This window comes from Prosopis cineraria, unplaced genomic scaffold (genome assembly GCF_029017545.1).
Source record: "Prosopis cineraria cultivar Desert tree isolate PC_DT_omini unplaced genomic scaffold, ASM2901754v1 PC8, whole genome shotgun sequence".
Classification (NCBI taxonomy): domain Eukaryota; kingdom Viridiplantae; phylum Streptophyta; class Magnoliopsida; order Fabales; family Fabaceae; genus Prosopis; species Prosopis cineraria.
Window position 1 is genome coordinate 1344235 of NW_026555339.1, and position 72089 is coordinate 1416323.

The 72089-nt window shown below is 33.8% G+C and overlaps 7 protein-coding genes and 1 pseudogene across 8 annotated transcripts in view; 1 reads left to right on the forward strand and 7 right to left on the reverse strand.

The window, feature by feature from the left end:
• LOC129318983 (QWRF motif-containing protein 2-like) overlaps positions 1 to 1910 on the reverse strand; it is a 4928-nt gene extending 3018 nt beyond the window's left edge. Inside the window, exon 1 of the mRNA XM_054964010.1 lies at positions 1 to 1910. This exon is cut by the window's left edge and continues 4 nt beyond it. Within this exon, the coding sequence (XP_054819985.1) occupies positions 1 to 1385 (1385 nt within the window). The 5' untranslated portion in view covers positions 1386 to 1910.
• Positions 1911 to 10161: 8251 nt separating this feature from the next.
• Positions 10162 to 12527, reverse strand: LOC129318856 (uncharacterized). 2 transcript variants are annotated; one of them, XM_054963833.1, is made up of 5 exons: positions 12246 to 12527; positions 11919 to 12148; positions 10764 to 10822; positions 10416 to 10634; positions 10162 to 10308 (listed from the first exon to the last, which is right to left on the reverse strand). In XM_054963833.1, exons 1-4 carry the CDS (start codon positions 12293 to 12295, stop codon positions 10437 to 10439), a joined length of 537 nt encoding a protein of 178 aa, XP_054819808.1. In that variant the 5' UTR covers positions 12296 to 12527; the 3' UTR covers positions 10162 to 10308; positions 10416 to 10436. The 2 variants fall into 2 exon arrangements, with proteins under 2 accessions (XP_054819808.1, XP_054819807.1); XM_054963832.1 differs by having other exon boundaries at positions 10162 to 10634; positions 12246 to 12524.
• Positions 12528 to 18504: 5977 nt separating this feature from the next.
• LOC129318482 (subtilisin-like protease SBT1.7) lies at positions 18505 to 21281 on the forward strand. The gene has a single exon (XM_054963273.1). It carries the CDS (start codon positions 18754 to 18756, stop codon positions 21061 to 21063), a length of 2310 nt encoding a protein of 769 aa, XP_054819248.1. The 5' UTR covers positions 18505 to 18753; the 3' UTR covers positions 21064 to 21281.
• A 3133-nt stretch (positions 21282 to 24414) lies between these two features.
• On the reverse strand, positions 24415 to 26446 carry LOC129318146 (3-oxo-Delta(4,5)-steroid 5-beta-reductase-like). Its single transcript, XM_054962754.1, has 2 exons — positions 26196 to 26446; positions 24415 to 26115 (listed from the first exon to the last, which is right to left on the reverse strand). Exons 1-2 carry the CDS (start codon positions 26232 to 26234, stop codon positions 24985 to 24987), a joined length of 1170 nt encoding a protein of 389 aa, XP_054818729.1. The 5' UTR covers positions 26235 to 26446; the 3' UTR covers positions 24415 to 24984.
• Positions 26447 to 27886: 1440 nt separating this feature from the next.
• On the reverse strand, positions 27887 to 30185 carry LOC129318300 (3-oxo-Delta(4,5)-steroid 5-beta-reductase-like; annotated as a pseudogene).
• Positions 30186 to 40677: 10492 nt separating this feature from the next.
• LOC129318738 (3-oxo-Delta(4,5)-steroid 5-beta-reductase-like) lies at positions 40678 to 42139 on the reverse strand. Its single transcript, XM_054963670.1, has one exon. It carries the CDS (start codon positions 42084 to 42086, stop codon positions 40935 to 40937), a length of 1152 nt encoding a protein of 383 aa, XP_054819645.1. The 5' UTR covers positions 42087 to 42139; the 3' UTR covers positions 40678 to 40934.
• An 8771-nt stretch (positions 42140 to 50910) lies between these two features.
• On the reverse strand, positions 50911 to 53411 carry LOC129318293 (uncharacterized). Its single transcript, XM_054963024.1, has 2 exons — positions 51409 to 53411; positions 50911 to 51186 (listed from the first exon to the last, which is right to left on the reverse strand). The coding sequence occupies exons 1-2, from the start codon at positions 53193 to 53195 to the stop codon at positions 51168 to 51170; spliced, it is 1806 nt and encodes a 601-aa protein (XP_054818999.1). The 5' UTR covers positions 53196 to 53411; the 3' UTR covers positions 50911 to 51167.
• A 1888-nt stretch (positions 53412 to 55299) lies between these two features.
• On the reverse strand, positions 55300 to 59323 carry LOC129318294 (uncharacterized). The gene is made up of 3 exons (XM_054963025.1): positions 57926 to 59323; positions 56694 to 57041; positions 55300 to 56598 (listed from the first exon to the last, which is right to left on the reverse strand). Exons 1-3 carry the CDS (start codon positions 58358 to 58360, stop codon positions 55975 to 55977), a joined length of 1407 nt encoding a protein of 468 aa, XP_054819000.1. The 5' UTR covers positions 58361 to 59323; the 3' UTR covers positions 55300 to 55974.
• Positions 59324 to 72089: the final 12766 nt, after the last annotated feature.

Here is a 72089-nt window from a genome sequence, read left to right on the forward strand (position 1 = left end):
GCATTCAATCTCTGAACAGAGAGGGTGGCATCTGCCATGGCATTTACAAATCGCCATTGCAAGAGTTTGTTATAGAGGAGTCTCAGTAAATGAGCGTCAACAATACGGCTCTCCCCTATCTTTCCTCTTCGTACGTCAACAACAAAACTCAAAATAGAAGGCACATTGCCCAGCCTATCGTTCAGGCCTCCTGCCACTCCATTTCTTACTCGAGATGGGCTCATCCCTCTCCAGGGGGACGATATGGATGGCGTGGCGAGCTTACTTGGTGAAGCAGAACGAACCGCCGCACGAAGAAGAGATACTTGCCCCCTGCTATTTATGATTTTTCCGGGAGATGTCATGGGACTATCAACACATGAATCTTTTGGATGGAGATGCTTAGGCGGAACTATTAGTTTATTTCCAGAATTCCTTGACGATGGAGATGCAGGGTCTATCTGTTGCCGCAACCGATTGTTAGCCTCTTGCCAGAATCTTTCTGGTGCCACAATTCCACGGGAACCTCGTTTCCCTTGTTCCCCTCCGCAGCAAGAACTACCAGAAGACACACTTTCGTTATCAGAAGGAATGAACTCAGATCCATCAGCTTTCTTCCTTTCAAGAACGACCTCAGCAATCTTCTTGGCTTCTCCGCTGTCCCCTTCCGAACTCATCGTCCCATCGAAAGAAATTTGAACACCTACCATCAAATTTTGCAGTGATTTAACCACGTCCCTGGATCCTCCTAATTTTTTCGTGTCGTCCGTGCAATCCACACTTCTAGCCAAACAATTCAAGGGCCGCATTGTTCCCGGCCATCGCTGCTGATCCGATGACCTTGAATGCTCACTCTGGCTGGAACTTCCGCTCCTTCCTCTGCCGGGAGTTGTGGCCTTACTCCTCTCTGGTGTAATTTTCCTAAAATTTGGCGAAGGTGCTGGTTTCTCCTTGCTAACCTGGATTGAGAATGACTCACCCTGAAACGAAACCGATAAACTCCTGGTTGAAGTGAAAAGCATCTTCTGAGCCGTCGGCGTACCAGCGCCAACACCATTTCCAGCTCCCATGCAGGAAGGTTTAAGTCGAGGATTGGCTGGTCGACTCCGGTTTACTGAGAGCGAGCGCTTGGTCAGTGATGGCGACTGCGTTGGTGTCCCCATAGATGCTGAATTCATGGTGGTGGACTGAAGGGGTGATTGCCATCGTCTCAAACTTGATGAGGAAGTAGTGGATGAGGGGGAAGACATATAACGAGACGTAACCTGTTGAAGTTTGGGTCTGCGAGGAGTAAGTGCATTGTCGGGTTCAGAGGGCAAGAGAGGAGTCCTCTTTGGGTTGTGAGATGGAGGAGCAGGACCTCCCTTGGTTTTGGGGTTTATCGATGTAGAAATTGCACTTACCATGGTGTTGTAACATAATCGATCATGAATTCGAAGCTCATCCTTGAAATTCACGCTGGGAACCCAAATTTTGATTACACAAAAAAGAAATAAAAGGAAAAGCCAACCGAATTCAGTAAGTAGAGCAAGGAATAGGGTGGATTGGAGAAGAGCGTAACAAAGTCCGTGGCGGAATGGTTCGTATTTTAACGGTAATATGATGTGATACACAATGTGACCGTTGGTTTCCGCCGGCAACGAAGCGAGCTCGTGTAATTTTTCTTTTTGCTTTTTTATTTTTTTGGTTGAAGCAACAATTGACCAAATAATAATAAAAATTGGAGAATGACTGTCGTAATGGTCACACACCGACACTGTTTTCCAGTGTACTTCCACGAGCGCGCTCGGAGAGAATAAAAGTCCACCCTCCGCAGGCCGCAACGCGTGGAGAATGGAGCCTGGTGGGGAGGTGAAACAGCAACGTCGAGACTTGTCTAAACTGAAATGTTGAATTGGATATCATCGCCGATCGACGAGACGACGACTGAATCGTCGGGAACCCCCTCCCCAAACCAAAAAAAAAAAAACAATTGGGCAAGACGTTACGGTTACTCCGACGTCACTCCCTAAAGTATAGCTGGGATGGACATTTAAAAGGAAAAATAATATAAAGGTTTAAAAGAATTAATCTCAAATATTAAATTTTAAAAATTTATAATTTAATTTTTTAATTTTATAATTCTGTTGTGATAAATTTATAACTTATATTTTAAATTTTAATAGAAAAAATAAATTTTTTTTATTCTTCAATCATGTTAAAATTTAAAAAATAAGTTATAAATTTATCATAATGTAATTATAAAATTGAGAGATCAAGTTGTAAATTTTTAAAATTTAGCACTTGAAATCTAACTTAAATTAATTAATCATTTTGAAACTTTTTCATCATTCTCCTGCATTTAAACCCGTGTTGGCTTTCTTACTTTTACAACATGGAGAATATTACTTCCGTCTCAAATTATAGAGTAATTTTGAAAGAATTGTTTATCTCAAAATATAAAATACTTTGAATAAATTAAAGTTTCATTAAATGTGTCAATTCTAATATTACCCTTCCTCTCTCTATAATTAATGTTGGTCTCTTCTCTTTTCAATATATTAAATGATGGGTATTTTTAAAAATTTATATTTTTATATTGAAAAATAAGATTGTTAAGTATATTTAATAAGGTTTATTGATATGTGAGATTTTATCTAGAAGTGTTTTATAATTTGAGATAAAGAGAGTAATATATACTCCTTCGTTAAAACATATAAGGCATTTTTAACTAAATCTCACCTCCAATAAAGTGATTACCTACTTTCAAACTAACTCTATCTTTTTATATTTACCTCTATAAAATACCCTGTAATAAATATAAAATCACTATTAATAGGGACACTTTTGAAAAAAAGGCAATGATTACACCTTAAAAAAATTAAAAATACCTTATATTTTTTAATATCCAACGTCTTAAAAAATATCTTATATTTTTGAATGCAAGGAAATATATATATATATATTGTTTGGAAAAAAACAATAATGGGTGGTGTCGCGAGGCATGCCAGAGATGTAGAGTCTCAAAAGGATGAAAGAACTTAACTTCTAATCAAACATGGAAAACCTAGGTTCTTTTATCATAGTTCACTCGAATGTAAGAATGTAAAGTGAAGAAAATTAATGTAGATGCAATAAAGTAAAGATACATTAATTAAAAAAAGAGGTGACGAGCTATGCCGGTTGTATAACAAAAAAGTAAAGACTAAAACTACCTGATAAAAGAAAAAATAAAATAAAATAGCAGACACAGAGTTTGAAATTGATAGTTTGTATATGCTAATGGTGATTGTTGAGAGAGAGATTCTTTATTTATAGATAATCAAAACTCGGTGCCTAAGCTTCATGATAGTCGATTTCTTTGAATTCAAGAATCACTTCCTCTATCATAGTTACTTATCGTGGGTGGAGTATGAATGACTTAGTAGCTAAAACTTCATAAATATTTTATTTTAATTATTTTAAAGTCAATTAAGTTGAATTGAGCTTGGGTCTTCAAGTTCATAATTTGAGTGTAAACATATATATATAACAATCATTCAAAAAAAATATTTACACTGAAAGAAATTTGTATTAATTAAGGATTATTTGTTATCAAAATTTGAATGGATACTTGTTAATTTGGGTTAATCTTTTATAACTAAATATTCATTTAAGTTTTAATAATAACTTATTCTAAATTAACAATATTTTATTTGAGCTTTTTTTTATTTATATTTCAACAATAACTAACTCTCGATTGATATAAATTTTCTCCTGTGGTCTTTCATTGTTGTTAAAATAGTAATATAATTTTTTTTAATATGACTTGTTATATTAATATAAATTTTCTCCTGTGGTCTTCAAGTTCATAATTTGAGTGTAAACATATATATATATATATATATATAAAACAATCATTCAAAAAAAATATTTACACTGAAAGAAATTTGTATTAATTAAGGATTATTTGTTATCAAAATTTGAATGGATACTTGTTAATTTGGGTTAATCTTTTATAACTAAATATTCATTTAAGTTTTAACAATAACTTATTCTAAATTAACAATATTTTATTTGAGCTTTTTTTTATTTATATTTCGACAATAACTAACTCTCGATTGATATAAATTTTCTCCTGTGGTCTTTCATTGTTGTTAAAATAGTAATATAATTTTTTTTAAATATGACTTGTTATTAATCATTGTCTGTAAATAATTTACTTAAATGGTCCTTTAATATAATTCTTTCTTTAAAATATTTATAAATCATAAACTATAAATTTATACTCTATCCTTTCTAGTCATGTATTCTTTTTACCTGAACTAAAAAGAGCAAACATGTCTAAAAAAAGTAACACTTAATAGGATTCTATCATTAACCACCTCTTCTCATGTAAGGGGTGGAGGGTCTAGTCATGTACTCTATTCCTTATAATTTTATTTACAAGTAAAAAATAAAAAATAATTAATTTTATTTTAAAATTTAATAGTAAGTTTTTATCATTGTTTCTTAATAAAGATAAAAATAATTATTTTTAATATTTAATAAAATAAAAAAATAAAGATCAATATAAAAAAAATGAAGCGTAATGTAAATATGATTAAAATTAATCTTCCCTTTGCCTTACAGATAAAGAATGCATTTTGTGCTTCTAAACATCAACTCTCGGCTTTTCAACCGATTTTATTTTTTATTCCAAGATTAATAATTTACTATAATTAAATTAAAATATCTTATGTTGTGTATATTGACATTGGTAATAGAAGCAAGAAGAGAGAAAAAGAGATCACAGACACTAATTTAACGAAGAGGAAGGTTGTAAACAAACTAGGTCGCGGCATGATAACATTGTTACGTTTATAGTTTTAATTTAACCATGGGAATGTTTTTGGTTGAAAATTGCAATTATTCCTCGTAAATAATTGGCAGCCCAAAAGTTACCAGGTTAGCTTTAAATTATAAAACAATATTAAAAATTTTTTTATCTCAAAATATAAAACGATTTGAAAAAATTAAATTTTTATTAATGATATTTTTTAATATTATTCTATATATAGAGATAAAATTAAAATAATATTGTAGCGTATTCCCTCATTTATATATATAGGGTATTTTTTAATAGTTTATTTTGTTCATAAATATAAGGGATGTTATAATATTTTTTTAATAATTAGATAATTTTATCATTATCTTAAATAAAGAGATGATTAATTGTGTGCTTGATCCACCGCCACCATTATATTAATTAACATTATTAGGAGAAAAATTGAGAAATATTGTGATTAAATAAGATTTTAACTAAAAAACAAATTTTTATTGGTGTGCATTATTCAATTAAAAATATCTTATAGGGATGAAAAGAGTAATGATTAATTGTGTGAGAATATTTTTAAAAATTTTAATTTTTTTGAGAAAATAAGCTGATAAAGTGTTATTATTGTGTTTTATTAATATGTATAATCTTATCTTAAATTATTTTATAATTTAAGATAAGGGAAATATTGTATTACCTCCATTTCAATTTATAAAATATTTTGTGAATATTTGATGTTCCAAAATATGACATACTTTAAAAAAATTAATTAATAATTTTTTAGTATGATTATTTGTATTAAATTATCTATTTTTAATATTATTTTATAAATGAAGTATTAAATAAAAATATTTTTAAAAGTTGATATTCTTGTTTTGAAAAATAAAATTATAAAGTGTATTTAATAATGTTTATTATTATGTGTAATTTTATCTAAAAATATCTGATAAATTAAGATGAGGGAGCATAATTAATATCAGCTTTGTAGTCTTTTCATCTCTGTATATAAGTCATTCTTAATTATATTATTAAAATTAAAAAGATAGTTAAATTATTGTAGTATAAAGAATGAAAAAATTTAACTTATCCTCGTCAAACATATCATCTTTGAAACATTAGGTATTTGCGACCTAAACAAAGTGAGTTAATGAAAATTGAGTAATAAAGAAATAGGATGGCGATAAATTTAAAGTTAGTTAATAAAATTGAGGTATTTACTCCCCCCAGTTTTTTTTTTTTATAAGACGTACTGTCAATTACTTTCATGAAAATAATTAAGAAATAGTTAAAGTTAGTTATTTGCATAACTTTTCAAAATTGTCCGTTGCCATTAAACTAGCTAGCAGTGTAAGATACAATGGCATTTTGTGAAAATAAGACACAAATGTTTTATTAAATTTTATAGAAAAAATCAAAACTATAGGGTCGGAGGGACTGTGCTGTTGTTCGAAATTAAGTACCTCAGTTTCAGCCTAATTAGAAAATGTGAATGTTCTAGTCCCTCCCAAACTATGTTTGCCATTTGTATAATTGCACCAGCGAGGCAGGGAAAAAGTAATAATAATTAACTTTACATTTATTGTACGTAACATATAGCGGATTCTCGCTTTCATTTAATATTATGTATTTATAATAATTTTAAAATAAAAGAAAAAGAAAAATTAGCAGTCTCGTTACTATATTTATTTATTTATGCCTAATATTTTTGTCTATGACCAATGGTGTCACTAATCTTTGCCAAACCAAACATGGGGATAGAAAATTTTATGGCGGGTTTTAGCAGAGAGGAGGTGCACTGGCAAGTGGAAGTGGAAGTGGAAGGTGCAATTTAAAGCACACTTTTCTTATTTTTATATATAAGATATTTTTAATTAAATTACGTAAAGTAATAAAAATTATTTATCTAATTAAAAGTATAAAAATATTATAATTTATTCATTAATTATTGTAAATAAAAGATGAATCTCTTTTTTTAAAGTAAATTAATAAGAATACTTATTTTTTTCTCTTTTCTGATCTCTTTATTAAAAATTATGTTAATAACTCCTTATATTAAAAAAAAATATTCTAAATTTTTTATATATATAGAGATTGAGGGAGTAACTTTTAAGCAAATTAACACGGCACAAATTAATGAGCCTAGTGTTAGAAGAAACATATCTAACTACTTGGCGATTAGAACCTATGATCCAACGGCCAAGAACGCAATACTCACGATTGTAACATACGAAGAGGACATGTGAAGAAAATATGATCTGTAAGTTTTCTGTAGATATTTGGAAAAATGTCCTTTGATACTGTAGAATATACAGAAGCTCTTGTTCAGAGTTTAGAGAAATTAGCTGGCTCAATGTCAGGCATCATTCATCTATTGTATGCTTTAACTGAGGGATGTTGCTATCTTTCAAATTTGAAAATTGTAATGTAAATAGGCAGAGGGGTGGAAGAGACGAATAGTTTATAGCATGACGTATATATTTGCTGGTGTTTATATATGCAACTCCATCATTCTTCCTCAAATTCTAATTGTATTTTGAACCCCATTAAGTCGTTTGTCCAGGAGTTCTCTTTATCCAACTTTTTTTTTTGGGATATAAAATCTCATTGATAAAAAGAAAAGAACAGGGCGATTCAAAATTCAATCCAACTCTATATCCCTGCCTTGAACCTCTATCAAGTTCAGAGCAAAATACGCAGGCAAAAACTCTGACCCTGTTCACATAGCAATAAAAATAGAAGAAAAAAGCTAAAAGTATAAATAAATAATACCCCGTTCAAATTTATACTCAAGTTTTCATTCAATTTATTAACAAACGAATATAAAGGGGAAAAACACAGGCGGCGCATATAGTAATGGTCTATGGTTTTTTAATTTGGGGTGGAATGAGTGGGGATGCTGGACAGCTAGAGTTACTCGGAACCTCCAAATGCTGGCACATAGCAATTGGTGTAGGGAAGCTGCAACATGAAGGCAGTGATTTATCAGTTTGTTAGGTTAGCGACTGATCAATTACTGTTTTTCGGTCCCTCGTGTCTGTATCTGAAATCCTAACCAAACTTCACTTCCTCTTTTACGTCATCATTTATCATTCGCAGCCAAGCAACACAGCGCAAATCAGTGCTACTTCACTTTCTTGGCCTGCGCTTAATGTTTTTTTTATTGCTGTGAAATGAAGAGACACACATCCATATCCCTTGATCTCATGATCTGGATCACGTGCCATAAATTCACAAAAAGATACGATAATATCAAAATATGCTCATCATGCATGCACTTTTAACGAGCATATGTATTATATTAGGCTTACAGGACCACTTGGTAAGGCTTGCAGCTTTCCTTCTTGGGCACTCAATTCCATCATGGTTCCTTCTTTTTCTCTTGTAAGCTATCGCCAAACATAAACCCCACCCCGCCTACTCCTTTGTACAACTCTAAACATCCCAAGAAAATGAAATTCTTCAAGATGCTTCTACCTAATTTGACTAATCCATCATGAGAGAAAAATTCCTTAAAGTAGTTAAGAAAAAGTAGCCAGAGATTATGATGGAAATGCTTCTTTCTCAGACATTTAGAAGAAAATCATCATATTGTCAAGACACAGTTGAAGGAGGAAAAACAAAGTTCAGAATATGCATTCTTGGCCTGTGGAGGTTTATTCTAGAGGCATAAGCTTCATATTACAAGTTCCCACTAAGATACTCGGAGGCAAAGAGAGAAGCAAAATTCTGGGTGTTTGTCTAAAGCACATGATTAGATCACTGTTTTATTGCAAATGTAATTAGATTAAGCACTTAACAAAAGGAGGGACAACCTCAAATAAGTGCTATGATTTCAGAGCTAAATATAAAAGTATCACACTTTCTAGGATACTCTGGCATGTGATGTCTTTTGCCCTTGCCCTCCTGTTCCATCAACAAAAAAGTTTTCCATGAGAGCAACTCGTCCCACCCAATGATGGTGGGGCACAATTCTAGTGGAAAGCAAAGTGATCAGAACTTGCCTATAGTTTCTATTCGTTTTTTCCGATCCCAGTACATTTTCGGCTTTGCATATCACGTTAATCGCATAAGAAAGCCCCTGATAAGCACAAAAGGAGGTTTGATTACAAGGAAATTTCTTAAGAGCCATTCGTTTTGTCGATAATCTAGTAGTTTAATAAAAGCAGGTGATTAACTACTTTATAAGCATCAAAGTAACAGCAGAACTGCTTTACTTAGGGTCATAAATTGTCTCGTCGCTCACGGGATCAAGTAACTTAATTTCATGATTCATCCCTCACGGGCAAGCATTCAAGTTATTTGATATAGGCATAACTTGTACTTCTATAATTTCCCAATTTTACACAAGGCTAGCCTGCTTTCAAAGCAAGGTTAGTGTACCATTTTCGAGTCTAACAAACTGATTGTGATTATGATGTTAACCACCCAAAAAAGAAAAGAAAATAGTCAAGTCTGCGACTTTTGTGATAATTTCAAAAGAGGCCCACTTAAGAAGTTTGCGTCATGGCTTGGCGATTAGTTAAAAGCAAACCCTTGCTTACAAATCAGGGGTTAGGAGATGGGAAGCATCATCACCTGAGAAATTCTTTTAAAGTGAATATGATTAGTTAGAGTAACACAAGTAAACTCGTTAGATAATGCTTGCGAACTTAGGCATGGTCATTCAAATAAAAAGGGTGTAAGGGGTTTCAAGAAGCGATGCTTTGCTTGCAACCTTGGCTATCAATCGTGCACTCGTGAGGCTGGAAGATGAAACTGAATGAAGAGTTCCCTACAGCTGTTCCATCTTTATTCTTTAGTCGACCTAAACCTAATGGGCATTATTAGGGTCCAGGAAAGCAAATGAGAAAAGAGACACACTTGGTCAGATGTGGATTGACAGCAGGCATCTTATCTTCTGCCCGTACTATTTCTGGTAATAAAAGTGAATGGCTCATGATATTTTAGACAATCGTGGACGTGGCAACAATTTTAGCTTCAGCTTCAAGAGTCTAAGCAGGGTCTTGTCTGTATCGTAAGCACTTGTTTATCACCTGAGACTTCCAAAGCTCTCTACTCTTTCCTGGGAGTAGATATCGTCCCCAGATGCTTCAAGGGGAGTTCCATTGTGTATGATTAGGAAATGATTGTGCTCCAATTACCAATAAGTCATTCTGTTCTACCAATAAATTGTTATGAGGATAGCCTACCGCTAAAGTCAGGACGACATTGAAGGCCTTTGACTCATTTTACGGTTAAAGTTGAAATCAAAGATCCACCAGACATTTTGATGCAGATAAATGTCATCTAGGGAACCTCTATCTGAAAGAAACAAATTTTCTCCAGCTTGTTAAATTAGAGTTGATGATATGACTGTATCAAAAAAAAAAAAGAAAAAAGAAAAAAGAAAAAAGAGCTGCTTGAAGTGATTAACAAAAAATCTCTTCCCATTAAAACGGAGGCACATTTATTGCTCAAGTTGGAGCTTCACTCATCAAACGCTATCCATCCTAACTAGTTAGTACACAACTACTATATTAAGTGACCCAGAGAGCCCAAGAACCAACTTCTTTTCACTACACACATGAGAAAAGACAAGGGTTACAAACTCAAGCAGGCATAATAAGCATAACAAAATGTAAAGAAAGCTAAAATTTGAAGGTCTACTAAGCATAGCCCTAACATTGTCAGCGACAAGCGCGAGTTAAGGAGAACCTCCAGCGTTAGGAGGAACAGGAGGTGACGGTTTTGGGATGAATGGAATCAGAGGAGAGCCATGCTCAATGGGTCCAGGTTTCACAGACGTCTTTGAACTTGGCACTGGATCGATGGGTTGATAATCATCTAGAGTTACATCACCCATACCGCCCTTTTTGTTGCTTGTCCTACCAATTCTGTTTTCCTGAAAGTTTAGAGAAGAAAACAGAGTAAGATACTCCAATTTAACCAATCCCATTAAGGATCTGTCCTCGATCGTTGTAAGAACCTTGCCTTGTAGGAGAAGCATAGTCTATGAATTTAAAACAAATACCTTCAGCTTCCTGCTTACTGTAATTTTTGTGCTATCACCACAGTTGATGGAGACCAAATCTAGTATTACATTCAGAAACAGAGGTGTAAGGGACAGGTGGCTTGCTAATCCAATTGATGCATTCAATATATAGAAAAATGGCCACCCATGCCTGATTACATCATCATAAATGAAATTCCCTAAAAATGAGGTTAGGAGGAACTCATCCATCACCTAGTTTTGCCAGCTAGTTTTGAAATGAAAGATACCGCCACTCATGTGAATTTAGCTCATGCCAAAAACATGCTAGCAGATCAAGGAATCTAGTAGTCGTTGTTAAGAATTAATTTCTGCAAACCCGTAAGTTCTGAAGTGCGAATAGATCACCTTTATTTCAGGAACATCTCAATCAATTACATAAACAGCCAGTCGTATCAGGAGTTGAAAACTAATCATTATAGCTTTCAAAAAGATTAGCATGTAAGCAATTGCAAAATATTAAAAGATACAGAAATAACAACTGTATCAAGTGTAGAGTTGTATATAATTAAATGGTGCAAACTTAGTCCCCAAACTATGAATTGCAGACAAGATGCAAACTGGAACAACTCAGGTTCAGGCATTATTTATCGTGCATGGCCTATTAGGCATGACATAAAGCAAATGAAACTCATTAAAAGATTCAAGGTATTCACCACCGTCTATTTTTAATTATAATTTAATGATACTAAAAATAAAAGACAAGTCTCTTGTTGCTTTGCAGAGCTTAAATTAATTCTTTCCCTCCTTATATTAGAATAAATTGTTAAAACCGTTTTCGGACAGTGTGAAATGGGCACAGTGACGTGAAGAAATTGGGAAATGCAGTGATTCACAATCGATTGGAATAAAAGTTGTAGCCGTTCAACCGAGCCAGTGGAACTTTTCTAAGGCATCACGGAAAGTGCCATTTCCTTTTGCATGAGGTAAGAAAAAACTATTTTTGTAAAAAATGATCAGAGAAGAATCACGACGAGGCCGCAAGGAATGTTTAAAGCCAAAGAGCTTCTTCTTCCAAGACAATAACATCAAGGACAACAAAATTTTTCCACTACTCATAGATGTTTTATATACCATTCCAGAATAACGAAAAAAAAAAAAATGCAGCAGGAAATAAAGAAGAGTTAAAAGATTCACCGGGGAAACTGCAGCCAGCAATGGAGCTCGAGAAGTTTAAGCATATCAAAATAGTCGCGACCACTGCGAATAGAACCCAAAAGCCAGGAACCTTCATGATGCCAATATTCACTGTAGACGCAAATATCAGCCCTTGAATCCAGCCACAGTTAAATGACAGTAACAATAAGAGTGGAACAATGTCGATGACACCAGTCCAGAAACTTCGTCGTCCTTTCAACCAACACAAACTACAATTTTGTTTCAAAATAGAGAGAAAGAAAATGTCAGAAGTAACTACCGGAATGTCATCACTGAGGTTGAGGGAACCAGAGTTGGAGAGAATACCTGAAGGACTTCAGGAGGAGAAGGAAGAGTTCATAAAAAGTAAAAACCATGTCTTGGAAAAAAAAAAGGAGTCCATGAAATAAATAGAGATGGGAAATTTAAAGGTGGAGGCGAGTATTTATGGGTAATTATTAATAGAAATGAAGGGGACGCATGTGAGCCTTAATGGTCTTCCGTTGATGTGAGCGACGCAGGAAGAGTAAATGCTACTGGCAGAATGGAGGGGAGAGAACCGAAGAGACTTTAATGCCAAAGGGATGCAGTGAAATGCTGACCTTGGATGGCTTATTCAAATCGGCTCACTTTGAGCCCCCTTGTCCGAGTAACTCGGATAAACCAAAGTAACAAGACTAGTCTAAATAGCCACCAGTCAAGTCCGACTTGAACAATTCGAAGTTTTAAACTTATTCAAGTGTCTTTTAGTTTTTGAAATGGTTTCACTTTCTTTTCACTTTTTATCTCTCATCAAAATTTGATAAAGCAATTAATAAACCAATAAATAAAAGTTGAAAAAAAAAGGTTTCTGCAAAACTGAAGAATGTTCTAGCATATCAACAATGCATGACATTTTTCATAAGAGAAAAGTGTAGAGAAAAGAAAATTATAGAGATACTGTTACCACTTTTTGTATCTAGATGGACATGATAAAATAGAGTAAAAAATGAGCATATGTCACAGGGACCGTAATACCATATGTTATAATATAGCACGTCTCGCGTAATTATCTCTATTAAAATATATTGAAGACAAATAATCAAATATTATATTAAAATTAACATGAAAATATTTTTAAAGAAAATTATCTGAAAAAAATATATTTTTCGTATTTTAAAATTTATATAATTCAGGGTGTATGTATTTTATCATTAGATTTAAAAACTAAATTAATCTCACTATTTTCACATTTTCATGTTTGACAGAATATTTACAAAAAAAATCTGCCAGCCACTGCTTTCTCTTTATTTTAAAGCCTGGTCTTTTTGCCTTGCACGAAGGGCCCGTTATATGGGAAGCGAGCTGATAGCTTTGCAGGACGCCCAACTTTTGCTTGGCCCAACTAATGTCTTCTTGAAATATCTAGAAACTTATCCGACATTAAATTTTATCATGAAATGGCTATAATACTCCGGGAAAATTACATTCAAATCCCTCTTAATATAATCAATTACTCAAAGGTTCATTGGTGTTGTCATTTATTTTATGTTCAATTGTCAATACACTTTAAAGTAATTAATTATGTTGGGTGTGATTTTAAAATAATTCTTATTAATGTTTCAAAAAAAAAATGACAACTTTAAAGTAACAAATAACTATTTTCTTTAAACGATTGATTAAAATAGTGTAGGAAATGACTTTTTCTATTTCCCAAAACTAATGAAATGAAATTGAAAAATAGAAGTAGTTATTTTCCGTACTATTTTAGTCACCTACTTAATGAAGTAATTGAAAATAAAATCTATTGATAATTAAAAGAATTTAGTTCTATTATTTTTTTATTATGCATATGTATCCCCTAAATAAATTCTTTTTACACACACACGCAAATGTTTATATTTATATTCAGCATGTTAAATTTTACATCATATGTAACTTTACATTTAATATTATATATAAACTTATGTACTTTTTGATGATTATATAACTAAAAGTACTTTTGATTCATCTTATTCAAATAATTTTCATTTTATTGGATCGACTTTTTTAAAAATATATCCAATGTTATAGTAGCTAGTTTTTATCAAGTAAATTTTTGATTAATAGAATTTTGATATCTAAACACACATACTAAACTTTTGCCTTTGACCAAATTCTCCAATGAGTAAAACAAGCTACGTTATTTATAAATTATAAATGATATAATTTATGTTGAGTTCTATGTAAATGTAGAAGATCTGTTATTGATAGCTTGGATCGTTATATTGCACTTTTACTCTGATGTTCATTCCTTTATTGGTGCTTAAAGAACTATTGTCCTCAAAATAGTAGGAACGGAATTATATACTTTATTAAGAAGAATATTTGTAAAATTAATTATTCTCAAATATTACATTATTGCTATTTTCATTTTCTTCTTAAAAATATAGATTTAACACTTTTTAATATGTATTTGATGGTTTTTAGGCACATTTAAATTTTAGTTGGATATAATTAATTATATAATTAAAAATTAATTGATATAATTGATTTTACTTATAATTGAGTTTAGAATAATTATGTTTGAATATTATTTTTTAAAAAATAATTTTGATAGAATTGAAGAGATTTGGATGACATAGTTAGAATCAATTTCAAAGGTATAAATTACAAGAAATGACATTATCATTTTTTTTTATTTGAAAAAAAAGGACACACACATATCGATTAATAAAAAATTTAAATTATATTATATTGTAATATTAATGATTTAATCTATATAAAAATAAATCAATGTAGCAAAGTCTAAATAATCTTAATAAAAGGAAAAAAAACTATAATTACAAATATTCAGCTTTAAATAAAGGGAAGGGATGCTGTCGTATGTTGGAAGAGGATCTTTTCCATTCTCAGTTACAACTTTTTCGTTCGCTATTTTCATTGTACTAAAAAAAGAGAGAGAAATCATGGAAAGGAGAGAAGTGATGGACAAGGATATTCACGTGTTGCACTTGAGGATCTCATTGGTAGATTAAAAAATTCTGACAAATTGTTGCCCTCCAATGCATGTTATTGATACTTGAAAGTTGAAAGCTAGTCATCGTAACTTCAGGCAAAAACGTGATTTGAATTAAGATAATTGATCATGCAAAAATGTGAGTGTTTAGTTTTTTTCCACCAAAACCATGGTTTTGGTGCATTCAATTAATTATGGAAGCTTATCCAAAGAAGCTGTTAATAGTTACTTTTAAAATCTAAAGACATTTCATATCGATTAAATTTTTTTTGGGCAATGTATCGTTTCATTTTTCCGGGAGAAATATATGCTGTTGAAGGTGAAGAGAAAGAAGTATTAGATTTTTTTTTTTTAACCTTCAGAAAAATGATTTTTGGAATATCAGAGTTAAAAGGGGGAAAAAAAGAAGCTTTAAAAGGGCAACAATTTAGAATGGATCTCAGGGTAGCGTTAAATTTACAATGCTTGACATTTGACAAACACACGTAAAAGCTAGTTTTTACCGGGGCATAACTATGTTCTGTGATTATGAAGGAACAAGTTTGTTCGGCCCTTAAGAAGTTTGACAGGGAGCCATAAATGCTATAACATTGGCATTCATATTGGATAATGCAGTTGTCTCCGGCACCTGTAAAGTGAAACATGTGTCTTATTTTCGCATGAATGGAAGTTTTATAACAGCATTCAGCATGCGATATATTAAAATTCCAGGGGGTCACGACCTTTAAGTATTAACCAAAAAGGGCTGAGCAGCAGATGGAAGGGTGAGGCTTTGAATAATGAAATATATATGGCGATGGGGTCAACACAGAGCAAGCCTATATAATATATGGCCAAAACAAGACCTTTCTGTTCTTTGGTGCTTCAACTAAAAAGCAACAGCCGCACGCGCAGAGCATAACTCCAAAATGCATTGAGAGCTAAGAGCCCCACTTGTATATTTGGATTTCCCTGCCCACACTTTGAACTACTTTCGTCACCAAAGGACCAACACATGTGCTGATTCTCCCGTGTTTCATTCTTCAACTGATATGCTACATAATGCTAGGGACTCCCATATGGTCAGTACTTACCTGCCCGGACCCACCATCTTCTGCTGCAAATTAAATTACTTACCCAGTACTCCATTGCACTGCCAATGCCATTGCTCGTGACTGCCTAACATGTACGGCAACAGATGCTGCAATTAGATGCGCGCGCGCGTGCAGGTAGTGGTTCCTCGTGGCTTAGCCGCCTCGTGCACACAACTCTTGTGATCCGGGCAGACATTTAGAACTGTGCATTCTAATTCTGGAATGACTAAGAATTAATTGTTTCCCCTCCAATGGAACCGGCGCATATATGAAACAGAAAACTTGATTTACATATTTACACCGCTGCTAATAATCCTATAATCAGAGGAGCTTGTGTATACTATTAACTTCCTAATAACTGATCGAACAAGGTCCATAAAGAATAGGCAAGTCCTCTTCTGATCAGTAAAAATATCCATACTTAAGAATGACGGGGGTGACCAACTAGCTAATTTTGACCACTATTTGCTATTTGGTTGATTACATTTTGCCCGCACGTACGTGATAAAAATAAATGATAACTCCCTTTTTGGCTCTGGTGATTAATATATCTAATAACCACCGAAATATTGTAATTGAATGTACCATAGCAGAAAAAATTGAACACCGTCCTGATCGTCAAGTTCTTCTCCTTCCTGCATTCACTTTTTCTCGATCTCTTCCTGTCGGTTTACTCTTTCTCGAGTTCTTTCTTCTTGTATTGTCTGTTCTTGTATTGTCTGAAAGGGTCATGAATAAAATTTTAATGATCTCTTTACTTGTAAACATCCCATTCCTTCACTCGTTACATATTTCGCATTATTAATTGACTGATTGATGTGATCATGCTGACAATTTGAAAACGAAATATAACGAAAACATACAGTATCGTGTCATCAGGGTCTTAGTCGTAGGTCGGCAATGCTTAGACCTTGGTCGGATCACCCGAACCTTGCATTCTTAGAAAATACTGTAAACTAAACAGCGTTTGGGCGTACAAACAATAAAAACATTTGAGCATTGAATAAAGATAACTATTAAGAGGTCGCTGTGCACAGCTTTTATTCGTGTGCAAATTACTTTCTCACAATGTGTCCAAAACGTGAACTTGAGGCTGTCAATTATTGTAATCGAAAGAACGTCCCCGACGATCGCTTTCTTTTCAACAAAAAAGCGACTTTCTACATCATCTCCTAAATGATTTTATTGACTGAAAGCTGTATGATTACGACCCATCAGCCACCATTTAATTCTTTCATTTCATACTTTATGTATTATAGGGATTTTGCGAGCTGCTAAGTCCACAGCTCAAGTGCTTGTTCATTCTAACTAATCAACAGCAGCCAAAAGCTAATCCATGATTGTCCTGATATTTCAAGTCGATTGATTGATGGATGCTTGCCTTTGCTTGAAGACCGCAAAGGAAATATCACATTCAATTAGCTTGGAATCTCAGGATAATTTATAAAAAAATTGCAACTTATTGGCAACTTTCATACCAATTGTAGAAGCAGCTTCAAGGCTGAAAAAATTATCCCTACTTCACATTACGCTCGTACGTAATTATTGCCCTCGCCATGATGCTGACCCTCAACAAATCAAGCCAGTAAGTTTATACAGATTACTATATACATCCCCATAATTTGAATGTGCATTGGTTTGACGCATGAGCTCGCTTTCTTAACTCTCTTTTTGGCAATTGGTGAGCCAATCTATCCTAAACTCAAAAGTAGAGTAGAGTAATGGAAGAAACCAACAGCGTCCAATTAATTTATTGTTGTTCAGATATTAGTGTAGTGCTCGTAAACTTAATTATATATTCTCAATGGTTGGGTTCGGCGAGAAAGCAAAAGATTAACAAGCAGCAAGGTGCTTATCCTATGTGGTTAGCATTAACGAATCGTAGGTCCATTCCAGCTACAGCCACCATAAAGCAGAACACAAAAGTTGTTCAGGTGGAGAAACTGCCACTCACATGTCTCTCTGATTACTTCACTTGTTTCTTTTCTTTGCCTCCTTGATCAGCCCGTCTTGTTCTCCTTGTTAAATCCTTCAGTTAACCCCAAACTGCAATCAGCGACTCGGATTTACCTCCAACCATTCTGGTTGGGATTTCTGGTTTGGTTATTTTCTGAACTGCAGCTAGTGGAGGATGGCGACATCGCTTTTAGATGAGAGGACGTGCACAACTGAGTGGTTCTTCCACGATAAATCAGATTCAGATCTTTGTAGACCGCAATTAGAATCTAGCAATTTCTCAATCTCAGTGTACTGTTGGTTGCAAAGACAATAAATTATAGCACTAATAATGCATTATCCAATGTTTAACCCATTATATATTCTAATCCAAAATAAAATATAGGTTAGTGGTCATGTAGTAACAGAATTGCTATCCTTTTGATATCTCTTTGATTAGATTTGATGGCTTAAAATTTTCAGTCCACTGAGAGGACCTCTTAAGATAAGTAGCAAGGTTTAGGCAACAAACGGAATCAAATGCCCACTCACTTACAGGCTCGCGTGCTAAATCCACTACATATGTTTATGGCTCACGTAAGATTGAATCAACTAGGATTCTGCGTACATTGCAATTCCCTTTAGCAGCAAGCGGGGAAAATACCCTTAAATAAAAATGTCGCTAATTTACCGGTAGAAGAATCTTTACCTGTCACTGCAGATTCAACCCCTTCAAATCAACAATAAATACACGTTATTCCAGCATTTCTGAGGCAACAAAAGAAGCCAAAAAATCTGAACTCGACTACTTGAGAGGGGGAGAGAGAGAAACAAAGAGAGCCATCAAAATATGAAGATTCTGATTTTGAAGTTTCTTCATGTTGTGCTGCTGCTAATTTTGCATGGCCAATCCACGGCAGCAGAAAAGAAAACCCAACATCACTCAAAAAAGACGTATATAATTCACATGGACAAGTCCATCATGCCAGCAAGTTTCAGCAATCATCTCCATTGGTATGACTCGTCCCTCAAATCTGTATCAGACTCCGCAGAGATGCTCTACACCTACCAACATGTAGCTCACGGCTTCGCCGCCATCCTAACTGCTCAAGAAGCCGACTTACTTGCGAAGCAACCAGGAATCCTCTCCGTCATACCTGAAATCAGATACGAGCTTCACACAACTCGAACACCGCAATTCCTTGGATTGGGAACAACCAATGCTCACTTCCCTGCCTCTGACAAACAGAGTGACGTAATTATTGGAATACTGGACACGGGTGTATGGCCTGAGCATAAAAGCTTCGACGACACCGGTTTGGGGCCGGTACCTGCTAGCTGGAAAGGCCAGTGTGAGGCTGGAAAGAACTTCACTGCATCAAAATGTAACCGAAAACTTGTTGGCGCAAGGTTTTTCTCCAACGGCTACGAAGCCGCTTTTGGACCCATCGATGAAGCCTCAGAATCGAAGTCACCAAGAGATGATGATGGCCACGGAACTCATACCGCAACTACAGCAGGTGGGTCGGCTGTCGCAGGAGCTAGCCTCTTCGGTTTTGCTTCAGGGACAGCAAGAGGGATGGCCCCACAAGCTCGAGTGGCCGCTTACAAGGTGTGCTGGCAAGGAGGTTGCTTCTCATCGGACATAGCTGCTGGAATTGACAAGGCCATCGAAGATGGGGTGAATATCCTATCCATGTCAATTGGAGGAGGCTTAACGAACTATTACAGAGATATCATTGCAATCGGAGCGTTCTCTGCCATGTCACGCGGAATTCTAGTATCCACTTCCGCCGGAAATGCAGGGCCTGCTCCGGGAAGCTTGTCGAATGCAGCGCCGTGGATAACCACTGTGGGAGCTGGCACTCTAGACCGCAATTTCCCGGCCTATGTCACACTTGGAGACGGCTATAGATACAATGGGGTGTCTCTTTACAGCGGCAAACCATTACCTGATTCTCCAGTTCCACTCGTTTATGCTGGTAACGCAAGCTCCGAATCCGGCGAGAATCACTGTCAGATGGGTAGTTTAAGTCGCAGTAAAGTTGCGAGAAAAATCGTGATATGCGATCGAGGAGGGAGTCCCAGGGCGGAGAAGGGATTGGCCGTAAAATATGCTGGAGGCATCGGAATGATTTTAGCAAACAACGCAGAGTTCGGGGAAGAGTTACTAGCTGACTCGCACCTCATTCCTGCATTATCTTTAGGCCAGAAATCTAGCGACGCCGTTAAGAAGTACGTCTTTTCCAATCCCACTCCGACGGTGAAAATTAGTTTCGGAGGCACCCAATTAGGAGTCGAACCGTCGCCGGTGGTGGCAGCATTCAGCTCCAGAGGTCCCAATTTGCTTGCTCCAAAAATCCTGAAACCAGATTTGATAGCTCCGGGAGTGAACATTCTCGCAGGGTGGACCGGTGCAGTTGGACCAACCGGATTAGACATGGACGCAAGGCGTGTTGACTTCAATATCATTTCTGGCACATCCATGTCCTGTCCTCATATCAGTGGATTGGCTGCCATATTAAAGGGAGCTCACCCTGAATGGAGTCCCGCGGCTATAAGATCTTCCCTCATGACAACAGCTTACAGAGCATACAAAAATGGACAGACCATACAAGATGTTGCTACAGGCCAGGCAGCTTCACCTTTTGACTATGGTGCTGGACACGTCGACCCTGTGGCTGCCCTGAATCCTGGCCTCGTCTATGATGCTACCGTTGATGACTACCTCGGCTTCTTATGCGCCTTGAACTATAGTTCGACTCAAATAAAGCTTGTCACAAGAAGAGAATTTACCTGCGACTCAAGCAAGCATCACAGGGTTGAAGATTTCAACTACCCATCTTTTGCAGTGCCTCTGGAAACGGCTTCTGGCATCGGGGGCGGATCCAAAGCACCAACCAGTGTCCAATACAAGAGGACTTTAACTAACGTGGGGACTCCAGGAACGTATAAAGTTTCGGTGTCGTCGCAATCTCTGTCAATGAAGATTGTAGTTGAACCGCAAACGCTTAATTTTGAGCGACTGTACGAGAAGCAAAGCTTTACGGTAACGTTCACCTCTGCCTCGATGCCGTCGGGTACGACTAGCTTTGCTCATCTGGAGTGGTCAGATGGAAGTCATATTGTTGGTAGTCCGATTGCTTTTAGTTGGACATGAACATAATACATGAAAATTGGAAGGCTCTAGCTCCTGGTCTCAGGAACACATGTCCTGCGACAATGAAAATACAGGGCTTCCTGTTCCGGTCCATGGCCCTCAGAGCAATTGTATTGTATCCTATAAATTATCAAGAAAACTAGTCATATCATTATATGTAACTCAATAAAGAAAAACAGGATGAAGAAGAAAACAAGTTACAATAATTGGGTTCAAAATTCAAGCAGGATCCTATAACAGCGTAAATTCTGTCTTGGGCATGTAAATGGCCCCTGTTTTTAAGAAAAATTTGCAAATCAGTAAATTCATTATCATAAGAATATATATTATTCTTTATCTTTAATTTCAATTTCAATTTTCAATATATTTCATGATAAATTAGGAATAAATTTACACAATGATTTAGATTAATAAATACAACTAATAAAATGAAAAAAAAATTTACATATACTAAGTGATTTATATTTTGAATTGAAATTAAAATTAGTTAAAAAATGTTTATATTTTGGATTGAGGGAATATATTATTCAACTTATTGCTTACAAAGAGACATGTTAAACAGTGGAACGAAACCCATGGCCAGGCATTAATATTAAACCCCTTCATGCATTCGCAATACCTGGAACTGGATTCGAATCTCAAAATATTCAATGCTGTCATTAACCTTCCATTGTCCTTGCGTTCCTTTTTGAGACAGATCATAAGTTGTGTCTTAAACACAGAACATTGGACTCCAGGTGTGCCTAAAACCCAGCCCAAATTGGCCACACAATCTTCCTTCTGGCCCTCTTTCCTTTCAAAAAGATAGTACGGTATAAATTCCGAATGCTTCAAATCTTCCGCAAGAACTAATTTAGACTAGATTTGGTATCAGTCCAGAAACAATAGATTTCATTCACAATGTACTAATCTGATTACCATCCAAACAAGTCAAGTGTACGACTTAAAATCCCAAGGAAATCTTTCCATTGTGAGAGATTTGATATGGACGATATATCAAATCTAGAGCTGATATCAAAATGTGATGGGCTGAATTGGATTGGCAAAATGGGAAGTATAATTAGAGTTTATTTTAAATGTATCGCACATTTTTAATTGCAGCTTATCATAGGCTATTTGTTAAAGAAATTTAGGTTAGGGCCGGAGGCAGTGGGGCAGTATATTTTATAAAAATAATTTTAAAAAATAATTAAAATAATTATTATATAAAGCTAAGTGTATGGATATTAAAATTGCATAAATAATAGAATAAATCATACATGTTACAGTTGCCTTCTACATAATTTTATTTGTTAAAACCATTGAATAATTAGCTCAGAGTCTATGGCAATTTCCAGGTCTCGGCCTCAGTCTTCTCCCGTCCCAAATATCCCGAAGATGCATCCAATTATTGACAACCTCCTCTCCTCTCTTTTCTCCTCGCTTCTGCCTTCTTTCTTAAAAAAATTATCGTGAAATTAATTTATTTATAAATAAATTTTATAAAATTTAAAAACTACAATCAAATTTTTTAAGACTTAAGTATAATTTAAAATTAGAGTTAAAAGACAATAAAACCCCTATTAAAGATATAATATATCAGTCAGATAATTTATAACAATCACTTCAACCCTTTACAACACAAACTTTATATATTTAATAGTTAAATTAATTATGCATTATAAAAAAATTTAACACTAATTATTTATAACTACTTTATCAGTAATTTACAACTATCACTTTAATTTTTATAACTATAACTTTACATATCTTATAATTAAATTAATTATGTATTATTAATAAAGTTTAATATTAATTGTTTACAATTATTTAATCACTAATTTATAACTATAACTTTAATTTTTTATAATTATAACATCACATATCTAATAGTTAAAAAAGTTTGAAAAATTTGATATAAAAAATTAAATTTATAATTATAAAAAATTAAAGTCATAATTATAAATTATTAATGAAATAATTGTAAATTATTTGATTAATATAATGTATTCTTAATAGGGGCGTCATTTTCTCTGCATTCTAATTACAAATTACATTCAAATTTTAAAGGATCTGATTATAATTTATAAATTTTATTAAACTTATTTATAAATAAATTTATTTTATGGAATCTATTCGTAATGTTCTTTTTATTTTTACTTTCATTTCACCTTCCTCCCCAACGGGCACAGTTTTCCCTCTCACAAGAGTTTTCTGACACTTTCACCCTTCTCTCTTCCTATCTCTCTCCATTTTACTCCCTCCCAACCTCACAAGTCCTCTCCCACTCTCTACAGATTGAAATTCAGAAGAAGAGACTGTTATCACAAAGCTTGCATGCCCAAATTTTCTCTCCTACTTATGGGCTTCTGGGTTTCATTCTTGCTTCTGCATCATCTCAACTCTCAACAGACCTTGGTTAGTTCAATCCAGTGGGTTCAAATGGGGGGCATACCCAAAGGACTAGAATATGAACATGAACATGCGAACTGGATCGGGATCGGAGCTTGAACGTACCATGCTAACTTGCATCCATCTCTTTTGGCAGGGGTTTTCAGTCGCTTTATATTGGGTTTCAAAACCAAACGCTTCTCTCCTCACTCTTTCCTGCACTGCTTCTATTATTAACGTCCAGAATATGGAAGAAAAAGCAGAGTTGCATTCAAAAAAAAAAAAAAACAATCAAAAAGCAGGCTGATGAAAAAAAAACACTCGTCAAACATTCAGGAGAGTCTAAGATAATCTCCTTTAGACTCAACTGAATATGTTTTCAATTTGTTATCCCGCAAGAGAACGGGGGTTCCGAATCAGGCATTTATCATGATGGACAACAGTATAAAGAATAAAAAAAAATATAAAGAATAATAAAAAAAACTATGAGACTAATCAACGAAAGAAACTATGACTGAACAAAAATACAAGGATGAATCAGGCGAATTCAATGGTTCCCACTGACTAAATGTATTTTCAGCCAAAACTCAACGTTCATTTGTAATAGAATGCACTCAACTACGTCTTTGATGCTTTGTTCAAACAGGTGCCGAAAAAGTAATGGAACTATAGAGAAATTCCGTCAGTTTGTTCAAAAAGAGAGCAACATTCTATCAAAATTATGGGAGAGCACGCTTACTAGATTTAACAAACAGACTGAGGGCAATACTTTTAAACAGTCTAGAGGCAATAATGAATCACAAAAATTCATGAAGTTAGTAAGGCATCAAGCCAGATAAGATGCGTATCGTCCATTTTATACAAATGGCAGGACAACTAAGACCATATATACGGTATATCATGCAGTAAAATCCATTGAAACTTGTGCAAGAGTTAGGACCCACAAGGCCACCAAAAAAAAAAGGAAAACAGAGAACTCAGTCAGACAAATAAATAAAACATAGAAAGCAACTTCTCCGGGGGCAAAAAGTATTTGACATACAGATTTAGAACAGCACTTCAGACTCTTTTTTATCCGGCTAGACTACACGATTCATTGTCAATAATTTCCATTCAACGTTCATTTACAGCAGATAACCTGTATTAATGTTTAATAATCACCTACGCCCTTTTCCTAATCTTTACTCATCTTCCTCTGTCCATTGGAATTTGGAACCCATGACATGTCGGGTAGATCAATACTTTCAAACCAACAACTTTTCAATATGTGGCAAATGGTAGAAAGTTCGAATTCCTAACCTCACGGAAGGTTGTGTTGATTCCATTTTCAGCCAACAGAAGTACATGACCAACTCCAACTATGCTTGTTATAAATTGCAGCTACAAACTCTTCTCCGACTGCAATAGGCCCATCGATGGAAAATAATTTTGCTGCTCAAGGAGCACAAACATGATACATCATCTCCAATGTGTCTTATTTAACAGAAATAGTTTAAAATGTTTCTCAGGGCAAGCAGAAACAACTGAGACTGACACTATTAATTCAACACATTAAGGAACAATTTTGTAGGCCTTGGTCTTGTCTATCCAAGTTATAAAAGAATTCTTGGAGTTCCTGAATCCCAAGAAGCCATGCTCTTTGGCCTTGTTCATGCTATCCAACATTGCCTCCCCTCCAAACGTAATATCTGCAAACCACCAGTCACCGACCTCTTCCAGCTTCGTGGGCTGCAAATTATTCTCTTCCACGATCTTATCCCATATCGGGCCTTTGTCCTTCATCATCTCCGACAACCTCAAATTAGAACCTTCTTCAAACCCGTATTCTTCAATCCCAAACTGCTCGGCCAACACCTTCCACAAATGCTTCCACTTAAATACATCCCCATTGTTGCAATTAAAGGCTTCATTCCTGGCATATGGCTCCACCGCCGCCCATATGTGTTGTTCTGCGATCAAATCAGCATCCGAAGCAACAGAGTAACATTCCCAAGCCGCTTTTGTGCCGGGAAATTTCAAGGGAATTCCCTCGTGCTTGCAAATGGCCGCATACACACAAAGCGTGCCGATAAGGTTCATAAGACTATAAGGGGAAAACCCGAATATCGCTTGAGGACGGTGAATGGACCAAGACAAACCCTCTTTCTTGTCTGCCTCTTCAAACAGAATGTCCTCTTGGGTGTAGTAAAAATTGGGTGCGTCCAATCGGGGCAAATCCTCCGTGAAAGGCGGGTCATGGGGTTGGATCTTGCCGAATAGCTCGAATGGGCCAATGTAGTGTTTGCCACCGGTCTGAAGGCATATGTGGCGGAGATTTGGAGCATTGGGAATGACGGCATGCAAGACGTTTCGGAGCATGCCCCCATTAACCTTGCAATTCTCAGCCTCGGAGGGACAACTGGTCCAGGACACGTAGAAGATGTGGGTCACGTCGGTCAATCCGGAGAGCTTGGCTTCGGTGTCGTTTGGATCCGTGATATCGCACCGAATATAATCGATGGGATGATCGGCGTTCCACCCGGGTCGGGGACGGCGAGCGACACCGTATACCTTCCATGGTCCGCCGGGTGTATCAGCAAGAGGTAAGATCTCGGCTAGGCTATTCCCAACTATGCCAGTAACGCCAATCACAAGAGCCACGCTCTGGAAACTTGGTGGCTGTTCGTCTTCACCGAGTTTCTTCTGCAGAGGGAGACGGAAGAATCAAAAAAGTGGAAAGACGGATAAATTTAAAAAAGATAGAATTGAAGGAAGATGCTAGCCTTGGCAGCGCCGATTGCTCCAGCCCACCACCAGCTCATGATTCAGTCTTCAATCCGTGTCGGATGCAAAATAAATGTAATGATTAAATCCAGAAATTCAGACTACAGAGTAACTGGATCTATAGCTTTAGTTTATTGAAACGCGAATGCGAGATACATCTAACACGACTACACGAGCCACCAGCCATAAATGGCCGGTGTGCCGTGGCCCTCTCTGGAGAGTCCGGGGTATTGTCGTCCTTTCACCCTTGGATCACCGTATGAGAATTATCAATTATGCTATCATCATCATGAACAACCTGGCAACAGGCGCAATCAATCTCATACTGTTTTAAATATCATTTTACGTCAAGAATATAAAAAAAATGACAATAAAGAGAATATATAAATGGCAATTGAAGCTTAAAATATTATAATTCCTTTTAAGTAATATCCTTCTGATAATAATAATTTTAAATTAAAAAATTAAATTATTTTTGTTTAAAAATTTTTATGTAAAAAATTGTAATTTTTTATTCAATATTTATCATTTTAAAAATTATGATTACTTAAATAAAAATTATGACTAGTTAATTTTAAAAATTTAATTTTAATAAAAATTATAATTTTTTTGTTTAATTTTTATAATTTATATAATAAAAATTATTATTTCTTAAATAAAATTTATTATTAAAATATGTTATTTTAAACAAAAGATAATTTAATTATTTAATTTAACATCATTAACGTCAGAGGAGTATTCAGAAACTTAAAAAAAAAGACATTTTAAAAAACCTCATTATTATTTATATATTTTAATAAAATATTATTATTATTTTTTCTATAAAAAAAAAACAAGTCGTAACATATCTTTTGTCACGCTATTAATATCAATATAGAGCATGATGTAGAAGAGAGAGGGGATATCTATCTTGTTATATAAAGTAAAGGTGCCACAACTTTCAAGGAAGTCTAAGCCAATTAATATTTTAATATTATACAGTATTTAATGACACACCGTTTTTTTTTCCCCAACGATGAGATCCCATGTCTTGCAAGATATATTATCCTTCACTTTGTGATCCATGGTATAAAATAAAAAAAATCTTTATATAAAATGTCTAAACAAATGGTTTTTGAGATATTAATATTTAACAATTAGAAAATTATTAAAATTTTAATTTTCCTAGTTAGAGCTATGTACTAATCTCATGGATTACACTAAATCCTGAAGAATAGGTTCCATTGCTTATGAATAATATAAATTGTTAAGGCTTTTTATGCGTTATATTGGTGTTTTTTAAGGTGAATGATCGTGAAAAGTTTTTTTTTTTTTAAGTTGTATTTGTGGACTCCCTTGTATTTTTGGTTGTTGTTGCTATGCCCATAAAAAGAAAAGAAAAAAAATTGAAATATCCATGCTCCCATCTCAGAATTCTTCTTCATGTGGCGCTGTAGTTCCAAAATCAATTTTTATGTCAAAGTGTGTTTGCTGTTTGGATTTCAAAATAGAAAATTAATTATAAAAAATTGATGAACATGATATTTAGATAATATTTTTTTAAAATTAATTTTAATCAAATTAAAGATGTTTAGATAATTTTTTTTATAAAGAACATTATTTTTATAATGTAAATATTGATAAAATTAACTTAGCTAAAAAATAATTCCATGTATTTAACTTGAAATAAATTTAACAAAAGCGACAAATATAATTCTCAATCCAAACAAACTGTGTTCACTCCTAAGGTAGCTTGACATGTTAGCCTACTACACGTGGCTAGATCGCTAAGGGCCAGTCATCACTTGCTGGGGCAATCTCACTGTCTCCAACTCTCCGAGTTGGTTGAATAGTCTCCACTCTCCAATACTTACGAGTAATTTCCAGACTCTTCAGTCCTCATTTGTCACGCCTACCCAGTTACCCTCGACGGTGCAGGTCAATAGAATATTAATGGATAACAATGTCACAGCAAATAGATTACAAACATGACACTATCTCAGAACGCGTTTTATTTTAGAAAGGGGAGGGGAGAACTTCACCTAGGAATAGGACAAGTTGAAATTAAACAAACACAATGCCATGCTGCTCCTTCACCAGTATCACCGTTTGAGGCACAATCTTGTAGGTTCTGGTTTTATCTATCCAAGTTATAAAAGAATTTTTGAAGTTTCTGAATCCCAAGAAGCCATGCTCTCTGGCCTTGTTCATGCTATCCAACACAGATTCAACGCGCAACAAAAAATCAGCAAACAACCAGTTACCGACCTCTTCAAGCTTCGTGGGCTGCAACTGATTCTCTTTCACAATCTTATCCCATACCGGGCCTTTGTCCTTCATCATCTCCGACAACCTCAGATCCGATTCTTCTTCAATTCCCCATTCTTCAGTCCCAAACTGTTCGGCCAACACCTTCCAGAGATGCTTCCACTTAAACACATCACCGTGTTTGCAGTTAAAGGCCTCGTTCCTTGCATATGGGTCCACTGCCGCCCATATCTGCTGCTCTGCAACCAAATCAGCGTCTGAAGCGACGGAATAATTACACTCCCACGCCGCTTTAGATCCCGGAAATTTCAAGGGAACCCCCTCATATTTGCAAATGGCCGCATTCACGCAAAGCGTACCTATCAGATTCATCAAACTGTAAGGGGAAAACCCAAATATCACTTGAGGACAGTGAATGGACCAAGATAAACCCTCTTTCTTGTTCGCCTCTTCAAACAGAATGTCCTCCTGGGTGTAGTAGAAATTGGGCGCGTCGAGTCGGGGCAAGTCTTCGGTGACAGGTGTGTCATGGGTTTTGTATCTTGCCAATCAACTCAAACGGACCAACGTAGTGTTTGGAACCGGTTTGAAGACATATATGACAGAGATTTGGAGCATTTGGGATGACGGCCCGGAGGACGTTCCTGAGCATGCGACCATTCACCTCGCAGTTCTCGGCCTCGGTGGGTCGACTGAGCCAGGACACATAGAAGATGTGGGTCACATCGTTCAATCCGGAGAGCTTGGCTTCGGTGTCGGTTGGATCGGAGACATCGCACTGGATATAATGAATGGGATGATCGGCATTCCAGTTGGGTCGTGGGCGGCGAGCGATGCCATATACCTTCCGTGGTCCGCCGGGCGTATCGGCGAGTGGGAGGATCTCGGCTAGGCTATTGCCCACGATGCTGGTAACACCAATCACTAGTGCTACGGTCTGGAAAGTTGGTGGCTGTTCATCTTCACCAAATTTCTTCTGGAGAGGAAGATGAAGAATGAGAATGGTGGGGGGGCAGAAAAGATAAAGGGATAGAAATGAAGGGAGTGATAGAGAGGAGAGATGACTTGCCTTGGCAGCGCCGATTGCTCCAGCCCACCACTAGTTCAAAGCTGATTCTCGAGTCTGTGAGAGGAGGATGCCAGATAAATTAAGTAATGGATCGATCCAATCTTGGAACAGGATTTACAGCGTTTGCTAGTCGAAAGTAGATAAATCTTAACCGCCGGTTAATCATAGACTTATCTCCCCAGCAGAGTCGGTGGGTATCGTCTCGTCTTCTCTCTGTTGAATCATTGATCATTTGACAAGCGTTTTTTTGGGAGTTGGCTTCCCTCACAGGGGGCAAGCCGTACGCAAACTCTGCTGGCAAGTTAATATAAATTTAATTTAAACAATTAAAATTTAATATATTTTTATTTCAATTTAATATGAATGATATATATTTAATATTAAAAATTTATAAAATTATAAAAAAATTAATATTAAACTTATACTAGTTAAAATATATTTTGATAAAAAATTTAATATTAAATATAAATCATTTATATTAATTGTAAACTCTCTGAACTACTTAAAGGATGAAGTATGTATTTGACTAACGTTTTAGACAACGTGCGAATAAATATTAGACTCTTTGAATTGCATAATTTTTCTGAAAAGCAATTTCCAAGCAAACAGCCAAAAAAACAACATGGTGGATATTGCTCACTACCCCGTTCCCCACCTGGGTACGGTGCACCATCGCTAAGTTCTTAATTACTCAAATTGGCTAAGCCACCTGGCACCTGCAGATTTGTTCCCCTCCCTAGACCAGCGGGAAATATCAAAATATATCCATCCTTCACCCCTCATCCCTTCATCCCATGGTGGTTATTCAGTACTTTGCATGGAAATTGAAAGCCATGTCTTTTGCACCTGTCGACTTTCAAGCTTTCATTGAAAGATTGTGGTATCTGGCCGAACAAATAAAAAAGAATGATTTTTTTTTCCCTTCTCTGTCTTTCTAATCAGCAACACTCCGTTCTCGTTGCGTAATAATTATGCACGATTTCAGGAACCTCAACAATAAAAAATAACACTTCCCCCATTTTAAATTATAAAATATTTTTAAATAAAATTTTATATATTAATAAATTTTATTAAACAAAATTTAATAATTTTATTTTTTAAAAATAAAAATATAAATTTTTAAAAATATTCATCATTTAATATATTGAAAAAAAAATAAAAATTAATTATTAAAAAAATAAAAAATAATATTAAAATTAATACATTTAATAAAATCTTAACTTACCCAAAATATTTTATATTTTAAAATAAAAATATTATTTTAAAAATATTTTATAATTTAAAATAAAAGTAATAATAATAATAACAAGAGGAGTGGTTGCAATGCATGACACACCATCTCGATTGCGTTTTATTTTATTTCAAGGCATCGAAAAACTTCACAGAGGACAAATTGGAGACGACAGAAGCTCAGGATCGTCTTTCCCCGGTGTCATTATTAAGTCACAATCTTTGCAGGCTTTAGTTTCGTCCGTCCTAGTTATTAAAGAGTTCTTTCCATGGATCAAAATATTAAATCAAATAAAAAGCATGGGATGGGCTCGTTTTCAAGATTTGTAAAATTTATAGAACGAGACATATTTTTATATTATTTATCTTTTATATTTTTCCAGGAAAATAATCTTTAATGTTCAAACTTTCTGTGCCTAAATTTGTATAATTATCAATTTAATTTTTAAATTTAAACTTGAAATAATTCAGCTCTATACTTGAATATTGAATAGATTTATTTCTTATTCTTCTAAAAATGAAGACGGATTCAGGGGATGTAAACGAAGAGGAATGACACAACGTCAACAAATAAATCAAAAGACGGAAATGTTACTTGAAAAAAAAAAATTAAAAAGAGTAAAGGGTGTAAACTTTTGCCGGTTTTGATTAGAAAGAAAAAATGAATAGAGCACTGTTTTAAAAATCAAACTAATTGAATTATCAATTCACGGTTCATTAGTTAGACTGTAGCTGAACCATGGTCAGACCAGTTATAGTTAAATTAATATATTTTAATAAAATATTATTAGCTTAATATAAAAATAATGATATAAGAATAAAATTTTTAAATATTAATAAAATAAATTAAAAAGATCAAATTAAATTTTTAATATATAACTTTCAGTTTGATAATAAAATTTCTATTATTTAAATTAAATATGATTTTAGAAAATTAATAATTATTTATAAGTAAAAAATGATTTTTTTTAGTCCTAAGCCTTGATTATTGGCTTGAGATTTGCTTTGGGTGGTTTCACCCAATAAAAAGATAGAATTTATTTTTTATTAAATTTTAACAAATATTTTAATAAAAATAAAGAGATCATAATTGATGGTTTGATGTAAATGTAATCCTACTTCCCACACGATTTTAGCATTGATGATGCACACTGCCTAAAACAACTTTTCCCTATCTCTTCGCATTTTTCTAATGGCTCTATAATGGAATGTTATTTGCAACTTTTAGATGGTGAGCTAGAGTTGGAGGCAACTCGACTAAAGGCTAAGGTAGAGGCATGAACTCGCGATCTTGACGGTGACGCAAAACTCTAGACTTTAGAGCTAGGGTGATGTTGTCACAAGCTTCCCTTTGAGGCAGTGATGCAAAATGCTGGAGTTGGGTTGAGGGTAGAGGCACGTCGATGCTATAATCGAAGATTGAGCGACCCTGGAGATGAGAATGGCGAGAGAAGAGAAGGGGGAGACTCCATGATTGAGATGATGAGTTGATTCTAAAAAGTGAGATGAGATTTGATCTGAGATTGATATGAGACTGTCAGAGCTGAGTTAAGACTTGAGAGATAGAGCCCTATTTTTTTTTCTTTTTTTTTTTAAGTTTGACCCAGATTAAACTGGATTGGTTCATTATGGGTTTTGAGTTAAATCCGATTTTCTCAAAACTGTCAGGTGCAATCTAATCCAAATGCTAAATTGGTTTAGGTGATTGGACTGAGCCATTTTATTCAGCGGGTCATGGTTAGACTAGTCGGACCATCTGGTTCGATTTTCACAACATTAGAATGGAGATGTATCAAAATGGGTCAAGTTTGTTTGGGTGCTCAATATTAAACACGCTGTATCATTAAAGCATGAGAAGAATCATGAGTTATGGCTATTCATCCATCCTTGGGAAATCGCATATGCCCATTTTCTAATTTCTTTGTATGACTTGTCTGAGAAAATACTGCCATTGGGGTTGAATGTAGAAAGGAAGCATTAGAAGGGCGAAAAAATTGGGCATTTGCCAGTTGTCCCTTTTTTAACATAAGATCACAAAAAAATATGTAAAAAATACAAAAATCAAGTCATATCAAGTTTTAAGATTGACACGTTTAGTTCAATTCCATACATCACGATTACATGTAATCATGATGCATTCTGGTGATTCCTGATGTTTGGTTAAGCTTTGTAATGTAAAAAGGATTACATTATGTGATCTTGATTCCCTCATAATGTAACATCCCAATTCTTAATTCCCTAATTTATTAAGATTAACGAGGATAATTAAGTAAGTTGATGTGGTGTGTGGTCAGAGAAGAATAATAAGTGTTTTTAGTTAGAATTTCAAGCAAAAATTAGGTCCAAAGTGAAATTGGATCACTTAGGGACCAAAAAGTAGAGAAAAACAAGTTAAACAGCCTCTGTGTCACACAGGGCCATCGGGCGAGAACTTCCTTCTTTGCACCACATGCTGTAATGTGTGGTGATAGGCACCGCAGCACACAGTACGAAATTTGTAGAATTAATACGCGAACTAATGTGAAAAATAGAAAGAAAAGAGAGAACAGAAGAGACACACCAAGCTCTACTAAGATTTTCTTGTGAACCACATTGAGAGTATTTTGGAGGCTACAAACACTCAAGGTGAGTATCATACCTATTAGTCTCTTCATTTCTTCCACATTTATGAGTTTATAGTTAAGGTTTGATAGTAGAAGTGAATTTTCAGTCCATGTGAGTTATGAGTTTGAATTTATTAAGTCAAATGAAGTTAATGGGAGTAGAATAGAATATCTAAACCTAGTATAATGAATTTTTGATCTCTTGAATTGTTGGGCACCATTAATATCGAAAAATTTTCATTTATTATGGTTGGTTGGAAGATTGTGATGCCATTAATAGAAATTTAATGGTTCATTATTATTATTGGGGACTAAAGGTAATAATTAAACCCAAGGGATAGGCTCAAATTCTTGTAGAGTGAATGTTGGGTAATTTATAAGTGGAAATTAAGGGTTTAATACTTGAGATTGTAATATTGATGAAATTTAACTTGATTGATTGTAGTGTTTAGCTCTTGGTCACCTATTGAATTGAAAAATTCAAGCTTAAAAGCTAGTAGATTGAGAGATAAACCTTTGACTTCTCAAAGGTTTGAGATAAATGGGGAAACCCTACTTTGAATAATTATATGTTAATTAATTGATAATCAATTATAAAATATGAATTATGAATGTTACATGCATAGGATTGACTTTCAATGTGAAATCATGTATTAGTTTTAATGAGTGTATGAAAATTTAAATATGCATAATGCTATTTTTGGCTTGAAAAGCAAAATGTAAAGTCAAGAGGATTTTCAAACTATAAACATGTTGATACGTTTTGAAAATAAATGTGATGTTGTGTAGAGGTAATAATATGTTAATGAGAAGTGGATTTTGAGATAGGTGAGAATAATGTTGAGAAAATGATGAGAATACATACTTGGGTAGCGCACGGTTGTGAGCCCAACGTGATTGTTGTGATAATGAGTAAATGAAAATAAAAACGTGAAAACGAGTGAGTATTGATTATGGCATGATCAGTGGTGGGAGTTTGCCTAGAAATTAGGAGTAGAAAAAACTCTATATGGTATTTAGGCTGCCCTCCAGTACACGAGGGTATAGCCTTATCCCACAATTTGTTGAGGGACTATCCTATAGTTTGTCGAAAGATTAAAACTTAGCTATCTCTACTAATTTAATAAGGAGAATAGCTTAGGATATGAGACAATCTAGAGATTCGAGAATGGGGGGAGCCGTGGTTCAAGAGTAAATCATGTGATCTTTAGCCGAGTCACACCTCATGATTGGTGAGCTTGGGTAGTCCAGTCACACGAATGGAACCTTATTTAGTGTTATAGCCTACGGTTTCAATTTGAAAAAATAAGAAGGTTATAAGGTTCATTGATCATTGCCTTTATAAGTATATGATGTGTCACACATGTTAAGTTGTGGCAAGTCATATGAATAATAGGTCAAGGTCACATATCTAAGAATATGGTGACAATGCACCTGGAATATATGAGATAAAGAAGTTACTAAAAAAAATGAAATGATGAGTTATGATATGTGTGAATATGTTTTACATACTTAGTTTCTTATGCATATACTTGATTTATGATTGATATATAACTGCATAGGGTAGACTTTACTTTAATTATTAATTGGCTAGATTCACCCCTTTTATTTAACACTTTTTAGGCTCTAGCTCTAGTGTAAAGAAGGAGAAGGCTCAAGAGGCTAGGAATTAGCATATTTCTTCTATATGCCTTTGGCTTAGATTTATTTTGTGTAATAGTATATAAACGTTAATTCTAGAATGCATGCCATTACACTTGCATTATTTTGTTGTTGAAAATGTTAGATTTGTATTTTGGGCCCTGAGTCTTTATGTATGTTGATATATATTTGTTAATAGGGTTAAATACTAGTGCAAGTGTAGAAATAGATACTTGAGCATGCTTTGATTGTTTTGGGTGCAAAGTAATGCCAATTTACCTCCCCCTTTGTTTTAGTAAAAAAGGGGTTGAGGATTGAATTTCTATTATGCTATGGTTTCAATGTGTGTGATGTGTTATACTGATAGTCTTGAGTCTAATAAACTTGGTCTAGGTGTTACAAAAGGCTTTTAACACATGTTAAGGGTTTTGGACATCTATTTTGTGTGAAAGTTGTGAAAAATAATTAAAATGTGTTTGGGTATCTAACTTTCTAGTATGACTTGTTTTAAAAGTGAAGCTCATGCCATTAGTTAGTTAATGTTAAAAGCTTTTCGTAGACACCTAGATCACTTCAATCGAATGTCAGACGAAGATTGAGGAGCGTCGGAAGTTTCCTGATTCTGCTGTCAAACAATAGCAAAATCAATTGAGTTTTTATGCAACACACCACAGTGCATGGCGCCTAAGCCACAGTACGTGGCACAAAGAGTGACACACCATGATATAGCATGCATAAGTCACGGTGCATTGCCCTGCATTACAACACATGTTTTGTTTTTTAACTATTTTTGACTTCTTTCACTCTTCTGAGATATCTCATACTCCTGAAATTTACTTTACTTTGATATGAAGGATTTTGTCTAATTTACACTCTTTTTTTTTTTTGAAAACTTGAGATCCTTTAGTTTTGAATTAAACCTTGGTAAGCATTCTTTGGTTTAATCCTTTAATTACTATGAGTTTTACTGGTTAATATAGTGGTGTGAGAATATTACACAGAAGGCTGCATCTAGATTACATAGTTGGACCTTAGAATGGGGATTATAGGGTCAAGAAAAGACAATATGGACCTTAAAAAAAAATCAAGCGACGCCTCTCCCTCTTCCACGCCCAGCCTCCATCTACGACAACATCACTGGTTTAGCCTCTCTCCAACCATGTCGTCGGCCTTTATTTTGTTCTCCAGTGGCTTCATCGAAAATTATGGGTTGTAAGACTAATGAAACATTATGCGAAGATCCCCTCCTCAGTGGTTGCCGTCAAGCTCTGTCATTATTGGTGCTGACATGCTGAGCTTCTTTCACAGTGGGTGCCGTCAAGCTCTATCATCATGGGTGTCGTAGATTCGGTGAGTTTCAATGGGTGTCATAACTGTAAGCTCCGTTGGTCCAAATCTAGTGACTAGTATTACTTGAAGAAGTAAAATGAAAGTAAAGGAGATTGTTGAATCTTGGTGAAGTGAATAATGTCATTGCCGTCATTATTCTTCTTGCATCATTCTATTTTCATCAAACATGAGCGATGGAAAAGCAAAAAGGAGGTTGAAGGATTTTTTTTTCCCAATGGTTATTGGCTCTTTGCAGGAAGAAGGGTGATTTGATGATAGAGGAAAGATGAAGGATTTTTTTAGATGATGGCAGTGACGTCTTTTCATTTTTATGTTAATTTAATAAAATATAATTATTAATTTTATTTTATTTTTTTTTCAAATCTCATATCAAACAAACTCATATAATCAACATTACATTATATTTCATTCCCTATCATTACATTACATTACATTACCATCAATTCTGTGAACCAAACAAGGTCAAAGATTCTGTATGCCAAAAATGAATAATTAAAAATAAGAAGATTTGAATTATCTTGATATGCCTGTTAAGCGAGTATATCAACGTACCTGTTAGTGTTGAGATTTGAGGATTAAGAAAAAGAGGGACTTACCTAAAAATATATTTTTATTAATCTTTCAAACTAGAATTTAGACAAATACTCATCACTCTTCTTATATTTTTCCCTCACTCTTCTCTTTTTCTTTTGTCACTGGCACTTTTCCTTTCTTCTCACCTCACGTCACATACACACGCACCTCCCTCTTCTCTGTTCGCTGTACCACACGTACAAATGACATACTTGCAGATCCATACTACTCCAATGTCGGTGGAGTTTTTCTCCTCAGCCTTCTCTATTTCTCTTATTTCGCCACCATAACCAAGAATCTGCTAAAAGCTAAATATTTTAATATAATCTAGAAAATTCTGGAGAGAGGAAGAGAGTTGGTCATGACATCTTAACAGTTAGTTTTTCTAAATATATAACTTTCAAAGAAGTTATGCTGGATGAGCGAAAGAATGGATATTAATTTATGTGAATTTAGTATTTCAACAAAAATTAAGAACAAAAATGTTTAAAAGTTCAATCACATCACTAGAATGGTAGTGAAGATATTTTGAAAATCTTCCATTATCTAATTTACTTTCTCATTATGAAGGACTGCAACCTCATTAGAACCACTGGTCCATCAATACAGAGTTGGACCCATCCTACTTTCGAAGAACTCCGTTTAGCTTCAAATCCAAGCTTGCTGTTAATTTACTCAAAATATTCAATTGGGATTGAAGTCTCGTATCATTGATTATTTCCCGGGTGCAAGATCGCCACAGTTCTTCCTTAGTTAATAGAAATATGAATGAAAGAAGCGTGGCTTTGCACTTTTTTGTTGCTTTACACTTGAGCTGCCATTTGAGTTTAGTATTGGACGGAAACCTATAGCCCTTCTGGTTCATAAAATTCAACATAATATAATATAATCAAAAGTAATGGAATGTAACGTTATTTATTTTTTATATTTAATTTAATAGCCATAAAAGTGGAAATACTAAAACTGTTCTTAACAACAAAAATTTTTACTTTTAAGAATGTAGCGAATCATATATTCATAACTCACAGCAGATAGATTACAAACAAAGACACACTATCTCGATCACGTTTTATTTTAGAAGTTGGTTTCTTTTTTTCTTTGGGGGGGGGGGATTGTTTCGCCAAAGAGTAGGACAAAGTTGAAACAAATCGATGCAACGCTGTTCTTTCACCAATATCACCGTTTAAGGCACAATCTTGTAGGCTCTGGCTTTATCTATCCAAGCTGCAAAAGAATTCTTGGATTAGTTCCTGAATCCCAAGAAGCCATGCTCTTTGGCCTTGTTCGTGCTATCAATCACCGATTCAACAAGCAGCATAAAATCAGCAAACCACCAGTTACCGACCTCTTCAAGCCTCGTGGGCTGCAGCTGATTCTTTTTCACAATCTCATCCCATATTGGCCCTTTGTCCTCCAAACGCGAGCTATTCCATTCCCAGCCGTAACTGGCTGGTTAATCACATGCATGGACTTATCTCCCCAGGAGAGTCGGGGGGTATCGTCGCTGTATCAACAACACTCATTTGAACAATTAAAGAGTAATGATTTATTTTGTTTGTTTTTTCAATCAACATCCATTCTTGCGACAAAGCACGATCAGGAGCCTCGACAATATAAACCATATAAAAATAAGAGAATCTGTTGCCATGTGACATTATCTCGAATGTGTTTTATTTTATTTGGAGGAATCCAAAAACTCCCCATGGACGACAAGTTGAAACATCACAATCCGATGCTCTTCTGTTGCCGGTGTCATTATTAAAATCTTTGTAGGCCTTGGTTTTATATTATCTGGCCTAGTTATCAGAGTTCTTTGCATGTATCAGTACCAAAATACTTTCTTTATGTTGAATCAAATTAAAAGTAAAAGAGAGGATCATTTTTCATATTATTTGCAAAATCTTGAGAATGAGACGCATTCCATATTTTTGATCTTTTTGTATTTTCTCAACGGGACACTCTTTAATGTTTTTTGAATATTTTATTTTATTTTACATGCATCTGATTACATTATTATCTTGTAGTTTTGTATTTTTTTTATTTAATTAAAGGCATTCCATGTGTATGTTAAAGTGTGTTCTAGAATAAGTAAATTGTAAACTTTAAAAAATTTTGAACTGAAAATTGGGGGGGGGGGGGGGTTTACAAGAGACGCAATAATCTTCGATTGATATCCTCTCCCTACCTGAATCCTCTCTCAACAGCATTTGATCGTATTTACATTGCATCCAAGGGGTGACAGAAGCAAAAGACACAGCGACGTAGAATGATTAATTATTTTCAAAGGTTATATTTGAAGCATACACTGTTCGATTCATTTAATTCTTGAATGATGACTCTTGAATGTTGAAAGTTAAGGTTATTAAACTTGTAAGTTTAAACAAACTTATAATAAAAATATAAATTCATATTGTAAACTCAAATCGTAAACTCGTAAGAGTTTACTTCTATTAATAAATAGTCATTAAAATATAATTATAATTTAATTTAAATATATTAAAAATATAAATCATTAAAATTAAACTCATATGCATTGATAAATTATCATATACAAAATATAAAAAATTTAAAATTGAGGAACTTATTTTTGAAATTTTTGTTTTCTTTTTTATTAATACTAGTTTTGACATTTCAAGTTTTTTTTTTTTGAACTAAATCTTATAACTTTTATAAATTAAATTCTTCATAATATATGCTTAATTCACTCAAGTAAAAAAAATAACGAGTTTAACAAATTTGATCAAGCATGTATATAATTCAAGTTTATGAATTAGTTGGCACGATTTTATAAATTAAAAATGTAAAAATAATAAATTTAAAGGTAAAGTCATGAGTTTAATTAAATTTATATTTAATTTAAATTTATAAGTAAATTAATATAATTTTATAAATTAAAAATATAAAAATATTAAATTTATAAGATTAAATTGAGAGTTTGATAATTATGATTGAGAGAATGTTTTTAGGATGGGGAAAAGGAGGAGTTAAATTGTATGATGTATGGATAGTCTAATCAAAGATTAATTAAAAAAAATCCATTTTTTCAACCATCCATTGATGATCTGTTGTTTATTCAATCATTCCAATGTCAGTCATTCGTTAGAGGATCTGTTGTGTTCATTCAATCGCTGTACTTTTTTCTATCCCTTCTTATTTATTCTTTTTAAGCAACAATATAATACTCCATTATTGTTATACTTAACAAGCACAACCTCATCAGCTTATTCAACAGTAATAGAAACTAAGAGGATCTTTTGTGACTGTTGCCATGTGATACACTGGATGGTGCTAATCGTCCAGCAAGATTTGAACCATTTAAATTTAAATGGTTTAGATTTTTTTAATTTTAATTTTAATTTTAATTTTATATTTTATATTTTATAAAAATAAAATTCATAATTTTTTATAAATATATTTATTATCAATATAAATAGTACTGATTTAATTTAAATGATTCAATTTAATGTTATAATTTTCATAAATTAACTATCTAAATGTATTCTGGAGAGTCTAAATTTAATATTAAATTTTTATTTGTAAGGTCTAGATTTAAAGTTTTTATTTTTATTTTATATTTATTAAAATAAAAAATATTAAAAATTTAATAAAATAAAAAATTATTAAAAAATTTAATATTGAATCTGTCTTGTTCAGAGTATATTTAGATAATTAGTTTATGAAAATTATAATATTAAATTAAATTACTTTGAATTTAAGATTGAATCAATATTGTTCAAATTGATGATGAATATATTTATCAAAAAAAAATTATAAATTTTATTTTTATAAAATATAAAATTAAAATTGAAAAAATCTGAACCATTCAAATTAAAAAAAATTTGAATGGTTCAGATCTTGCTGGATGATGAGCATCACAGTATTCAGCAGCTTGCTCAGCACCGAAATCGATTCCGTGATACACTATCTTGTAAGCCTTTTAATTATATATTTTTATGTAACCTAAAAACTTCACCAAGAAGTTGAAACAACTCAATCCGACGCCGTTCTTTCACCTATGTCATTACTTAAGGCACAATCTTGTAGGCTTTGGTTTTAGCTATCCAAGTTATAAAAGAATTCTTGGAGTTCCTGAATCCGAAGAAGCCATGCTCTTTGGCCTTGTTCATACTATCCAATACGGAGTCGACACGCAGCATAAAATCTGCAAACCACCAGTCACCGACCTCTTCCAACTTTGTAGGCTGCAGCTGATTCTCTTTCACAATCTTATCCCATACCGGGCCCTTGTCCTTCATCATCTCCGACAACCTCAAATCCGAACACTCTTCAAACCCGTATTCTTCAATCCCAAACTGTTCGGCCAACACCTTCCAGAGATGCTTCCACTTAAACACGTCCCCATTGTTGCAGTTAAAGGCCTCGTTCCTTGCATATGGGTCCACCGCCGCCCATATCTGCTGCTCTGCGATCAAATCAGCATCTGAAGAGACGGAATAGCACTCCCACGCCGCTTTAGAGCCAGGAAATTTCAAGGGAACCCCCTCGTGCTTGCAAATGGCCGCATACACGCAAAGTGTGCCGATCAGGTTCATCAAACTATATGGTGAGAACCCGAATATCACTTGAGGACGGTGAACGGACCAAGACAAGCCCTCCTTCTTGCCGGCCTCTTCAAACAGAATGTCTTCTTGGACATAGTAGAAATTGAGCCCGTCGAGTCGCGGCAGGTCCTCGGTGAAAGGTGTGTCATGGATCTGTATCTTGCCAACTAACTCGAAGGGACCAACATAGTGTTTGGCACCGGTTTGAAGGCAAATGTGACGAAGATTTGGTGCATTTGGGATGACGGCGCAGAGGACGTTCCTGAGCATACCTCCGTTCACCACGCAGTTCTCGGCCTCAGTGGGTCGACTGGTCCAGGACACGTAGAAGATGTGAGTCACATCGGTCAGCACAGAGAGCTTGGCTTCGGTGTCATTTGGATCGGAGATATTGCACTGGATATATTGGATGGGATGATCCGCGTTCCATCCAGGTCGAGGACGGCGAGCGACGCCGTAGACCTTCCATAGTCCGCCAGGAGTGTCTGTGCGAGATAAGATCTCGGCCAGGCTACTACCGACGATGCCAGTAACACCGATCACAAGAGCCACGCTCTGGTGGTCTTGAAGGGAATGCCAATGGCTTGCAGGTTCAGGGGAGCGCCACCAGGTCATTGTGAGAATATGCAAAGGAACGTGACGGTAACTAGGTCAGACACAGTGAGGGAGAATGTAGATATATATATATATATATATGTTGAACGGATCATGCAGAGTGAGGGGTTTTAACGTTTTGTTTCTGAAAATAGATACTCAGATGACAGCAGCCGTGACGCCTCTCGGCAACGACCACTATTGGACCCTCTCATTTACCAACTTTGTCGGTATTGTGGGAATGTGAACTGCTTTCGCTCGCTCCCATTTTGAACCTTGAACATTCTTCTTCGATATCCCCAGCAAAACTTTTATATTACGGTATGTTAAATTACAAGAATATAGGTATAAATAATTACAATTGTGAATATGAATTTTACTTGGTAGGAAATTAAATAATATTAGTTCACCTATTTTTTTATTTTAGTGCTGTTAACTTTGCCACACATTTTCATTAAAAAAAAAATGAAAGTATCGTATGAAGTATCGTCATCATATTGTCATCCTTTATCGTGTGATGTAGAAATATGTAGAGGATTCATGAAAATGCTTGGCGAAAGAAGGGGAATTAAAAATTTAAAACATGTCGTTGAATTGTGCGTCACATGAGACGGCAAGCGGTCAGAACTCTGAGGTGCCGTTTCAAATTAAAAGACCCTGGCGTCTCCCAATTGATTTCCTTAGTGGCTTAGTCTCATAAGTTAGCGTTTGGTTTTCACTTTATCAAAAGCTAATTCGCAAGTTGTCATAATAAAATTTCTATTTAAATATATTTTTAAAAAAATTAATTTATTAAACTAAGAGTTATTTTGATAGCATAGGATGAAAATGACATTTAAAAGTAATAATAATGTATATATAATATAAAATTTGAAATATTTAAATTATAAAAAATATTTACATGTCTAGCTTGTTTCAATTTTGAATTAAGTTTTTATAACTTGAAAAGTAATTTTTTTTGAGAAAATCAATAATTCATTATTGATTTAAACCTACATGGATTAATATATTTAATGGATCAAGCTATAAGACTTTAATTAAAACAAAATAAATTACAAATACTTATTTCAAAATTGAGAAAACTATAAGAATCAACAGATTAATTTTTTCTAAAATTATAAAATATAAAATGAACAATATAAAAAATTTTTAATAATTATTCTTTATAAAAATTTACATATAATTAATTCAAAAAACCTCACTTTTGCATTGCCCCTTTACTTTGTCACAACTCACATAAGACTCACAAGGGCATAATATTCCATTATTTATTTACGGCTTTCGATCTATTTTTGTTCTCATTATTTTATTCTATCATTGTTATTGTTATTAGTGTCATTATTTAATTTTTACTTTACGCCTCTCCACTCTCATCACACACTAGCAAATAGGCTTTGGGAATGTGCTTTTAAAAAGCTCTCTCAAATCAAGTCGATAAAATTCACTTTCAACTACACTTTCAGTGTGCTTTTTAGATGTGCTTTTATCTAACAAAAATTTAACCAAACGTCATTTAACTTTTTAAAAGTTTAAATCCACTATTAAATCTAAAGCTATTTTATTTATGGACACAACTTATATACTTACTATTATATGTTTAATATATTTTTACCTAATCAAGCCAAAATATGTGAATTTTAATATATTAACAATATTGATAACAATAATTTAGGAAAAACATACATTTTGATCTCTACGCTTTGCTTGTATTTTATTATAGGTTCTTGCACTTTTTTCAGGGTTATTGGTCCCCACACTTTTATTTTTTAATATTCTAAATCTCTAAATGAATAAAATACACAAAGTATAGGGAACTTGGATTAACATAAAACACTGAAAAATGAAAATATAGGGACCCAAGATATAAAAAAATATAAGAACCTATAGCAAAATATGAGTAAAGTGCAGGAATCAAAATGTATATTTTCCCAATAATTTATTATAAAATAAATAATCTATATAGATACACATATTTTGATTTAATAAAAAAATAAACACTATTTTAGTTTAAGTATATAAGTTTTTTCTTTTATTCATTTATGCCTTCAAGCTGAAACCTTAAATCCAATGTATATGAATATAAGATTAACGATGAAAAATCAAGAGAATGAACATCAATTCAAGGGATGTAAACAAATAGAAATAAATCAATATCAGCAAGTAAATCAAGAGACAGCGATGTCATTTAAAAAAGAAAAAAAATGAATAGAGTGAATCCGATAAAACTTGTACTGATATTAGTTTTTTTTTTTTTATATAAATCATCTGATATCCTAAAATATATTGGGTTCATTATTGCCCCAGGCTAATCCAAACCTTATGATGGTAACAGGGTGTCAATAGAATAACTTTTTATAAATTATGTTAATTATCAAGTATATCATTTTTTAAGGTTTGAACTCTCACTTTGAAAATGCCGACTGTATTTCTTTTCAATTTGACCGATTGCCCACTGGCGTGTTGGTATTGGTTAGGAAAGAAAAATGAACCGAGATGCCTAAAAGTCCACGTCGGAATAGGGTTTAATTTGGTAGAACATGGTATTGCCAAAACAATGGACTCATTTGAAGGGGTAGGCCTCATCTACTGAACCCATCGTCTAAACTCTACACTCAATTGTATTAAAAAAAAAAAAAAAAAACCATCCATACTCAAGGTTTGAAACTGGCCTCCTCCTCAACCCAACTTCTCAGCAATTTTAGGGTCTGTTTGGTTTTCTTTCATTTTACGTTCAGAAAGCAAAATTTCACTTTCAGAAAGTTAAAAGTTGTTTGGGTAGAATATTTTGCAGAAAAGCACATTCTGAAAGTACATTCAAACAGTAGCTGAAAGTGGATTTTTGAAATGTAACTATTTGAAACTTTTGAAAAGTGGATTTGAAAAGTAGAATGTTATTTGACCATACTACCCTAAGTTTAATCTCTTATTTTTTTATTTAAAAAATAATTAATTCATTAAAAATATAATTATTATTTTAATAATAATAATTAGGTATCAATTTTTTTAGTATTATAAATTGAGTAATTAATCATATTAATTTTTAACATTAATGTATAATAAAAATTACAAATCTTTATTACATCTTTTAAAATTACAAATTAAAAAATACAAATAATTAGAGATCAAATTTTTAGCATTATAGATCAAAATTTGTTATTTATAATCTTTATTACATTTTTTAAATATTTTGAATATATTACATTTGTATAATAAAAATTATAAATCATTATAAATCAATGTTCTTTTTGGTAATTGTACATTCAAAAGCACATTTCACTATCACAAATCAAACAACTTTCAATGTATCAAACTGACTTTTGAAAAATATATCCAAACACAAATTTCGTTACAACAACTGACTTTCATTAAATGAACTTTCACCAAATGAACTTTTGACAAACTGAAAACCAAACGCACATTTAGCAGCTCTATTTAACTTTTTTCCATAAATTCTTATATTATTATGCACGTGACTTCTAACTGTTTTAATCTTATATGATAATATTGGTAAAAAAAAAATCCTATATGATAATCATTAAAATTAAGTAATATACAAATTCTAATAAAATTATATTATTGGTATGCAATGAAACAATATTGCATATTATATATGTATGTATGTATGTATATGTATATACATATTTCACTTAATACAAACATCTACACTAGTTGATGCCTAGAAGTAGAGAACTGACATAAAATAAAAAATAGAGGCCCAAACGAAATCATCATACATAGCATAATGTCATGTCCCATATCGAAAGGACTTGGAGAGAGTCCTGACTATATAAGTAGTTACCTTGCATGTCCTAATGAGTTAACTTTTTAGAAAGAGAATGATGGCCACATGACATTTAATGGTTATCATTAAAGGTAAAGAGATAAAAATACTCATAAAGTAGTTAGCCATGGGCACCCAATATCCTAAAGTGATAAAAATGATAAAAATATCTATAACGTTACATGAATGGGTGCAAAAATAACCAAATCATTAACTTTAACCTAACACCATTAACTTTAATCGTTAAATGCTGACTGTGCATGCCATGTGTCAATCTTTGCTGATGTGGACTAAAAAAAGTGTAAAAATACCCATGAAGTCATCGGCTAGGAGTAAAAATACCCATAACATTATCAAAATTGTTCAAAAGTGATCAATACATTCAATCCCTTAAATGTTGACCGTTTAGTTGACACTTAAGCAGAAGTTGACTATTTTTTTATTGATGTAGATAAAAAAATTCCAAAATAAATTTTTATGAATATTGATCGATCATTGTATGAGTACCTATAATGTTACTTTAATAGATACAATAGTGATCAATTTGTCAAAATCAATGCCATATGATTTTTTTCCATCACCACATATCTCACCTCCTTCCTTTCTCCCTCTTCACTCATTTTTCTTATCTATAAAACTTGATATTTAACATAGTGAGATAGGTTGTTCAAAATTAAAGATCGAGACTGAGTACATCTAACTTAAAACATTGTTACAACCTTAAGCAATTGCATTCACAATAAATTCAAAATTTTTAAATAATTTTTGTTACTATTGCAAAGAAACGAGCAATTTAATTTGATATTCAGTTAAAATAACATTTTCTCACATGACATTCATACAATAACTGATTAATTTCTAGAAAATTTTATCTAGGAATATTTTTTATCTACATCAGTGAAAAAATGGTCAGCTTTTGCTTAAATGTCAGCTAAACGGTCAACATTTAAAGAATTAAATGTATTAGTCACTTTTGCACCAATTCTAGTAACATTATGGGTATTTTTGCTCCTGGTTGATGAATTCATGGGTATTTTTACCCTTTTTTTAATCCACGTCAGCAAAGACTGACACGTGACATGTACAGTTAGCTTTCAACAGTCAAAGTTAACAGTATTAGGTTAAAGTTAATGGTCTGATTATTTTTGCACCCATTCATGTAACGTTATGGGTATTTTTATCCTTTTTATTACTTTAGAATACTAAGTGTTTGTGGCTAACTACTTTGTGGATATTTTGCCCTTTTACCCTATCATTAATAAGCACTATGATCTTAAAGGGAAAACTCATATAGTTAGCTTTGTTTATTTGATATACTTAGCTTGTATCCAATTAAATCATGATAAATGGATCTTAATATGTTAACTAAATTGATAAAAAAAAGTTTATTATAGTATAAATAATCATAAAAGAACTATGTATATTGATTTAATTAAAAACAAGCATATTAAATATATAAGTTGTTTTCTATTTTTAAAAACTATTTGTTTATTTTAATATTTTCAAAACAAAAAAATTTGCTTGGCTAATGGTTTTTTAATTTCTATTTTGAAAACTATTTTTATTTTTTTGTTTTTAAATACAAGAAAACAAAGACAATTTTAAGTTGTTTCAGTTCTCATTTTTTTAGTTTTTTCGTCCACAGTTCCTACTCGATAAAAATTGTGCCTCATCATTTTGCTTTTGCCTCACCTTTCTTCTCTGTTGCTCTACCTCTGGTTGTCATCGCAGCCCGTAGCAGTTGCCACCCTTCTCGCCGGCGTCACCTTGCACGGTGCTCCCTCCTTTCGACAAGTCTGTTACTAGTTTTCTATGGTTACTACTCATCCATCGCTTTCCATCTGCATTTGTCTTCATCATATTTCATTTTTTTACCCTTTCATCTTTCTCGATAATGATGGTAAGGATGCAATCGAAACATTTCCAGAATCACCGACATTCCATTAGAGCACCTACTTCCTGCACAGTTCATGACTCGGCATATCCTAGACAAGTCCCTGACTCATCTTAGACCATGGAAATTGTTCTTAAACGACTTGTGTGGCGTGTAGACGAAGCAAAAGAGAGCTTTTTACTTCCATTCTTGTACAAAGCTCCGTCACCAAGTCGAGTCCAACAAGGATTGGCGATGGAATCCAGTAATTTCACAATGTCTCCTACCTTCTGCTTCGTCTTCTTCGAATCTCTTCCTCTTCTTCTTATTGCATCTAGCTGAAGCTATCAATGGTAGAAATTGAAGCTCATGACCATAATATTTTATTGGGTTTAGGTTGGGTTACCCTGTATGGTGGAAAGGATTTCTCTCACAGTTCTGTCTTTTTTCAGCCAAATTTCTCGCATAGATTGAAGTTGGAGAAATCACAATCCAAACACTAATGATTCATATTCTTTCACAAATCTTTTATTCCTTAAAGAGACTATTTCCTATCTTTGGATTTGATCTTCTTGTGCTTGACTTGGAACTAGTTTTGTTTTTTTTTTTCTCAATGGTGGCTACATTGACAGTGGTGGAAGGCGATGATATCTGGATTGGGGCTTTTTTTATGATGGCATTTTATTTTTTTTTGTATTATAAATACGAACATATTTTTAAAATCCATATCCATTTCTATCAAAATCAAACAAATTTTATTATATTTTAGTTTTCAGAACTTATTTTCAATATTAATATTGCCAAGCAAGTTTTTTTTTTGTTTTTTTAATTTTAAAATTGTTTTTAGATTACTACCACCAAACAAGTATTTTTTTTTATTTGTTTCAAAAACAGTTTCCAAAATTGTTTTATAAAAGAACTTTTAAAAGTGAAACAAAAAAAAAACCAAACAAACCCTAAGTATTCTATTTTCAAAAGCATTTAAGTGATGATAATAAATATCTATTTATTTTAATGACATACTTAGCAATATCACACTATTCAACGAAAAAAAATAATTAAATGAATGAATGATGTTGGACATGTAGAAGTATATTGAGAGAGAGTACAAAGAGAATTCAAATAATCAAAGGATATTATTCAGCTCTCTCTCTTTTTATCAAGCTGGTTTATCAAATTATCAAGGGTTAATGTTTAATTTTATCTCTGTACTTATTTTTTAGAAGCGTTAGGCACTCTATACTTTTAGGTGAGATAATTTTATCTTTAAACTATTTTTTAGAAGAGCAAAAAACCCCATCCATTAATTTATTTTTATTTTTCTGCTAACGTGGCATGTGCTTAAGCCCCATGTACAGTGACATGTAAGACTTTGATCATATCCTTTGGTGTTAATTTACCCCTAAACTATTTTTTTATGATCGCAAAGTGTCCTGAAATTTTTTTAGGAATATTAGACACCTTAAAGTCTTATTAAAATAAAATTTAATAAATATTATTAAAATATTAAGTGTTTTAATATTTAATAATTTAAATATTATTATTTAAAATATTACTCGACCCAATTTAACATTTTTTATATTTAAATATTATTTTTGGCAGTATTTTATAAATTCATAGATGACTTTTTATTTTTTATATATCGATCTCCAATTTTTTGATATAATACTCAAATTGTTATACCTTTGTATGTCAGAACTTATTTATATTTTTAATATTAGTTAAATTTCTTAATTTTTTGGTCAACTAACAAACTTTCTTCAAAATATCATATTATCCAAATTCAAAATCAATACTCTCTATACATTATAGTGTTCTTAGTATAAAAAAAAATATGACAAATTAAGACAAACAGTATGACAACAAAAATATTTATTTGAAAGATATATCTTATTGCATTAATGTGTTACAAAAAAATTTACTTAACAAGAAAAAAATGGAGAGATGAGAAGAAAAAATCCCTTTATTAACTTGGAGGTTCATTTACTTTATTTTTAATACAAAGTTGCAATTATAAAAAATACTAAAATATTAAATTGGGTGGTGTAATACTTTAAATAATAATATTTAACTTATTAAATATTAAAATACTTAATATTTTAATAATATTATTAAAATTTATTTTAATAAGACTTCAAGATGTTCAATGCTCCTAGAAAAAGAGTTTAAGAAAAAATTAACACCAAAGGATATAGAAAAAATCTTACATATTACTGTGCGTGGGGCTCACACACATGTCACGTTAGCAGAAAATAAAAAAACTAATGATTGATTAACAAAAAAGATTTTTTGACCCTCTAAAAAATAATTCAGAGGTAAAATTATTTCACTTAACAATATAAGGTATCAAACGCTCTTAAAAAAATTATAGGAACAAAATTAAACCTTAATCCAATTATTAACATCAATACAAAACATACTCGTTTGATACGTTGGAATTGAGATTGGGAATGTAAAAGTAAATCTTTAAAGTTTCTTCTTTGCTGTATAAGAACCAAATTCTCTAAAGAACCCAATTTTACAAAAAATCATGGAACATGCCCTCATGAGAACTCAATTCCATCGTTCTCACGTGGATAAATTTTTTTATCACATTTCCATCACCATGCTATATTTATTTTTCATATCAATTTCACTTTCATTTCCACTATTTTCACCTTCAACAAAAGCTCTTTCCTTGTACCAACCGGAGCTACGCACTATAAATATTGCAGTTGATCTTGAATTTGTATAAAATTTAAAAAAAATTAAAGTATCACTGTCACTTGCAAATTTGCACGCTAGGTCATGTAAATTAAATAATATGGTCAAGCGATAAATATCGCAGCTCAGCTATAATTTATAACTAATGTCATGGTGAAGTTGTGACAAGTTCAGTATTATCAAACCATGCGACTGTGAGTCGTGAAATTGCACGGCAAATAGTATGTCCATTTCTCTCCCTCACGCGCGCACACATCCTAGCTCTGCCATTGTAAATTCATCAACTTCATTTTCAAACCATATTTTATATCTTGTAATGCCTAAAAGGTTTTTGTAGTTATTAGGGTTTATGAAGAGTGCAAAAAAAATTCGGTTTAAGGAGCTTTGTCGTATAAAAAAAGCAGACCCTTCTTGCCAGCCTTCTTTTTGATCAGTGCCGCGCTATAAGAAGAAAGAAGCAACAGTGATATATTTTTTTGGGTCTAAAAACAACAGTGATATTATATTATGGCAATGTGGTCATCTTTCATAATTCCATGCCTAGTGCAGGGCCATACCAGTACACCACCTCACTTTTGCGCATCTACGGTTCGTGAAGCAGACCGAAGAGCCAAACGTTGATCGATCGGGTCGATCTGGAACACGCCAGTTTAGATCGGCTAACGTCTGCCCCAGCTACACCAGTTTTCATGGCACTCCTTGCCCCTTCCGTCTTTCTCTTCTTTCTTTTGCGAGCAGAGGTTGTTCAATAATGGCGGCCAGACCTGGAAAAAGTTACCACCAAATTTTAGACAAAGTGATTGACCTCACTGGTAGAGTTATTAGCTCCAACTTTGTGGGCGTCATGATATGCTAGGGGCAAACGAGGCCAAACTTGTTCAACATCAGATGAGATCGATGCAAATTTTAAGTTTTAATCTTTCAACTTTTATGGATATAAGTAATTTCAATTATATAATAATACATTCAGGGTTATCTGAACTTACCGGGCACGAGACCTCTGCTTTTCAAACACCATCGCACGGACATGTGGTCGCCCTCCATAGTTGCCCTCACGACCATTAGATTCTTTTGTCTTTCCCACCACTGACTGGCTCTGCGTTACTGTTACCTTTGAGCGGGCAGGACCAAAAAGCCATATGGCATCCATCTGTTTGCATAACATGCGAGCAGCGTGATACGGAATCTTGATGCACCCATTCATCAAATTTATGCAGTCCATCAGGCTCTCTCTGGCCATCCCTTTCATGTCATATGCCTGTGACCTCCTCCAAAGGCTCTTGCCGTGTGTGTTTGCTGGGTTAGACAGGCTAAGAGCTCGAGTTGAGTCGCTAATGGCTGAATCTGGATCTCTCAGCGCCAGATGACATTGAGCCCTATTACTATACAGCACCATTCTTTCTTTCCTGTATCTCAATGGACAAATATCTAGTGCTTCAGTGTACTTCGATACAGCAGCTTCTACCTCACCTAACCAGAACATGTGTTTTGCTTGTTGCTTTATTGAACTTATCAAAACCTTTGCTTCCTCTAATTTTTCCTCACACATAAGTTTCTCCATATTCCTCCTGTCCACCTCAAGATGCAGCAGTTCCGGCAACGATTTTGAAATACCACGTTGATATTGCAGAAGGAGACCCCTCATGATTGTTTCCCCTACGTTGGACCTGTCTCCAAGGTTTCTGAGTTCAATCAGATCAATGAGATATGAAACTGCGAGATCAATGACTTTGTACCTCGTCTGTGGGTCCTTAAGGAGCAATAGAAGACAATCTATACCTAAATATTGCCAATCGTCCGAAGATCTCGAGAGGTTACCTAAAGCGTTGATAACTTTAGGTGAATCAACAATCCTTTCCCTTCCTATTTTGCTATAGCACAAGATTCTAATCAATCCAACCCCAGCTGGTGACGTGTAATTCATTAATCCACCCCACATTTCACACAAATCTTCCAGGAACTCCTTATCAGCTATGAGATTCAGAGACCTCTCTTTGCAGGCGAAGCAATTTAACAAGTGAAGAGACCAGCATTGAAGCTGGCTAGCCCATTCTTCGGCCTTGCGATTCTCCTTCTCCACACTCCCAGCACCTCTTGTCAGCAATTTTCTATGGTATTGGAGCCTTTTGTTTACGTCCTTGACCCCTACGAATTTAACAAAGACCACTTTCAAGCTTGTAGAAGCCACGTTTTTTGCCACTTCCACCAATTCTTGTTCGTATTCTGCTACTGCCTGAAAAGTACTCTCATAACTGGCCAGGTGTCCTAGTGCTCGAACTGCTACTCTTTGCTCAACCCAGCTCATCTTTCCTCTCAGAAGCTCCATTAGTGGTGGTATCACGCCAGACTGAACAGCAATTTGAGCATACTCCTCCTTATTTATGGTGTAAGAACCAATGATATGACCAGCATAATAGGGTGTGTATATATTTTGATTCGTAAGAAGCCAGTTTCTGTCCTTTATAGCTTTGTAGATGAGATTTGCCATGCACTTGAATATGCCAAGGGAGGGGAACTCTGGGTCATTTGGTTGGTTCATGGCAATATGCCACAGTCCACTCAGCACCAAAACATGATCTTGATTATCTCGAAGAGGCATCTCTTTGAAGAACTTCCCTATTTCTGCTCTCTTGAGGGATGTGTCTGCTTCTCTCATGGTGCAAAAGAAACAGCATGGCCTGGTGCAGATCTCATCCCGGTCAGACTCGTCGGAGATACTGTGGCTGGTGTTGTACGGAGTTTTGGGTAGGGAATTCAAGGTTGCCACACCCATATTGAATAAGGTGATATTTGAGATTTTCTTTTGAGAAGATCCAGCGGGATTTAAGTTTTAATCAGGGGAAAAGCCAAATGACATGGAAAGACCTAGCGGCGGGCATATAATTAAATAGCATGATGTTGTAATTCGATACTGTTGAAGCAGTCTCCATAAGCAGCATTGATATTTATCTCGGAAAGTTTTACCCAATTCACGTTCAAATATATATAACTTTGGCATGCATATCAATGTATGGCCACTATAAAAAAAATTCTATCACCCACCAGCAAGCTTCTTCCATATTTAATTTACTAATAATGGCGTCAAAATCTTTTGATGCACTGCATTATGAAGTTACTCAAAGTCGAAAGATTGACCGAGTGAACTGATTGTGAAACACCGTCATGGTTACAAATATTTTGCAGATTAAAATAAGCTTTAGCCACTAGAAAAATTTTGATAGGTACAGTTTATCCATCTATACTCAGTACTCTTGAATAGATCTATGCTTTCTGTGACACACTTTATTCTTTCTTGATCTGTGTTTGAATCTTCTCTTACATACTTCACACATCAGGAAGGGTGTGGTCCTCATTTATATCGTCTTTATATATGAAAAAGCTCATCCCCCACAATACTCTGAAGTTAAACTGGTGAAGAAAGCATTTTTCGGCCTTTAGATTATGTCAGACTTTGCTAGCTTTTGCATTTCCACTCTGGTCTAAGGAGTTGCTTGTCCTCATGTGAGGAAGATAAAGGGATCTACTTGCAACAGAATTTTCTGATTTCCTATGCAAAATAGTAATTATGCTGTCCAGCATCTAGAATGTGGGTTAAGTTCAATTGTCAATGGCTCTAATGTTCTACTCCTAGCTATACCTATGGTGTAAAGCACTACTAGCGTAGAAAACTCAGTTAATCTTGAAAGTTTGCTGAGATATTACCTTACCTTTAGCCCACAATTCTCTGGTTTCTCGAGTTAAAGGTTACGACAGTTTGAAATGTAAAAGTGGGGAGAGATGAACCACTAAGCTTCTAAAAGAGGATGAGGGACCACATTTTCAAAATAGAGAACAAGCTCCTTCAAATCAGAAGCTGAACGTGGTCCCAGAGCATGGTTAAACTTAGCACCTTCGAATAAATAAGTAGGCGAAGATTAAAAACACATTTAAGTACAAATGGTGTTGGTCTCAAGAATATGCGGTTGCCATAGGTGGAAAGCAGAACCAGTTACTTAAATTTTAGTTTTTTTTTTGGTGTGTTAGGTAAGATTTAGATTCAACGCTGTATTTAATATAATATTAAATGTATATACCATCTGAACCATTAAAATTTAGATCAATGGTTATGAATTTATACTTCACTTAAGGATAATAAATGAGTGAACTTATCTAAATCGTTGATTTATATTTTAATGATTCAGTAGTACAGACACTCAATGTCAATTTCATTGGGCAAGATGGTATTACGATCATAAAAGTGTCAATAGTATTATGATGAATTGAATTGCATGTTTAAAATTGAGGGGGGAGGGTAATTATTTCATTCCATAATTTTAATTTAGTTAAAATTCAATTTTTAAATTATGACTCCATGCAGTGTCTATAATTTTGACTTGAGCAAAACTCAATCCTGAACTTCAACTTCAACTCGAACCAACTGACTTTATAATTTTAATCATTTTAACCATTGAACCCTAATGTTTAAGAAATATTTTAATTCAAATTTTATTTTTTGAAATGTGAAGACTATCATTTTAAACAAATAAAACTTCCTCTGATTGCCTTGACGGTGGGAACCCTTTATAAGACATCATCGTGGACGCACAGCTGCTATTTCATAGAGACTGGACAATGGAGATTCACCACTTGATTAGGGAACACAATGTTATGCTGACTTTATAGCTAGATGTGTTCATAGTTATGGTGATATTTCTATTATTTTTCACCATCCACCAACCCAATTAGGGATACTGTCCTCTGATTAACTCAAATTGTCGGTTATATGAACTGAATTTTTTTCGAGTCAATAGAACTTAAATGCATCGATTCAAAATTTAGAAATTGAGCTAGTGTTGAACCAAACTATAAGCATCAAAAGATTATTTAAAAAAACAAAGAGAAGAGAAGAGAACATAACTATACCAAGAAATTTTGAACGATGCATATGCTACTCTTTTCCTAATCAGAAACATAGTTCTACCAACGCAGATGTTACAACCGTCGAGCAGACTGCAATTATATACGTCCTTTGAAAAGCAAAAGTATTGCAACTTGCAAGACAAATTCTACTTTGCTATGGCAATGCCAATATCCGTGAAAGATGGCAGCAAATTCCCTTGCAAGTATCACCACCATTTATAACTTACATATTAGCGCATTGAAACCTAGTCAAAAATTGTCAGCGATGACGAGGTTATAACAACCGGAATTGATCTCCAGCATCACGAGTGAATGCCTTCACAGAAAGATATGTAGGAACCGTAGCTAATAAATGATCAGCAGATTCCCAATTTCACACCTACGGTACACAAGTGGAAACACAAGCCTTGTGCTGCTTAATTGTCCACCAAAAACCCAGAGTATCAAGATTCCTTTTTTTGGGAACCGTCACTGATCATTTCTATATACAAATTTGACGAGGTAACGATCTTCAACAGAGAACTCCCTTGATAACCACACTGCTATTTGATCATTTGCCTCCAGAAACTTGTCAGCCCAGCTTCAAAAGTGTCAAGACTAGAACCTAACCTAACCCAGACCTGTTCACTGTGAGAGTAGAGACTTCTGCTTTTCTAAACATCCACTGTCCAGTTAATGTTACGGACATTGCTTTCATGAGATCTGTGTAGTTGTGCAACTTTGGCATTGTATGCGGCAGCTGCAACAGCAGCTCTCACCCTTTGACCTTGAGGCAGCTCACAAGCTTCACTCATAGATGCAAACCTTAGCTCAGCTGGAGGAATGAAACAGTCCATTGAAAGGCCGGGCACATTGAATGCCACTTCCTCGATTGTCCATGCTTCTTCCATCCTGGTTTTTGTGTGGCTCATTGCTGTTTCCCCAAACCTGAAAAGTGTTACTACAGAACGACCTGAATGAGCAATCATAATCCCCTCAACAGGCCTGTAGTCATCGAGAAAAGAATTTATCGTGGTTTCCCAATACACTGCGTCCCCTCCATTGTTTTGAATACGTGTCAAGTGTGAGTCCTCCAAGTGAATAAGACGTCCTGTTTTCTGACTGAAATACCCAAATAAAACATGCCTTATGATTTCAGCTGGGCCTTCACTCCTGGCTTTCAAAGTTGAGGGATCTGCACAGAGTTTGAGGATGAAACAGTCTTCTCCATTAATTTTCTTCTCCCCAATGCATCTCGCATTGATAAACATGCTTGCAGTTGTTTTTGGGTCAAGACCCTGTGGACAGAAAAAAAAAACTAGGTTACCAAATTAAGGCAGTGAAAGGTAGTGGTCAACAGGTAGGTGGAATGAAACAGAATATGTAGGTTCACCTGAAGAGCCCGTCGTAGAGGCCTAACTGGTCCCTTTGCAGCATGGGCACCCAACCATGGTGTGTGACGCCACACGAGTTTGCCATTGCAACCAGCATGAACCTTGCTGCCACCAAGAGCAAGTTCCACATACCACATATCTGGATTCATCTGCCACAAGACAAACCCGCCTGATTCTGCAGCTTTGGAGGAATTCCGACTCTTCATAACTTTGTTAGCTGTCTCGAACTCCCAGGCTATCATTCTCACCTTTCCCATGGCATAAGCATTGGTGATGGAATCTTGAAGCTTTTGCCCTCCAGAAGCAGCTGTGTACTGCTGCAATATGTACTGGGCAGAAGAAGTTTCCTGCAAGAACACACAATTAGACTGTGCTGTACCCTGAAGTGAAGACCTCTAAATGCGCAGGGGCAGAAATAATCAGAAGATCCACAACCCTTCCTCTTTCCTTTTTATTTACTTTCAATCGGCAAACTAGCATACCAGTTCACTCAAAATAGACAAAATCATGTCCAACAGAAGACCAAGCAGTCAGATGCCTAATATGATAGGATTTTAGCCATACTTAAGAGCTTATTGCACACTGGTATCACAAATTAAGTCCCCATAATATTATGAACAATGAATGTGTTTATAAAGTCAAGTTCTTATTACTTGCGTAAATAACTAGATATAAAAAACACAACAAAAAAATTGCTAGACTCATCCAGCACTCAAGTTCATCGCTTCATCTGTCCGTTGGATGTGAAAGCACTTTTTAAATAAAAACGAAACAAGCCTTTATTTAACCTTGATCACGATGGATTGTCTTTGACTTGTGTTGATCAACGAGAATCGTCAATGAAGTAACAAAATATACATATTTTAGACGAATCCAAACTTCAAACTCTGCTCTCAAGCCCCGTTGCAACTATATCCCGCCGCGTCAATTTGGGAAACAATACATCTAGATTCAAGCAATCGACTTTCCCGCAGACTCACAAGACCGGGCACGAACGAAGTGATCCAAATTTTGGGCTACGTAGCTTAATCTACCCGAAGGAGTTTCTCCCATCTTATCCAGAAACATTTAAAAAAAAAAAAACTACAACAGAACCATCCAGCAAGGCAATACGAAAGTGAGGCCATAAATGGGGAAGATTAGGCGCTACGATAAGCAGCGGCATGTGTGCATACAACTTCTCAAGATATAAATGAAGGGAGCGGAAAAAGGACAGGAAGCGGAAACTCACAATGGGAATGTCTTTGATGCTGAGATGAGGAAAAGGATCGGCGGTGGAAACGTGAACGGGGGCGAGTGGGGCACCCAGGACGCCAAGCAACAATCTTAGATCGGACCTCTTACAGGCAGAGGAGGATGAAACGGAAGGTGTCCTGGCGAGTGGGCCCTTCATCCAGTGTCCCCACCGACCTTCGCCTCTGGAATCTTCAGCATCGGTGCCATCAGGACCCTCCTTCAACGGCGACAATGCTTCAGCCGGCCTCAAGCTACCCGATCTCGCAATGAACAGCTCGGGAGGCGGGGCATGGTGCTTCTTCCTGCGCCGGAGTAAACTCGACATCGGAGAGGCAGACCTTGCCGGACTCTTGGCCCTCGACCTTCCGGGAGACAACCCTCTGACCACCTCTTCTTTAAGCGCCGAAAAAAACCCCTGCTTCCTCTCCATCTAACCCGTTTAAGCTCGTGCTCAATAACCCAGAAGTAGTGAGTAACAAGGATAACAAATCACCGCGTGAGTTGCGAGGCTAGCGACGAAAGAAGTAGAGAAGAATGAAGACAGTGAGCAGGGAGCCCACTGAAAAACAGAAAAGAAGGAGCGAAGAGTGAGAAAGTGAAACAAAAGTATATGGAGAGAGAGTGGCGTTATAGAGAAGGAAGTAAGCGGTATCGGATCCGTTGGTGAAAAAAGAGCCAGCGGAGACAGTCAAAATACAAAGGAGTGAAGAAAGGGGAAAACGAAGAAGAAGCAGGAGTAGATTGTTTTGTTGTTGTGGTTGTATGGAGTATGTAGGTTGTTGAAAGTAGAGGCTGTAGGTCGTGAGAGGGAAGATGGGGAATATGACAGCCGTAGACGACGAAACCTGCCTAGTTGGTGTGCCAGATGCCTGACATGGGATTAGATTAGAGCGAAGATGGTCAAATGAAACGCCGAAAATGTTTCGTAAACGGCGAAGCAGGGGAACTTTAGCGTTGGTGCACAATGCTCGTCAATTATGGATCCCTGCTAAAAAATCAGCCCTCATCCCCCCGCATGCGCTTGTTCAATTGCACATATTCTTTTCTTCATTTATCTAGTTTTTTATATAAAAATATAAAATATTTATCACCCACCCGCCTTCACTCATTGTTTCGTTCATTAGCACAATATTCTCGTTCCCAGTCTCAAATTGAATGCGCTTATGTTAATTCCGATTCTGACCCCGCAAGTGCAGTTGCAAAGACCTCTAAATTCTGGCAAGCAAGAGAGAGAAAAGAAAAGGAAAGGGTGGAGAATGCATCCCTCTTTGACTCATAAATGTGTGACGACATCGTTCTATTATTGTCATTAGCTAGTCTCATGGAGTTTAAAAGGTTGGGTGGAGAGTAAGGGCGCGTCTCTACAATGTTGTCGAATCTGAAGTTGCAGTCACCGGATTGGAAAAGGGGTTCAAGTCCTCATTAGGAAGAACTGTTGTCAATACTTAAGCCCTTGGAAGTTGGAATTGATTAAGAAAGTTTGGGAATGGACGAAGGAAGAGCCTTGTTGTGTGTGGGAAGGTACGGGTTTGGTTACCAGGAAACCTCGTTTGCGTAATGTAGTGGTATAGAACATTGAGGCAGTTACCAACTGCTTTGGTTGGTGAGGGCTGGGAAGAAAAAACGCAAAGGAAGCCAGATGTGTTTGTCCCGCTTCTCGCTGGGTTAAAATGTTGGGTCGTTTTGCGAGGAAATTTCACACCTGCAGGTTGAACAATGGAGGACTGCTGGATCCACGTCTATACATTGCAAATAGGTCCACTCATGGCTGCGAGTTGGCGTGCCTTGGCCCTTGTGTGGGGTCGCAACCAATTCCCACTCGAGGTTCTTCTTTTTTGACCCTTAACTCCGCATTTTCGCTAAAAGACGTCCTGTGGGCTCCACCACTACCTTGGCTTTTTCCCAAGCACTCCTCTTGATTGCCTCGCGAATCACGGGCTCCTCGTCCCTGTTTTTCTATAATGTACCAACTACAACGATCACTTACCTTTTCACCTTACCAATTTCTAGAAAAACTTGCACTCTGTTTCTTCCACCTTTGTTTAACGTTCAAGCACGCCTCTTTAATTTTTCACATCTTGACGTCTGATATATGCAGCTGGGACACGCATTATTATAATTATAATTTTTATATACTCTATCCGTTTAAAATTATAAAATATTTTTAACTAAACTCACCTAATAATAAATAAAATAATTATTTATTTTTAAATTAACTTTATTTTTTATATTTATTTATAATTAATAAATTGTTTTAAAAAAATATAAAGTGATTTATTCAATAGAATTATTTTTAAATAAGATAATAATTATTCTTTAAAGTATTAAAAACATTTTTATATTTTTAAACATTTAATTTTTAAAAAAATATTTTATATTTTTAAATAGATGGGGAAATATTTTGTGTTACATACAGTGGGCATATATGGATCGGACTTGGGCTGCGGTGGGTCTGTTCCTGTTTATTTTTAAAACTTAAAGTGAATCAAATGTCAGTAGGTCAATTAATAATCCCCATAAGAAAAATGAAGTATGGCTATGCAACAGGAATGTAACAAAAGGATATTTTATGAAATGTGGCAGAGAGCGTGGGATGATGATAATGTAGGGAATACGACGTGGGAATGAATGAATGGAGGGAGATTGAGGGGGACGGGACAGTGTATGGGGAAGAGCAGGGTTATGATTAAAACTTAAAAAGGGATACTTCATGATTCCCACGCCCAGCACGGGATCCCTTCTTTTACTTCACTGATGTCCTCCTCCTTCACCCTCTCTCTCCCCCGTGGCTTCATCTATTATCACTCTCTCTCTATCTACCCCTTTCTCTCCTTTTCTGTTCCTAATCATACGAAATACATTAACATATCACCCACACTGTACTCAAATCATGCGTCTATATCTCATATCCTCTCTGTCCGTATAATTCCTCAATCAATGCATGGTGCATCCCACACCTATATATCCCTCCCTGTGGTCACAATTCAGATCAAATCACACATGGAAGCCCTTGTACTTGCTGCTCATCAGCATGTCTTGGGGCTGAGTTTCTTTCACTCGTGTGATCGTGAAGGCTGCAGGATTTTGTTATGTATGTGTCTCAATTTGGATTTTTAAAATTGTAGCTTTTGGAATACATATCCGGGAATATGAAATCAATGCAAGTTATTCATTTGATTCTCTAATCTCTCCCCACGTCGAGCTATTCACTCCTTTGCCAACATCACCAACTTGGCGCTCCTCCGCGTACCTTCACATGCAAGCCCCTCCCAGTAGAGACACCGAACACACCAGCTTTGATTATAAATTAATATCAAGAAAGAAGAGTCCAGGATGGAATCTGACTCTGCTCAACTTTACACCTGGACAAAGATTCATGCTGCCTCGCGTTTTTTTTTTTTTTTTGTTATGTAGCCCACCTACTATTTGTTTCTAACCATTAGTTTTTCAAGGGCAAAACTCTGTCGCGCGCAAAGGCCAGAGTCTTCAATCTGCATTTCCACTCTAAAATGCATACGTCAGACCGTCGCGATATTAAAGCGTGAAAGATTGTATATGATGTAACATTTTTATCTATGTATAAGTTAGGACTGTTTAATTATATTCAATAAGTAATTTCACATTTTGTATAGTCTAAACTGTAAATAGCAAGTTACAAGTTAGAGTTTTTCGTTTTCGAACGGCTGTTACAGGGCAGAGTTGGGCTATTATTCAATAAATATAATCATACTAGCAAGTCACAATGCAGCTAAATTTTATTGTCCTAATGATGTGACCATGAAAAAAAAAATTGAGTACTAATATTTATTGGTTACTTTCCCTTTTAAGTTGTGACTGTAGTTTATCACGTGTTGTACACTGCTTTGTTTTTGTTATTAGGAAAAAAAAATAGTGCCTTCCTCCCAACTTTCCAAGCCTTTTTACCAACATAACGCCAATGCTTCAGGACTTGCCATGAACCTTTATCTGGTGATAGACGCTTCAATCTTCATCGGCCATATAAAACGAAGTTTGGTATGAGTCCGACAGAATTGGGCTCAGTTGGACCGATTCATTATCTTACAGAAAACGGGCCTTTTAGGGTACTTTAGAGATTCGTGTCATCGCGTGTTAATAGGACACGGGCTTTTCTTTCCAAAAAAAGAAAAGGACGCGGGCTTTTGGCACCGCAACATAGAATTTACAACGACACAGGGATAGTAATTAATGGCAGGGGATAAATTTGTCAGAAGCTAGGTGCACGCAATGGCATGGGACGTCCTCAGTGCCATAAAAAAGTCACTTCAATGATGAAAATTACCGTCCCTACCTTTTGGGATTTGATTTTTTTTTTAATATTTTGTTATAAACATTTTGCAGATTTTAGCATGGAAAAAACCATGCTTCGAACTAATATCAAATTGCAAGGTCCTGCCTATTTGTCTTTAATATAAGACAAGACCCTTTATAGTCTATAGACCACCCTTTATTCCTTACATACCTTTATTTCTTTCACTCTTGGCTTAGACAATGGAATTGATTAAGGGTGATTTTCAAAAATTATGCAAAAATATTTAACATTTAGCTCACTTTCACTAACACTCTTAATCTTAAAAAATAGTCGGCAGAGTAAGAAGGAGTGAGGGACTGGTGTTTTACTTCTAGCCAGATGAAAAGATGAGATGAGATATTATTACGGTGAAATAAAAAAGTTAAATATTTTACCGACAAATAAATAAAAAGTTAAATGCTGTGAATATTTTAGGTGATTGTAGTGAAAGAAGAGGCAACACGTTTAGACTTTAGAAGAGAAGGGACTGCGGCTGAGAAGGTGGTGGAAAAGGAAGAATGGGAGGAGCCCAGAGACGGATAAAGAATTAAAGAAATCCGCATGAAAGATCATAATTCTGATTTTAGTGTATAATGCAAAATGCTTAGAACGCTTTGGCCGGTCCATGCAAATACTGTGAAATAAAACGCGTGCCAATCATTGATGCCCTTTCAATTTGCATTTCCCTTTCTTTCTCTTCCCCGCAAGGAGTTTACTTTTATCAATTTTTATTTTTTTTTCACTTTTGAATTGGTCAATATCCATGGGATAGCAGAACACCATATTCACCATAATAGCCTCAAGTGTTAGTCAAAATCATAAATACAACATGCCCGTCAACAAAATGGGATGCGAATCAGTTGTTTCTCATGGCACTGATCAAAAAGCAAAGTACGTACACGCGTGCCTCAGATTATTGGGCCTGGACCCATATTTCGTGCTGCTCCTGGCTTGCCAGCGACCTGGAAGATTCTTCGTCGAGGTTGCGTGTTCTTCTTCATATCACCCGAGAAAAAAGTTATTTGAGGCTAGTTGGGGTCACGCCAACACAAAGAATTATATGACATTAGACTTCAATTTAACTTAAAGTCAGATTTAAAAAAAAAATTGAGTTAAATAATTCATAATCTGATTTTATTTAACGATAATCCAAAAATTAATAAAATCAAACTTAAAATTGAGATACTGATCCTATTAGTTAAGTACTTACTTAAATATTTTTCTTATTTTTTTCTATGAGAGGCAGTAATCCATTTCAACATAATAAATTCAATTAAGATAATAAAAATACTTATAATCATAATAAATTTATAATAATTTTAACAATAAAAATATATTTCAATTACAGTTCACATGATTTAAATTTATAACTTCAATAAAAATAATGTAACATCCCAAAAATTAACATAAGGTTAATTAAATTAATTTAGAGCAAATGAGCAATTTTTGAGGAATATTCAAATATAAATAATTTTAATTAGAAGATTATTATTAAATTTAATTTAGATTAAAATCATAAGTTATGATTTTATAGTAAATAAAAATCATAATGATAATATTATTAAAAAGAAAAAGAAAGAAATAAGAGGGAAAAGGAACATTAAAAAAAATTGAAGAGGAGGGAGGAAGTAATTTTTGCTTTTATGTGAGCATTGAGGTGTAAATAATGCAAAAAGAAAAAGAAATATGAAATGAAGAGATGGGCCAGATAATTTGGCTTTATGCTGCGTAAATTCACAAAAAGATAAAAGAAAGAGAGAGAGAGGTGTGGATTAGTATGCAGGACCCACGCTTATTTTTAAAACAACTTATTTCCATATTTCATCTCTATTTCTCTTCCTTCTTTCTTCATTTGCCTAGGGTGTGAACAGAGAGCGAGCGAGAGAATAAGTAATGCTGCGACTATAAGAGCTGATTTAGAAGGTGAAAACTCCATAATAGAATATTTTAGATGAGATTTTAAGTATTTTAAAACTAAATAAATGTTCTAAATATTTTTTCTTAGTCATTTTTTCCTTTGAGTTGTAGATTCTGAGATTTTAGAAAATCTAGAGTTTGAAGAGAGATGAATTTTTTATGAGTAAATCTAGTTGTTGAGGTTGTTGATGGTGTAATAATATTCTAGAGTATTATTTTGTTGATAGAATTAAAATTTGAGACATCTGAGTTTATCCCTAAATCCCTATGGGTAGATTTTTAATTAAATCTAAAAATATAAATTAATTTGTTGATATTTAGATGATTATTTGAGATGAGAAATAAATTATTATGACTATAGAATAATAATTTTAGGCTTGAAATCAAGTTTATAATTTTTAGGTATTTTTATGTGCGAATTTTTTTGGAATAAAAAGAAAAATTTTGATATTAGAAAATTATTTGAATGAAATTATTGTAAATGAGACTATTGAACTAAGTAGATAGGTTTAAATATATGAAATTAAATTTTAGAACTCAAGAGGTTAAGACTATGGTCTTAAAAAAAATGAAATAAAATAAAATAAATACTTAAGTGTTAGAGTATGAGAAAAAATTGTATTAATAATATTATTAACATGATAGGATATGATCAATTGTAAATTAATTTTCTTTTGACACCATTCAAGCTTTAGAAAGTTTTGGAAGTATTGTAACTCTAGGGGTAATCTTTAACCTCTCAAAGGTTGAGGTAACCTGAAAAAATCTATTTTATACATTTGTATATTAATTAATTAATTATGTTGGTGAAACAAAGGAATATATATATATATATATATATTGAAATGATTGTTTATAATGCATGTGGCTTGGTCGAGACTTTATGATTTGTGACCAAGTTAATTGTGACTTGTGTGAGTAATGAGATTGATTATTGATAATAATGTGTACGTCCTTGATTATAAATTGTGGATTATGCATGGTGATGAATTGTATACGAGCATGTTGAGTTTTATATTATGCTAATGTGATTTTATATGATAATATAAAAATAAATGCAAGAGGCATGATTGAAATATGATGATTCTTGATGTTTGTTAAGCAAAAAAGTTGATGAGCATGTGGGATAATTGTGAATTATATATATAAGCTTTTGAAATGTATTTTATCACGAGCATGGTCATATAGCGGGAGTTCGCCTTAGTGAAGAAGTTAACGATTATGCAAAATCCATATGGTACTTGGTTATTAACCAATAATCCCAGGAGTTATAACCGCCACTTACCTTATAAGATACTGTAGTATTGTTCTTATTAAGGGACTTGACCCTACTGGCCTGCCTGAAGTTTTAGGTAGGGTTAGTTTTGGGCATGACATCTCATAATATGTGATTTGAGGAAAATCATGTTCATAAGTAAGTAAGGTAACCCTGACCCGATAGCCCCTCATGATATGATTATAGCCTTGGGTAGTCTCACCATATGGACAATCCCTTCCGATTGTTGGCCCACGGATTTCATGTCAGAGGAAATAAGGGAGGATATAAGAAAGAAATTGATCATGCATATTATTATTATCATGCCATTTAAGTGATTGATGGCTATATTAAGGATATGATTATAATTGTGAAAATGAGAACATGTAGTAATTATGCGAATAATGTATATGTGGCAATTTGTGTAAACTTTGTACTTGACTCTATTCTTGAGATATTCACATGAGTTAAATGGTAATGTGATTAACATGTTATTAATGTGATTGTTTACATAACCACCTTGATAAATTTATTAGCCACTTGTATTCGTAATTAATTATCATGCATTTGTATAACTTAGATGTATCTTGGTTACTAAGTGGTTATACTCACCCCTCTCTTTTAACATATTACCGGAGCTAGTTCATCTCATAAGAATAGAGGTAAGGAGAATTAGGCCAAGTGATGGTAATCACTTATGCAGGCCTTTCTCTTTTTATTTTGATATGTGTATTTAGTTGTGATATTACTAATTAGGATAATATATTCTTGATTCACTTGCATTATAGGTTTTGTATTTGGTGGAAATGTATTTTGAGCCTTGGGGAATGTAGTTTGATGCTTGTGTTATATTAACGGGCCAAAATATTTATGTAAGTGAAAATAGTTGATATTTGCTTAATTTGGGAACTTGAATGTTGTTATGGTCTCCCCTTGTGTTTTTTATGTCCAAGGGTAAGCAGTTGATATTAATTATATGTAAATAAAAAGAAAAATTTATGCATATGATGGGCTATTGATGAATAGATGATATGTAGAGCATAATGATTAGGCAATGGTCATTGTGATGAATGTGATTAAGATCTTAGCCCCCCGCTGCCAGTTATGGAAGGATTTGAGTGGCCAAGTATTATGTTGTAAATATGTATATATGTATTATGGAGTAAGGCATAGAGAGAAAAATAAAGGGGGAAATCTTTTCTCTCATGTTGATGTGTTCCTTTATCATGCTTCCACATATGTTTAATTGAATGATATTAGTTCTTGAAATATTTTAAAGATTTAGGATCCCTTTATATTGAATCGTTTGTGAAAGTACATGTTAAGAATTTATTTAGGTTGATCTCTTATAAGATAATTCTTTTGGGTTAGTTCTTAATTTACTATAGTTAGTCTGATGATTGAGTCGTAACTTAGGGCACCCTTTACAAACTTCAATAACACTACCTTATAACAATAATCTAAAAACAAGCTCAATAAATCTTCATGCAATCATCTCCATGGCATTAATTACACTTAAAGCACTTATTAAAAATAAATTAATTATAATTATATTAAATAAATTAATAGGATTGGACTTGTCCAAGCAATCCAAATGCCTAGTCTTCTGTCCAGTCCAATTCAAAAAAAGGTCTGATCTTTTTAGTCTTTTTGGTTTTGAAGAACCAATGTTTATAAAAATCAAACAGGATAGGACCATTTTGAATTGAATTGGGTCGGATTAGACCAAAAAAACTTGTACACAGCCCTAGTTGGGGTGGTAAGGGTGGTCTATTACAAGAGTAGAAATCAAAACTCAATCCAAAGTGTGAATAAAATAGTCTAAATATCTCATCAAATAATTTAAGCAACTCATAATATAATGACAACATATTTTTAATTCTGTCTTACGTAGATTAGTATTTTTTTTAGTATAGAACCATTTTTTAAAAAATGGATGTAATCCGATAATATTAACCCCTTGCGCTGATATCTTTGGACCATGGTAGGAAAAATGATAATAAAATCACTTCAAATTTTATACTCCCTTTGTCCCAAATTATAAGGCACTTTTGAAGGAGTTTTTTCGTCCCAAAATATAAGATACTTTGAGTATATTAAGGTTTCGTTAAATGCACCAATTTTAATATTACCCTTTCTCTCTCTATAATTAATCTTTACTACTTCTCTTTTAATATATTAGATTATGAATATTTTAGAAAGTTTATGCTATTTTTGTTTTAAAAAGATAAAGTTATTAAGTGTATTTAATGAGGTTTATTGGTATGTGAGATTTTGTCAATGTTTTATAATTTGAGACGGAGGAAGTAAATAATAATTTAATTTTTTGAAATGTCATGATTTTATTGTAGTTCTTAGGGACCTATGTGTTCGTGAATTTTAAATTAAAAATATCATTTTATCCTATATTGACAAGTTGTGATTTCATGTTTGATTATTGCAATTCTTTAAATAAAAATTATTATTTTTTAAATAAAAGTTATGATTATAGCTTATTATTTTGAGAACTTATTTTTCAATAACAAAAAATACACTTGACTATTATAATATATAAGAAGTCTCACACCTAAAGATTAAAAGATAAATCATAAATATATAAATTTAAAAAGTATCTAACCAAATAATTTAAGCTATTTCAGTAAAGTATGTTACTTTTAAGCATATTTAATATAATAAATCAAACACTGACAGCTTGTTCAACTCTTGTAATTTATAAAATAAAAGTTGTTACTTTTTAAATAAGAGTTGTGATCGGGGATTGTTGTTTTTAGTAAGAATAAAATAATATTTTTACTTTAAAATTTACTAATACATAAATTCTAAGAGTTTTTAGTAAAATTGTGATATTTTAAAAAATTAAATTATTATTTATATAATTTGAAAAATTTTATTATTTTTTTTTATCTTTATATTCAAATATCTTTCAAAAACCAAAAAATCACAATGCACGTATGCTTTAATGCATGGGCCACCCGGCCTCGGGTCTCCTTCAATAATTATGATGTTCAGTGCTCAATTTTTAATTGGTCCTTGGATTTTCCAATTGCTCGCGGGAGCTGGGAGTAATTACCCAGACCAGCTTTGCTGCGTTGATCAGGGCTTTCACGGTATCAAGCTCTTTACATTCAGTATATTTAAGGGCGGCCTGCTTTGTCAAAATAGTTCAAATTATTTAGTCAGATATACCATAGGTTTTATATATTTTTAACTTATTTTATATTTTCTAAATGTATGACTTTTTTCTTTGTCACTGATATTATTCCTCTATCATTTTTCTCTCTTGTTATTTTCATTTTTTTCTTTTTTTGCCCAAGCTTTTTTTTATTTTAAAAGTTTCAAGTCTATTCAATTTATTGTCACTCTCTCTCTTTTAATCTTTTGTTTTTTTTTATCTTTTGTTCTTTTATTTTATTTTATTTTATTCCATTTTCATTTAACATGGCTGTGACACCATGTTCAGCTTTTTATATTAAATGATTTTGATGGTAATCTATTTCATTAAAATAGTTTAAACTATTTAGTTAAATATATTATTAATTTTACATATTTTTAATTTATATTATACCTTCTAATCAAATGTGGGAATGCTTTCTTTATCCCTAGCAACGAGGCTGTTGCGATTTCTACATTTTGTTGTCCTTTGATAGAAATAAGATTGATAATCTGTTGTACGCATGATGCTTTTTTAAAACCATCATCACGCATGAAAGGCGCCGTGTAGGTGCTTTAAAATTAAAGTATTTAATATCTCCTGTCCTGAAATTATAATCTTAACAGCATTTCCTATATATCTCTCAAATTCTCCTCATTTTTATCAATTTTTTGAAAAATAATCTATCCATCAGATGTTTTTAACCAAATCTTGTCAATCAGTAAATATTAATTATCTACTTAAAAGCAATAATATTTCAATTTTACTCTTAATTATTATAAATAAAAAATGAATCTCTTTATTAAAAATAAATATATGAATACTTATCTTTTTTTTTCAATATAATAAAGATATAATGATTCATTCATTAAAAAATGTGCTGATAACCTCTTATGTTTAAGAGCAAAAAATGTTTCAGAAAATTTTTTATGTTTAGAAAGGGAGGGAGTAGTAGTTAGAGTTATTTTTGTTCTTTTTCATTCTTCATTTTTTTTTTGTAGCCAACTCCTCGCAAAAGACAATAAATACTTCATTTATTTCAATTCATTAAATATTTTTGTTGCAATTTGCAAACACTAATAAATATTATTAAATATATTTATAATAAATCTCATTTTTTTAAGAAAAAGGAGTAGAATATGAAATCAAAAACTTCATTGAGTACTGTTTCTAATTGATCAACACTTAATTAATGAAAGGTAGTTTTAGAACAACGTCCTTAATGAATCTTATACCTTTTTTTTTTTGGTAAATAAGATATATCTTATGCTGTATAGCGTAGAGACAAGGTGGCACCTCCTGACTTTCAAATTTTTTAATAAAACGTGAGAGTTATGTATTTTCTCCCACCTGTACTGGCACATTACAGAAATGTTGAGACAATAAATATAATTCTCATTACAATTGTTTCATTAGCCTTGAGATATTATTGTTGTATGATTTATTTATCTTCAACAAAATAATCCCACACACACGCTTGTAAGGCATTAACATCATCTGATTCTGCTTTTACTTTATATTTGATAAAAAATACTTTTTTTATTTAAAAACGTAGAGTATTTTTTGAGGAGGTGTATATTCAAAAATATGAAATATTTTTAGTCTTTCGAGGTATAATTATTATCTTTTTTTAAGTATCTCCATTAATAATGACTTTATATTTACTGTAAGGTATTTAATAGGGGTAAATTTAGAAAAATGGTTAGTTTAAAAGTAGGTAACTACTTCATTGAAGAATGAAATTTAATTAAAAATACCTTACATTTTTTAACGGAGGGAATATATTAAATGCTATGTGCTTAATGTCCATGAAAAAATTCACTTATCCAGAAACTAAGAAGTTATAGTTAAGTTGTTATTATAGAAAAAAATTACCTCTTTCCTTGTAATATTGAAGCTATTGAAGTTTATGATATGAATGATTTTTATTTTATAATAGTTGACCTTACTAGCATAAAAATTTTGTAACAATTAAACATAATTATCATGTTGATATATTTATTTAATACGATTATTGGTTGAAAAAATTAACTAATAAATTTAGTGAGCAAGTAATATAACTCATTAAATTGTGCAAAACTTTAGATCTCAATGACGCATTTAAATTATTCAATACTCATAGGGAAGATAAAATTTCCACCGTTGCAATGGTAGTTTATGTTGAGGAGTGTAAATTGCCAAAACGTTTATCAAAGACATTATAATTAATGATTTTTGTACTATAAAAAATCAATGAATGAAACTTAAAAAATAAAGATGCATATTTATTTTTATTATATATTTATAAAATTATATATATATATATATATGTTAAAAAATTTATATTATGTTAATAATATGTGTGTATTTAACTTTCCTTGGATTATCATACTTCTTCCGTTTAAAAATATAAAGAATTTTTTGAAGAGTTAAATGTTAAAAAATATAAGACATTTTTAATCTTTTGAGGTATAACCATTACCTTTTTTAAGAGTATCCTTATTGATAATAACTTTATACTTATTATAAGATATTTAATAGAGGTAAATATGAAAAGACAAGGTTAGTTGAAAAGTAAATAATTACTTAATTGAAAAGCGAGATTCAATTAAAAAATGCCTCACATTTTTTAACAAAGGGAATATTTATTTTGTCATCTCAGCTTCTTAATAAATTTTTTTGACTCGGTCCCTATTAATATTACTTCAGTCCTCAATATAAGATGAATTTAACAAATTCTATACTTATTAAAAATGTTGGTTATAATATTGAATTTGTAAAAAAAAAAAAAGAGGCCTTGACAAACTTTTTAATTTTAGCTTTATTTATAATTAATTGTCAAAATAAATTATTGTTTAAAAAAAGGGGTGAAATTGGGAGAAAGTATTAATAACTCTAACAATTTTATTTTATATTCAGGATAAAAAAATCTTTTAAACTTTATCTTGCATTAAGAATGAGAGAGAATATAACAAAATATTCAACTACACTCAATAAAAGTTTCAAAAATGGAGAAAAAGGGCGATGGAATAAGATGGTGGATCTGAAAATTTTGAGTCAGATGTTGACTTGCGTCATGTCGATCGTTGTGCCCTTTTGAGAACTTGGGCATGGAAGGAGGAGGTAAGTGATTTATTATGAGCATGATTAACGAGGAGCGTTCTCTTCCTGAAAAAATAAATAAATCAATAAATAAATGTTTTGGGTGCTTCCTTGTTTTTGTTTTGTTTTGGTTTTTTTTTTTTTTTGGGGAAGTGACCTTGTGATTGAAACAAGGCAGGGAGCATTGATGGAGGGGTGAAGAGCTACAGTAGTTCGCTGGTTCTACTTGCACGTGTAGTCTGTGGGTACCAATAAACGGAGTGCGAAAGGGGAGAATGAAAGTGTGCAGCAGCACATGAGACCGACTAGCAAAAGGCGAACGACTACGACGGGGAAAGAAATATGAAACTGGGTTCCTAACAGTAATTGTACTATTTGATAATTAATACCAGCAGTTAGTGTTGGTTGAATTGAAGAATGGCTATATATTCATGATGCATGCACCT

Excerpts from the sequence above, each read along its gene's own strand:
- LOC129318294 (XM_054963025.1), bottom strand. The coding sequence starts at position 58,360 with ATGGAGAGGAAGCAGGGGTTTTTTTCGGCGCTTAAAGAAGAGGTGGTC. Across the intron at positions 57,042-57,925 it reads GCATCAAAGACATTCCCATT|GAAACTTCTTCTGCCCAGTA; the intron begins GTGAGTTTCCGC and ends GTGTTCTTGCAG. Across the intron at positions 56,599-56,693 it reads CTCTACGACGGGCTCTTCAG|GGTCTTGACCCAAAAACAAC; the intron begins GTGAACCTACAT and ends TTCTGTCCACAG.
- LOC129318482 (XM_054963273.1), top strand. The coding sequence starts at position 18,754 with ATGAAGATTCTGATTTTGAAGTTTCTTCATGTTGTGCTGCTGCTAATT.
- LOC129318738 (XM_054963670.1), bottom strand. The coding sequence starts at position 42,086 with ATGACCTGGTGGCGCTCCCCTGAACCTGCAAGCCATTGGCATTCCCTT.
- LOC129318146 (XM_054962754.1), bottom strand. The coding sequence starts at position 26,234 with ATGAGCTGGTGGTGGGCTGGAGCAATCGGCGCTGCCAAG. Across the intron at positions 26,116-26,195 it reads GAGCAATCGGCGCTGCCAAG|AAGAAACTCGGTGAAGACGA; the intron begins GCTAGCATCTTC and ends CTCCCTCTGCAG.
- LOC129318293 (XM_054963024.1), bottom strand. The coding sequence starts at position 53,195 with ATGGGTGTGGCAACCTTGAATTCCCTACCCAAAACTCCGTACAACACC.
- LOC129318856 (XM_054963833.1), bottom strand. The coding sequence starts at position 12,295 with ATGGTTTTTACTTTTTATGAACTCTTCCTTCTCCTCCTGAAGTCCTTC. Across the intron at positions 10,823-11,918 it reads TGCTGGCTGCAGTTTCCCCG|ATTTGGTCTCCATCAACTGT; the intron begins GTGAATCTTTTA and ends ATGTAATACTAG. Across the intron at positions 10,635-10,763 it reads CAGTAAGCAGGAAGCTGAAG|GAAAACAGAATTGGTAGGAC; the intron begins GTATTTGTTTTA and ends CTAAACTTTCAG.